Source organism: Plasmodium chabaudi (genome assembly GCF_900002335.3).
Source record: "Plasmodium chabaudi chabaudi strain AS genome assembly, chromosome: 8".
Lineage (NCBI taxonomy): Eukaryota > Apicomplexa > Aconoidasida > Haemosporida > Plasmodiidae > Plasmodium > Plasmodium chabaudi.
Window position 1 is genome coordinate 1 of NC_030108.2, and position 72089 is coordinate 72089.

A 72089-nucleotide genomic window follows, 5' to 3' on the forward strand; every position below is an offset into this window, starting at 1 on the left:
AACCCTAAACCCTAAACCCTAAACCCTAAACCCTAAACCCTGAACCCTAAACCCTAAACCCTGAACCCTGAACCCTAACCCCTAAACCATAACCCCTAAACCATAACCCCTAAACCCTGAACCCCTAAACCATAACCCCTAAACCATAACCCCTAAACCATAACCCCTAAACCATAACCCCTAAACCATAACCCCTAAACCATAACCCCTAAACCATATATAAATCAAATTCACATATCAACATTATCTATAACACAATAAAAATTTATAAAAGCATTTTTCATAATGTCTAAAAAATCATATATTAATGAAAAAATATATTAAAATAAATTATTTCATTTCCATATAAATTTCACATTTTTTTTATTTCATTATTTTATATTGTTAAAATTGTAATTTATATTAATCGAAATTGTCTCGAAAGCTTTTATTTATTTGCCATAAAGATATAATATTAAATTATAATCAATTATAAGATTTATGGTTGATATATATATATTATATTTAAAACGGTTAAAATGAGCATATTATGATATATATATAATTTAATATAACCGTAAGCATTCCATGTAAAAAAAGGCATAAATAGTTTATATAGTTGTACTTTTTCTTAAAATATAATAAAAATGATTTTTTATATTTCCATTTAATTTTTAAGTAATTAAATTAATTTATATAAAGTAATAAAAATATAACATTTTTTTAATTATAAAAAACATTTTATAAAGCTATAATTAATATTTAATAGAATTAATCTTGTTCAAATATTAAAACATAACAATTATATTTGTTTTTTATTTTATTAGTGTTTTATAATATAAATTTTTAAACTTTTACCGTTTTTTAATTCCCTTCAAATATTTGTTTAAATCTATATATGTGTTATATTGAATATTAATGTTAACTTCAAATTAATAAATATATATATTGTTCTTTATTTTCTTATTGGTATGTAAGTTATTGCATTTGAAGTAAATATCTATATAATAGAATCTTACAATCTTATATTTAAGTTATCAATGATACAAAATAATCTTTACCTATATATAATTGCAAATAATCACTACTAAAGATGAAGATAATATCATTAGGCCTAATTTCTTCAATAATATTTAGTATTGTTTTAGCACGAAACAGTTCGAATTCAAAATCCACAACCGGTTGCGTAATATAAGAAAAAACCATAAAAATACATCATATTATATATAAATATGTATATATTAATTGCTTTAATTAGTTTTGTATACAAATATAATAATAAATTAACATAAAAATATCTGATATATTTTTTATTTTGGTATTTTTTTTAGTTTGAATTATTAGGGAAAAAACCAAAGAAAATCCATACGATGATAGCTGAACCAGTTAAAGATAATGTTAAAGGCAAGGAAGTATTTGACCCTAAGCTTCCAAATCTCAAATTTATAGATGAATTCGATCCAATAATGTTAGAAGTTTACAAAGAAAATATGAGTGAATTAGATCAACCCATTATCTCTGAAATCGATGGTACTATTGCTGATAAAGTGACCAGGTTTTTAAGAAGAGAAAACGATTCCAGTTTACCAGGATTGTATATTAGACCATATGAAGAAGATTATGAAGATATGATTAATTATATACCTCTTAGGGATAATTATCAACGCGAGCAAAATAACGCACATAAACAAAGTGGCGCCCCCACTCCTGTATATATGATGCCTGAAAAACAAGAATTAAGTACAATACATGAAAAAGGATCAAATATACTACATGAAGATAAAGAAGAACTAGATAAAGAAAATGAAAATGAAAGTGAAGACGAAGATGAATTTGAAGCAAAATTGATAGCTCTATTATTTCCCAAAGATAGAGAACATGATAAAGAATTTAAAGAGAAAATAAGGAAGTTGTATCGTGCCTGGAAGATGGATAAAGAGGAAATGAAAACGAAACCGAAGAATAAAATAAAATGCTGGAATTAATAAATGATGGATAAAGGAAATATAAAGTGATATAGCCCTAAAAATAATTATTAAAAAATCACAATGAGCAAAAGCGAAGATATTATATATAATATATTTTTTTATAGAATAATAATAATAAGAAGAAATGACTATGTGCTTGCAAATGTTTCAAGCTATATACTTTTTTAATTAATTAAAATTATATATATTTTTTTGCCTTTTTTAACTTTTAAAAGGCATTTTTTTATATTCATGCTAAACATATTCATATAAATTATTTTAGTAAGATTTGTTTTTGTGCATACCATTTTTTTAATATGCTTAAATTTTATCATAATTTTTAATTACATTTGAATGATATAAATATTTAGTGTGATTCTCATGTAAAATATTACATTATATTTATCATGAATTTATAAGTTATTTTTTTAAATTATAAAAAATAAAACATGTAATAGTAGTAATTTAATTTAGTTATTATGTCTTATCACACAATTTTATAGAATTACTATCCCAATTTAGCTATGAAGAATGAAAATATGAATATAGGAATCTATATATGCTAATATTTTGTTCCCAAAATAAAAGGCATTAATTAAATTTATCATTCCGAAAAATCATCTTTTATTTTATAAACAAAAAAAATAAATTAATAAATGTACAGAATCAACCTCCATATCATTTTATGTATATAATAATCCTATTTTCTCCTCAAATCAGCAACTTCTTTCTTATATCCATTACTTTCTTCATTTATCATATGGTTCAGGTGATATTGGGGGAGGAAATCATAATATATTATTTTATTGTAAACTTCCTTCTTTTCACCCATTTTCTCATGATAAATTTTGTAATAATTTAAGTCACGTCTCTTCTATAAGCAAATCGATACTTTGGAATCATCTTTCTATATCGATCCCGGCATTTGATCGATTGCCTCATTAACCATTAACAGCAAATTAACAGTAAATACAAAAAATAAATATTATATTTCAACACATTCCAATTAAGTTATATTAATACGAAACCCAATTATTATAATTTTTCCTATACATATTTAAAACAATTCTTTAAACTAATAAAAGTTACCAAATTATTAAAAAGTATGCAAAATTATATGTAATGTGGTACTTAATCCTAACCCATATGTGTGTTTCACAAACACAACCTTAACCCTAATCCACTACATAAAATCATATAAAAATTATACAAAAAACATGCAAAATTATGCAGGAGTGCAATAATTTAGACATATAGATTTATATTTTATTGATTATATTATTTAAATATTCTTATAGACCCCAAAATTATGACCAAAAATTACTTATTTCCAAATAAACAGCTTCTTAACATATATCATCATTATTGCTGTTCATGGGGTAATCAATACTCTTCGAGTCATATATTAATGATTCATTTTTTTCTTTATTTTTTTATATTTTCTCTTAAATATCGTTTTTGAGAGCGTTTACCAAATCCAAATAATGAATACTAATATAAAAATGATAAATATATTTTATATTTTTTGATAATCACATATAAGGAATCACGAAGATAATTTTAAAATGTTTATATATATATATTCCTTATTATTTACCTTATAAGCAATTCCCAAGAAAACTGGCATTGCAAATACCAATAAGGCTGGAATTAATTTGCTTGCTACCGACGAACCTGATAATATAGCTTCAGAACCTTGTCCAGGACTTTCTCCCTTATCTTGTACACGAATTTGCGCAGAGCATTCTATAGAATTTTGTGGCGTTTTTATATTTGGAAGAGTTGGTATATCCTTACAACCAGTACATTTTTTAGCACAATCATTTTTTAAATTTTTATAATCAGTTGATAAACTATACAATATTTGACTATATGAATTATTTCCAGTAATGTTACAATCGTCATTAAGTTTTTGAAATTCTTTAACAAAAGCATTAGCATCTTGCGAACAATTTGGATAATTTGTTTCTTTTTCATTACATCCAGTATACAATTTACATAAGAATTTTAATGTTTCATAAAATTTAGACATAATTTTAATATCCATATTCACCAAATCGCCTTTTTTATTTATAAGATCCTTATAAATATTATAAGCTTCAACATCAACTATTTTCTGAATATCACTCTCTTTGTCCTTTATATATTTATTATGAAAATCATTTATATTGCTTATTCCTTCATATGACATTAGATTTAGTTTATAACATAACCACAAAATAGCGTATTCAGAAAGTTTATTATCTTCTAAAATATCGTCAACAACCGATTTAAAATATGTAAGCAATTTTATAATAGCAGAGTTAACATTTTGGATGTTACTATCACATTCTCCATTAGTCTTCATCCCCTCGTTAGGGCAATAATCGTTAAATGTCGCATCATTTTTAATTTGTACATTTGTACCATTCATCGTCAATTTAACGCCATGATCGATCACATTAATTAATCCACACTACGAATATATTTTACGAATTAAAGAAAAGAATATGTTGATGTAAATTTTACTAAAATTAAAATTAATATAATTTATAGGCTATTCAATATATGAATTTTATGCGAAGAGCATATTTTGTTTAAAAAAATTATGTACCAATTTCTTAGACATTATAATGAAATTATATTATAATTTGGGAATTATGAAGGATGATAATGTTTATATATATTGCGTAAAATCTATATTGTATTTACTTAAGCTCTTTGCATAGAAATTATCTTTAGTTAAACACAGTGTACTTATTTTATGGAAATTAGCTAAATTATCTTAAATAGATGGTTGCTTAATACACTTTTACCATATCTATATATGATACATTTTATACAAAAAATGCTATTATTACTATAATCATTAAAGGAATATAAATATATATTTAATAAAATAGGTTAAATATTTATATACTTGTTTCTAATATTATATAATATAGTTTTTTCTATAATTATAGCATTAGCAAGTTACATGCTTCATTTTCTATGGAAATTACATAAATTTATATTATTTTTATTTAATATATATAAATTCATAATTCATTTTAATGTGTTCAATAAATTTATATTTATTCCTATGTACATCAATTTAGAAATATGCCTTATTGGGTTATTTTATAATATATTTTGAGCATCTTTTCTACGGCTTAAAAAAACAATTAGCACTCAACCATGAGCAATTTATAAGTTTAAATAAGTCTTCAAATGCATATTATTTTTAAAATAATACATAATAAACATTAATATTTAACACATAAATAACTATTGATGCAAATTTTTAAATATAATAGAAAGCCAAACATAATTAGGTTGTTATATTGCACTTTAAGAGGAAAAGGATATGGTATGTTTTCTCTTTAATACATAAATTTAGATAAATATTAGCTAAAAGTTCTTCATTTTTCATTTTATCTTATATATTATATATTATATTATTATAGTTATCAATGCATATACATTCAAATAATTATTAACAATCCTATATTTTGTTAATTTTATGACAAGGAAATATTGTTTTGGATTAAAAAATTATAATTCATTAAATACTGATAATATAATACATGGTAATATGGAATAATAAAAGACATTTAACATTAATTGAGTCTTTAACCATTTCTTTATCGATTCGATTTTTTATAATATAAAACTTCATATCCTCAACTGTATCTTTAACAAAATATGTAACGTTGATACCTTTATAATGCACTATTGTATATCATTGACTTATTATTCATTCAATAAAACATAATTTTATATATCTCTGTTAGAAAATATCATTATATTTTTATATAATTTTTTACTGAATATGCATAAAAAACTATTCTATATTGAAATGTATGATATAGATTTAGTGGGCAATTGCTAATATTTATAAAAAATTTATTATGAATTTTTTCAATAATAAATTATTTTATAAATAAATATATGTTAATCATTCATTATGTTGTAATGTTTTATTTTTAAAATTATATAAATATATTTAAAATTGAAAACTGAGTCATTCTAACAACATCATATTTATCCAGATCATAATATTATATAATTTCGTATTATAATTATATAAATATGTTTTTTAAATTATACTTATGATTTTAGTTACGCATAATAATAGTAATAAACGAATTTACATATTTATCATTTTAATACTTATATTGAGTTTTAAAATCGTGTTCATAGAATCTGAGCCCCAAATAAAAGTTATTAATAATTTTATCATATAAATAATCGTTTTTTCTTTTATAAAGAAAAAAATCGCCAAAAAATAAAATAATAATTGCCATATAATTTTCTACATGCTTAATAATTACATTTTCCCATAAACTCAACAGCTCCTTTCTTATCTTCATTACTTTCTTCATTTATCATCCGGTTCAGGTGGCAACGAGCAAGGGAATCGTTTTAACTGTCATTTTGGTTTAAATTATAATAAATTATTTTTTTTATTCCCATTTTCTCCCTCAGTTTCTCATGTTAAATATTATAATAATTTAAATCAACGTATCTTCTATAACTATATCGATACTTTGTATTCATCTTTCTATATCGATTCCAATATTTGATCAATTGATCCATAAACAATTAATCACAAATTATAAATAAAATACAAAAGACATAGTTCAACACAATATCATTAAGTTATATAAATAAGAAATGGGAATCATATATTTTGTCAAAATGTATTACTTTATTCGGTCCTTTTCATAGTCATCTTCATCCTCATTTGTTCTCTTACATATTTAGACTTAATATAAATCTTAACAAGTCCAACATATCCTATACATATTTTAATAATTTGTTTCCTATATATATTTAAAACAATTCCTTAAACTAATAAATATTATCAAATTATTAAAAACTATAAAAAAATAAATGCGATATAATATTTAACTCTAACCCACATGCGGGTTCCACAAACATAACCTTAACCATGATTCACAACATAAAAACTATACAAACATACAATAAATATACACATATAATATTATATTTTATTGATTGTATTATTTAAATATTCGTATAAACCCCAAATCATGATCAAAAATTACTTTTTCCAAATAGAAACTTTCTTAACATATATCAATCATTATTACTGTTCCTGGAATAATCACTCTCTTCAAATCATATATAATGATTCATTTTCTTCTTTATTTTTTTGGGTTTTTCTCTTAAATTTTGTCTTTGAACTCGTTTATCAAATCCGAATAATGAATACTAATATAAAAATGGTAAACGTATTTATATTTTTTGATAATCCTATATAATGAATCACGAACATAATTTTAAATTCCTTATTATTTACCTTATAAGCAATTCCCAAGAAAACTGGTATTGCAAATGTCAATAAAACTGGGATTAATGTTTTTGCTATCGATGAACTTGGTGGTGCTTTTACCTCTGAAAGAGTCGGAATATCCTTACAATCAGTACATTTTTCAGCACAATCAGTTTTTAAATGATCATAATCATTAAATAAATTATACAATATTTCTCTATATGAACTATTCCCAGTAATATTAGAATCCTGATTAAGACCTTCAAAATGTTTAGCAAAATCTTGAGCATCTTTCGAACAATTTGTGTAACTTTTTTTTTTTTCATTACATTCAGTATACAATTTACATAATGCTTTTAATGCTTCATAAAGTCTAGACATTTCTTTAATATCAAAAGACATCGAATATATTTTTTTATTTATAATATCTTTACAACTATTATAAGCTTCAGCACCAGATATTTTCTCAATATCCTTCTCATTCTCCTTTATATATGCATCATAAATATATTTTATATTACTGACTTTATTTTGTGAGTTTTTATTTAGTTTATGACATAACCATAAAATAGCGTATTCGGCATTTTTATTATGTTTTAAATCATCAACTTTCATAAAATAATTTAGCAATCCTATAAAATAAGAGGTAACTAATACTTCATAAGAAAAACATTCTTTCTTTCCCCCATCTTCTTCGCCATAACAATACTCGGTGAATATATTATCAAATTTAATCATTGCCTTTGAATTATTCACGGTCACAGTAACGCCATTATCGATTGCACTAAATAATTTACACTACAAATATATTTTAAAAATTAATAAAATATGTATTAATGTAAATGTTACTAAAATGAAAATTCGTATAATATATAGGCAATGCAAAGTCTGGATAATATAAGAAAAATGATATATACCAATTTCTCAGACATTATAGTGAAATTTTGTTATAATTTGTAGATTATCTTGGACAATAATTTTTATATATATTGCATAAAATATTTGTTGTTTTTACTTAAGATCTTTATATAGAAATTATCTTTTGTTAAACATATTTACTTATTTTATGGCAATTAGATAAATTACCTTAAATAAATAGTTGCTTAATACACTTTTGCTATATGTATATATGATTTTTATACAAAAAATGCTATTATTACTATAATCCTTAAAGGCATATAAATAGTTATTTAATAAGATATATTACATTTTTATATGCTTGTTTCTTATAATATATAATGCAGTTTTTTCTAAAATTATAGTATTTTAAAATTAAGTTACATGGTCCATTTTCTATTCAAATTACATAAATTTATATTATTTTTATTTAATATATATAAATTCATAATCCATTTTAATGTGTTCAATAACTTTATTTTTATTCCGATATACTTCAATTTAGAAATATACCTTATTGGGTTATTTTATAATATATTTTGAGCATCTTTTATACGGTTTGAAACAACATTTAGCACTGAGACCATATTTATTGAGTTATTTATAAGCTTAAATAAGTTTTTAAATGAGAATATTTTAAAAATAATACTTAGTAAATATTAAACATATAACATAAATATGTGTTGATGCAAATTTTAAAATATAATAGAAAACTATGTGCAATTAGGTTGTTATATTGCACTTGAAGAGGAAAAATATATGATATATTTTCTCTTTTAATATATAAATATTTGCTAAATGATCTTTATTGCTCATTATATCTCATATATTCTATTGTTATAGTTATCAATGTATATCCATTCAAATAATTTATTAAAATTATATGATAAATAATGCTATTTTAAATTAAAAAAAATGATTATTTACAAACACTGATAATATGGAATAATAAAAAGACATTTAACATTAATTGATAATTTAGCCGTTCTTCATTTATCCAGGTTTTTAGAATATAAAAATACATATCCCCAACTGTATCTTTAACAAAATACGTAACGTTGATACCTTTATAATGCACTATTGTATATCATTGACTTATTATTCATTCAATAAAACATAAATTTATATATTTCTGTTAGAAAATATATTATATTTTTATATAATTTATTACTTAAGATTTATAGAAAACAATTGTATGCAACATATAACAGGGGTTTATAGGGGCATTTTTAAAATTTTTATTATGAATTTTTTCAATAATAAATTATTTTATAAAATATATATTTTTTATTCATTCATTATGTTAATCATTTTTTTATTCTATAATTATATAAATAAATTTATAATTGAAATATAAGTGAGCCATTCCAACAACATCATATTTATGCAGATCATAATAATATAAATATATTTTTTAATTGTACTTTTGAGTTTAGTTACCTATAATAATAAATGAATTTACTTATTTATCATTTTAATACTTATATAGAGTTTTAAAATCAGGTTTATAGAATCTGAACATCCAAATAAAGTTATTAATAAATTTATCATATAAATAATCGTTTTTTCTTTTAAAACAAAAAAAATTAACAAAAAAATAAATTAATAAATGACATATGGTCGACTTACATAAGTTTGTATATATTTAATAATCATATTTTCTCATCAACTCAACAACTTCTTTTTTCATTTATCATACAGTCCATGTGGTACTGAGAGATGATATCATAATAAATATGTTCACCCATATTCCCATATTAAACGTTGCAATTATTCAAATCGATGTTGTCTTATAGAACCAAATCGGCACTTTGGATTCATCTTTCGATGTCAATTCCAATATTTGATCGATTGTCCCATAAGCCATTATCATTAAGTTATATTAACACAAAATGCAATTATTATAATTTGTCCTATACATATTTTTATAACTTATTTCCTATATATATTTTTAAAAAATCGTTAAACTAATAATAAACACTTAGCCATAACCCATATGAGGGTTCCACAAACATATCAACTCTGATTCACAACATAAAAACATACAAAAAATATATAATAAATATACATATATAACTTTATGTTTTATTGATTGCATTATTTAAATATTCTTATAAATACCAAGATTATGTTCCAAATTATGGTCAAAAATTGATTATTTCCAAATAGTCAGCCTTAACATATATCAATAATTATTACTATTCCTGGAATAATCCCTCTCTTCGAGTAATAAATAATTATACACTTTCCTCTTTGCTTTTTTTCGTTTTTCTCTTAAATATTGTTTTTGAGATCGTTTACCAAATCCAAATAATGAATACTAATATAAAAATTGTAATCGTATATACATTTTTTGATAATCCCATATAAAGAATTACAAAAATAAATTTTAAAGATTATATTTTTAAATTCCTTTTTATTTACCTTATAAGCAAATTCCAAGAAAATAGGTATTGCAACAAATATAAATGTAATTGGAATTAACGTAACTTTTATTGAAAAATTTCGTGGATAAACTGGGAGGGATGGAAAATTGGTACATTTTTTTTGTAAATTGTTATAATCAGTTGATAATATAGATAATATTTGACTATATAGACTGTCATCAATACCAGTATCATTATTATTAAGAAGTATTTCATATTTTTCAGCAAAATTTTTGGCATAATCCAAATTTTTTTCGCAATCCGGATGTTCATCATGAATTACATTATACAAATAATATAATATATTAAATGGGGCTTCAAGTTTAAATATATCATTAATATTCATATCCATCAAATCTTTTTTTTTATCTATAATTGCCTTATAAGTCAGACCATCACCACCATTTATATTCTCATTATAATAATTATTTGTATCTATATAACTTTTATAAAAATCACTTAATTTTTTGATTATAGGATTATCCTTTATTTTTAGTTTATAACTTAACCATAAAATAGCGTATTCGGCAAGTTTATCATCGTCTAAATTACACTTCTTCTTTAAATTTTCTAGCAAATAAATAACACCAGAACTAGTCATTTCATAATAACCACAACATTTACAATTTCTTGATCTATCCCTGTAATCACAATAATTGTGGATTGCTTTATTAGTTACATGAGTTATTGATCCATCATCTTGATCCACATAAAAATAGCCATCGATCGTAGCAAATTCTTTATACTACAAATATATTTTATGAATTAAACAAAAAAACGTATTAATATAAATATTAATCAAATGAAAATCAATATAATTTATGGACGATACAACATATAAAACACATGCGAAGATAATATTTTATTTAAAAATTGTATACCACATCTTCAATATTATAACTTGGGTTTGGCATAATTTGGAGATTATGAGGGATAATAATATTTATATATATTACGTAAATATTTATTGTATCTATTTAAGCTCTTTACATAGTAATTATATTTCGTTAAACATGTTATACTTATTTATGGCAATTATCTAAATAACCTTAAATGGATAGTTGCTTAATATACTTTTACCATATGTATATATGATACATTTATACAAAAAATGCTATTATTACTATAATCCTTAAAAATACATAAATAGTTATTTAATAAGATATATTACATTTTTATATACTTGTTTCTTATATATAGTATAGATTTTTCTAAGATTATAGTATTTTTAAATTAAGTTACATACTCAATTTTCTATTCAAATTAGATAAATTTATATTATTTGTTTAATATAGATAAATTCATAACCAATATTAATATATCCAATAACTTTATTTTTATTCCTATATACTCAATTTAAAAATATATCTTATTTGGTAATTTTATAATATATTTTACGCACCTTTTATACTATTTAAAACGAAAATTAGCACTAAACCCGTATTTGTTGAGCTATTTATAATCTTAAATAATTCTTTGAATGCATATTGTTTTTAAAATAATACTTAGCAAATATTAGTTTATAACACATAAATAACTATTGATGCAAGTTTAAAGTATAATTGAAAACTAAGTGTAATTAGGCTGTTATATTACCCTTTTTTAGGGGAGAGATAAAAGATATATTTGCTCTTTTAATATATAAATATTAGCTAAATGCTTTGAATTTTCATTTTTATCTTATGTATTCTAATTTTCTAATTGTCAATGTATATACATTCAGATAATTTATTAAAAAGTTTATATTTTATTAATTATATGATAAAATATTGCTATTTTAGATTAAAAAATGATGAATTACAAACAATAATAATAAAATGCACTCTAATGTGTAATAATAAAAATGAATTGATAAAATTGAATCTTTAACTGTTTCCCATCAATCAAGTTTTTTAGAATATAAAACCACATATCCCAATTGGTATCTTTAATAAAATATATAACATTGATGCCTTTATAACGCACTGTTATACCCATTGATTTATCATTCATTCAATAAAAAATATATTTATATATCTCTGTTAAAAAATACATTATATTTTTATATAATTTTTTACTGAATATGCATAAAAAAACATTCTATATCGAAATGCATGAAGAGATATAAAGGGACACTTTTTATATTTTTTTAAAAACTTTATTATGAAATATTTCAATATTATTGATAGAATATATTACTAGCTTATATGTATAAACATGTAATAATAATGCTATTCTATCTATAATACTATTTGTCATTATTAAAGAAAAATATGATATAAAATTTTATTAATATACTTATATTTTATTTTTTAACTATTTTAAAATATAATTTATTTATACCTCAAAATTATAAACTTAAAATATTGTATATATAGTTCAATTTTTATTGTGTTATTAAAAATGTTAGATGCATAATATGCCTTTTATAGATAACGCGGTATTGTCGAACCCCGATCGATTGTTTATGAATCTATATTTTATTATTATATATTAGTAGATTGTTTAATTAATGTTACAAATATATATATTAATCTGAATATATATTGTAATATAGAGTAATATTCAAAATGTTTTTTATTATAATTTATAGATGCCTGTTCAGTTTTGTTGTTACAGTTTTGCTTGGGAACTTTATAATTGAAATTAAAATAAATATGATACAAATAATAAATTTTGCTAATATGTTTCATCAAATAAAGAAACATAATGTGCTATTCATGATTCAATATCGCCCCTGATTAACAAGACTTATATAATAAATAATAAGGATTCTTATATATCGTTATCCAAAAATTACCAATAAAATGTAACATGTGAAGTTATAGTATTGCCAAATTTAATATATACGAACGAATTAGATATAGTATTATGGCTTATGAAAATATGTTCAGTACACCCTTTCATATTAATGGCCATCCCCCTTTGGGGGGTGCATATTTAGGAATAATCTCAAGATTAAACATACGAGATGGAGCATATATTTAATCACCATTTATAGAACAACAATGTTATAAATTACAAATATATTATTTCGTAATAACAATATATTTAAATTCCAAAATTGAGAATTTGCATATGTAATATCCTAATATATATTATTAGTTAAAAAAATTTTATTATTACGTGATTTTTCGATAAAATTAATATTAGTATTTAATTATATGAAATTTTTACAATAAAAAATATTTTAATATTAGTTATAATTATTAGAACATAATATGACATTAAATTTTATTAACATACTTATATTTTATTTTCAACTATTTTAAAATATAATTTATTTATACCTCAGAATTGTAAAACTTAAAATATTGTATATATAGTTCAATTTTTATCGTGTTATTAAAAATGTTAGATGCATAAAACATCATTTATAGATAACGTTGTATTGTCGATTATCGATCAGCATTCCATGCATCTATTATATATTGGTAATATATTTATCTGAACATATATTGTAATGTAGAGGAATATTCGAAATAATTTTATTATAGTTTATACCTACATATATAATATTATCATACTGTTCCGTTGGTATAATACAATTTAAATTAAAATAATTGTAACCCAAATCAAAAGTTTTGCTAAATAAAATGTTTCATCAAATAAAGAAAAATATAGTGTTATTCATGATTCAATATAGCAATTTGCTGGCAAGTTATATATATTTTTTAACCATATTATACAAACCCTTTCATATTAATGATTGTGTCCTTTTTTAGCTACATATTCAGCCGCCATTTCGTGATTAAGCATCCGGAAATGGTAAATATATCTGATATAAATTTACAGACCAATATATTGCCAAATTATAAATAAAATAATCAAATTGCAGACCAAACACAAAACATCAACTTCATAGAACAAAACTATAACTCATGGTACATAACTTTGACCCCCTTTTTCTGTTGATGAATATGAAAAATTTAAAAAGGATATGTAACTTATTAATTTGTTTAGATTCTTAACATTATTCGGGTTAAAACCTTTTTAACAAGTAAAATATGTTTAAATAATGGGGAATATGATGCGCATATTTTCATATAAAATGTTGCATCAATTGCAAATTTTTATTTCTCTAGGGAGTTAAAAAAATATAAATCAAAATTCGACAAATCGATGTTATTTATAACAAAATACAGATTTGTGAAAGAATTTTTTATAATGTCTAAAAAAACATATATTAATAAAAAATTATACTATAAAAAATTATTTCTTTTCCAAAAAAAATCCACTTTTATTTTTATTTCATTATTTTATGCTGTTGTTAAAATTTTAATTTGTATTAATAGAAATTTATTTGTATACTTTTACTTATTTGCCATCAATATATACGATTTATTGTTGACAATGTTATATGATACTATTTATTGCTTCTCATGTCCTCCAATTCATAATATATTATTTTACATAATGCAAAATTATTTTTTTTTTTGAACAGTTGTCCATGCCTACAACCCAAATTTATTAACCATATGCCAACTTTGCGAAAAAAAATCGTGGCGATCCTTGGAAATATTTTTATGCTTTAGTCAAAAAAGCTCAAGTATGGAAACCTTTTCTTTTCTGTTTCGTTGTAAATCGTATTTCTCATATTATTCACAATAATTATGCATTGTATTTTCATTAATTTTGCAGATATCAAAAGACAAAACTATAATTGCCATGACTTCAGTAGATGTAGATGATCAAAACCCTTCCAGGAAAGAACACAAAAACCCAATATTAAAAAAAACAGATTCATTACGTGCTTCCATAGAATATAAAGATTGTATTATGAATAAAAAATTTGAAAGAATATATGTGAACTTAGCTGGATACCTCATTGAAAAAAAAGGCGATGATCTTGAAATCACCTATATCGAATCTGTAAGCGATATACACATTTTAATAATATAATAATTTATTTCACAATAGTTAAAAAAAATACAGTTTTAAATAAATGTACATATTTATAATATATGCTATATTTTGAAAAATTTTAACGTTTTACATATTCATCCATTTATGTTTTTTTTCTTAGATTAATGGATATTCTACCATTTAACAAAAATGTATATAATTAAAGAATGCTAAATAGTAATTTTGTCCATTTATAAAAATTAAATATATTAATGGACAAATTTATTATTTAGTATTCTTTAAATTTATGCATTTTTTTAATTCAACTTAAAATCTAAGTTAATTAAATATATCCTTCCAAAGAATTGTCTTTTCTTTTATAAACAAAAAACTCAACAAAAAAAATAAATTAATAAATGGTACAGGATCAGCCTGCATAAGTTTGTATATATTTATTGATGGAGATTTTTCCCCATAAACAGGATTTATAGATTTTTTAGTTTGTTTTTTTTGACTAGATGATTTTATAATTATTTGCATCTGTCTTTTCCCTTCCATTAAATTTATAACCTTTTTCATGTTTTTTTTTCTCTTCAATTCATTTCTTCGTCCAAATGATAAATACTAACATAAAATTATGAAAAATATATGTGTTTTATCAGGAAATATTTTAAAAATAGTACACATCATAATTTTCTTTTATTTACCTTGTACATAATAGCTAAAGTAATGGGTATTAAAATAACTATAATTAATATTCTAGTTTGCTTGTATTCTTTGGGTACATATATATCACATATTCCTGTTGTTTCACTCCCTTTACTGTTTTCTTTGCTTTGAGTATCGCCTACTACTTTATCTTTACTTTCTAATGTATCAGCTCCATTATCAGGTATGCTTTGTGCACCTCCTGCTCCCGCCGGGTGACTTGGTGTTTGGGCCACTGAACTTTCTGGTTGACTGCTTTGTTTAATATTATCCTCATTGGCTCCATTATCTTTTTGCTTCGTTCGAGCTTGGTCTTTCCTCCATTTTTCGAGTATGTCATCATCATATTCTGATTGGCACTTTGAATTACTGAAATCAAATGTGCTAAAACTTGTCGAAAAATACGAATCTTTTCCATCTATCGTTGTAAGTGTTTGAAGAGAACTTGCTAATTTTGAATCACCATTCTTAGTAGTAGTTCTAAAATCCTCATATGTTTTTTTTAAATTATCCAATAAATGAAGATATGAATCACATTCAGAAACATTTTGATAAAGGAGCATATATTGATTAGAACTATTGGTAGAATTCTGAAGAATATTCTCAGATTCGGTAGGTTTATTTTTATGATGCATAATTGTTTTACATATATGCTTAAGTAACTTATAAAATTCGTTCATGTGTCTAAGATTAGCATTTTTCAAACCACTTGCTTTACCTAAAAGATTCCAATATTTATAATCTCCTATATCTTCGTCTAAATAGTTTTTATAAGCCTCATCTAAAGTAGTTATATTGCTTTGGCTTTTTTTTTTGCCTTCTTTGTGCATCTTAAATAATTTATCACTTAGCCACATCAAAAAATATTCACCATGTTCGTTATTTTTATCTGCTTTTACTTTCAAAGATACATACGTGGTCATAGCACCAATACATTGCTCATCTGTTACACATTTATTATTAGGACAAAGTCCATTGAATGATGAGTTTTTTCTAATATCATCCATCGTCATGCTGGCACCATTTTCACGATTAATAATCTTATCAGCTTCAAGAAATGTCTCACACTAAGAAAATATTTATAAAAATTAATAAAAATATGTATTAATGAAAAGTTTATTGAAATAAAATTTAATATGATTTGTAGGCAAATCAAAAACAATAAAATAAGGGTAGACATGTTTTATTTTAAAATGAAGTTATTTACCATTCCATTGGGGTCCATTGTAATGAGATTTTGTTTTTAATCTGTAGATGGACATAATATCATTTTTATATAAAAATTATATACAATACCAAAATAATTTGTGCAATTACGTAGTCTTTCTATATGAAATTGTCATTAATTAAACGAAATATTAATATTATTCTCAATAATAATAATTTTAAAACAATATACAATAATATAATAAATAAAACATATATTCGATTTTATTGCAATTTAGATAAATATCCTTATTTTGTGGTTTATTTGAAGCATTTTTATCATATGCGAAATATCTTTATTCTTAATAATATTCGGACCATCTTCCTTGTATAATTTTGTTTAACCTTTCAATGAGTTTAAATAAAACATATCCCCTAGTTATTATAAGCTTGTACGTAGAGAACTATGCATTATCTAGACTTATAGTAAAAATATCACCAATTTTATGTTATTATAAATATATAAAGAATTATAAATGTGTTATTACTATAATTGTTAAAAATGTATTTGTATCTCATTATTTGAATGTCATGTATTGATATATGTTATTGTTCACCGTGAAATATTACACCTTTTTTATTATTTCTAATAAATAAGTATTTATGTTTAAATTTAATATTTTTCTTTTTCTAAATAAATGGCATATAACATGTTTATTTATTTAATAATATGTTAATCTAATATTATTATTGTTGTTACTAATGGTGTATCATTGCATACTGGAATGAGATAATTAATGCACTCACGAAGAATATTTTAAACCAATAGTAATTTCCTTTGCTTCATTGTTTTAAAGTATGACATTTTAGAATATATATTATTTCATAATAGAACTATATTTAAAATATAAATATATAAGTTTGTATATATAATAACCTAATATAAATATTATTGGTTCAAACAAAATTTATTATTATTTGCTTTCTCAACAAAATTAATATTAATTTTAATTATATGAAGTTTTCACAATAAAAAAGCATTTATATATTTGTTATTGGTAAAATATTTTACTAGTTTATATGTATAGGCGTATAATAATGATCTTTTACCTCAAAACTATAAAATTCAAAAATTAATAGTGATTAATCTAATATTATACCTTTATAGTAAATAAATTAAAGTATATATAATTATTTATATCAATATAAATTATAACTTTTGCATAAAATTATATTATATATAATCGAAAATTAAAAGGATAGTATACATATATAATGTAATTTTTTATTAATATGCATATTTTTATTGTATTATCAAAAATGGTAGATGCATAAAAAGACTTTATAAATGATGCTGTATTATCGAATCTCGATCGATATTTTATTAACCTATATTTTATTATTATCTATAATGAATTTATAATGTGTTTAATTGACATTAAAAATGTAATCATTAACCTGAAGGTATACTATAATGTAGATAGATGTTCCAAATGAATCGAATTGTATATTATAGCTTCATATATATAATTATTATTATAGCTCGGTTAAAGAATGTTATTATTTAAATAAAAATAATTGTAACACAAAATAATAGTGTCGAAAATAAAATGTTTCATCGAATAAAGAAAGATATTTCGTCATGCATAATCCAATATAACCACAGATTAATATGTTTTATATAATAAATAATAAGGGTTCTTATATATTGTTAACCAAAAATTAGCAATAAAATACAAATATGAAGTTATAATATTCCCACATTTAATATATATGATCGAATTATATAGAAGTATCATAACTATGGAAAATATCTTATCCGACCCTTTTATAATAATGAATATGCCCCTTTGGAGGGTGCATATTTAGACACCATCTAGAGATTAAACATACGGAGATGGTATACATATTTAATTAGTATTCAAAGACAAATAAATATTATAAAATTATGAATAAATTAGTAAAAATATAGCCCTAACACAAAACATAGATTCATAAAACAAAACAATAACCCATAGTACAGAACCTTGACCCAAAATATGGGTTCCCCAAAATACAACTCTATACCTGAACATAAACCCTCAATATAGCTTATAAATTTATTAATTAATGTGTTTAAATCAGGTTTGTTTAAAATAATTATAAGTATTAACTCAAAATTTGTAAATTCAAAATCCATTAATATGTAATATATATGCATGGAAATAAGGGCAAATGGGTTTTGACAAACGCTAAACAAAGACAAATTAATTATATAATGTGATTATATGTTAAATTAAAGAATATATAATAATAAAGCAAACAAATAAAATTTCATTATTCTATAGAGCATAAAAAGTGTGATTTCATGCCATAAAATATATCATTTTTAATCATTTAAATAAGTATAATAAAACATAATAATAAAGAGTGGTTATTTTGATATTTTTTATAATTTAGAGCGATATTTATTGATTTTCCGCCAATTACAAAATATGAATGGCACACAAGGTACAATTAGTACTAGAAAATCCAACGCTCCTGATGCTATTACCCCCAAAAAATATATAATCATCAGCATAATCTTTATAATTAGTCTTTTTTTTGATTTTTTTAACTTTCGATTAATTACGTATTTTTCATAACTTTTACTTGATATAACTTCATTATAATCAGCTTCAAAATAATCATCTTCAAAATCATCGTCTTCAAAATCATCGTCTTCAAAATCATCGTCTTCAAAATCATCGTCTTCAAAATCATCATCTTCAAAATCATCATCTTCAGTCTCCAAGAAATTTCCTTCATTTTCCAATTGTTTTAAGTTTTCGCGTTTTGATACAGAAATGCTTTTATATTTTTTTATTATTTTTTTATCATGTATCAGTTGTATTGCTAATTCATCATTTCTTATATTATCAAGCTCCTTTTTTGTTTCTTCTAATTCTTTTTGAAGTTCATATATTAACTTTTTCGTTTTCTTATCTACATTATTTAAATTGGGTAATGTATTATTTTCTTTATGTTTCCTTATATGTGAATTTATAATGTTTCGAAGATTTGTTATTTTATCGTCATCATCATTGTAGTCATTAAATTGATTTGCAAGACTCGAAGTTGATTGATAAAAATTATTTAAATCAAATTGTTTGTCTGCATCTGTTAATATCCTATTATTTCTAAAATATATTATATTCCTTTCAAGGTATATGTTTCTCTCGTTTATAAAATATAATTCCTGAAAATAAATGAAATATTTATTAATATATATATATATAATTTTGATTGTTTCTTTAACATATATGCCTTACAAATACACGAAACTATAATATAAAATTAATGTAAAACGAAATTTATACGAAAACTATAATGGAATATTATTAATAATAAAAGAAAATCATGTGTAACTTACATTTTTTCCATATCCAAAAAAACAAATAATTGAAAAAAAAACGAAATTTAAAATATTGACTCCCATTTTTAACTTTACTCATTAAATAAATAAAATAATGATGATAACTTCATATTTATTAATTTTTTGCTCTAAAATATGTGAATAAATGAATATATTCATAAAAAATTGTGACATTTATTACATTTATTAATTTTTTGTATTTTCTATAGAATTAATTAATGTAACTGTTGTAGTAAATTTCGTTATGTTCATTAAAAGTATTTATAGATATAAATATTATTTTTTTCAAATAAATATTCTTCTCTAAAGAATCAACAATTTTTAATATTTTAATTATAAAAAATATATTTATATAATAATTTTGCCATAAAAATATTTTTTGCAAATTTGTTATACAAATAGTCTTTTAATATAATTTATAATATATTGGTATATTTAATGATACAGTTCTAATATTTTATAAACTTATATTTTCTATTATTGTTTACATACGAAAAAATTAATAAATATTAGATACATATATTTTTTATATGAATTAATACAAACATATAATGAAAGCATTAAAGGGAATCGTTGTTATTTACATTTAAATTGTTTCTTATTTGTTGTATTTCTCCAATTTTAAATATGACTTAATAATATTCTATATTTTATTTACCACGTCTTTGTAAATTTTTTTTTCATAGATTGGTATGTAATAATTTTATTTATAAATATATCTCAAAATATGCAAATCAAATATATTATTTCTATCAAAATAGTATAAAATATTCATTTTGACTAATACAACCCAAACGAATAATCAAATTACATGTAAAACCAATATATTTAAAGGGACACAAATTCATTTTTATCTCAAATCGAAAATTGAAATGTACTTAATGATATTATTTTTTATTTTCATCATATTAATTTAACAGATGTTAAGACACCTTTTGAATTTAAACAATACAATATTTTATCTTTATAAATAATAATTAAAGACGAATAAATATTATAATTCAGTTATAGTAGATAATTTCATCATATAGAAAATTTATTTTATGTTTTATTGTAAAATATGAATAGAGCCTTAACTTGGTTCCCACTCACAAAAATTAATTATATTAATAGACAAATTGACTATTTAATATTCTTTAAATGCATACATATTTAAAATCGACTCCAAAAATAAGCTAATTAAATTTATCATTCTATTGTGTCTCGTTTTCTTTTATAAATAAAAAAAATCCACAACAAAAATAAATTAATAAATGGCATAGGGTCGGCCTGCATAAGTTTGTATATATTTAATGATGGCATTTTTTCATTAACTGAATTTACAATTATTTTTGTCTTTTTTCCATCGCCTAAATTTATAATCATTTTTGTATTTTTTTTTTTATGTTTTGAATTTATAATTATATGTGTTTTCTGTTTTCCATCACGTGAGTTGATCCCCTTTTCTATTGATTTTTTCTTATCAACCAAATTTATAACTCTTTTCATGTTTTTTTCTTTCTTCGAATTTTTTGCCGATCCAAATGATAAATACTAAAATAAAAACGGTAAAAAATATAACATATTTTTTATATTTGTAATTATTAAGTGACAAAAATTTAAAAAATGATATATTTAATAGTTGCACATTATTTACCTTATACATAATTGCTAAAACAATGGATGTTGAAATAAGTATAATACCAATACCTAGTATGTCACATTTTTTATTTTGTGCTATGCACCATATTGATGGTTTTTCATTCATTTTAATGTCAATTCCCGGTGTTTTATTTCCATTTCCTGTGCTTGGTGGGTCTGTACTAGAATTTGTTGGCGTTTGGGATATTCCTGCTCCAGTGTTTGGATCAGGTTGCTGCATTGTGCTAGGTCCGTCATTTTGAGTTGTGATTTGTGATGAATCTTGCGTTTGGCTAGGCTGTGATTGCGACGGTAATGGAGTTTGTAGTGAATCTTGTCCTTGGTTAGACTGGAGTTGTGATGATTGTGGAGTTTGTGATGGTGGTGAAGATTGATGTGTCGGTATAGATGGTGGTAGTGGTGGTGGATTTACTGGTGGCGGTACTGGTTGTTGCGGATTTTGTTGTGAGTTATTAGATGTATCTGTCCCACCCCCTGAACTATTGGATCCAGATTGTTTATTGCCTAATTGAGAAGTACCGAATGAATTCAATTGGTTAGTTACACTATTAACAGCATTGCTAATATAACTAGTAGCGCTATTATAAGTATTTGTTATACTGGTCACGGTGTTATTATAAGTATCTTTTACAGCGTTCACAGTGTTGTCATAAACATTTTTTACATTGTCCACAGTTCTATCATAAGCATCTTTCGCAACGCTCTTAGTTTTGTTATATACACTGCTGACTTGATTAGTGGCACTTAGTAAAATGTCCTTTTGAGCTTGATATATACTGGAAGGGCTAGGAATATATTTCATGGGATTTAAACTAGTTCCCCAAAGGTTTGACCAATATCCACTGGTTGTTCCTGATGATTGTGTTGCAGCCTGATCCCCTGGTGCCTTTGGCCTATCACTTGATCCACCATTTGCCCCACTACCTGGAGTTCCTCCCCCACTACCCTTTCCGTCGCCTGTTCCACTACCTGGAGCCCCTGCTCCACCCCTTGCTCCACTGCCTTTTACACCTCCTAAACTTCTAGGCCCGGCACCTGCTCCACTACCTGATCCACCACTTCCACCACCACTTGATCCACCTCCTGCTCCACCTCCTGGAGTTCCAGAATTACCACTTCCACCCCCACGTGATCCACCTCCTGGAGTTCCAGACTTACCAGTTGCACCACTGCCTGATCCTCCTCCTAAACTTCCAGGCCCACCACCTGGTCCACTACCTGATCCACCACCACCAGAGCCTCCTTGGCTAGTACCTGGATTTTGAGGGTGATTTATTGCATTGCTTGCTGGATCTCCTTTACTTCCAGTGTCTCCTGATTTACTAATTGGATTTTTTTGTGTATCCGTTCCATCAGGTGATGTGCCTGATTTAGTCCCTTGATTTCCCGGCCCTGTTGGTTGGGAAGTCGGTGATGAGTCACTCACTTGGCTTGTTTTCGTTTGTGCATTATCTTTTGAACCTTTTAGATTATCTGGTCCAGTTTTCGTATTATCTTGAGTATTTATTGCTCCACTTTGTGTACCTGGTGATGGTGTTATGCTTGTTCCAGATATTGTAGTCATTGGTGTTGTTATAGTGTTTGGATTTGCCGTGTTCGCTGATGTTGATACGCTCGTCGACGATGTTGTATCTGTTGATGATGATGCACCGGATGGTGATGCTGTAAGTATTGGAGATGCTAGTTGTCCAGATGTTGGCTGTGCAAGTGGCTGTTGTGGTGGTGGTGCTACTGGTATTTGTGTTTGATGTCCTTGTTGTATTTGTTGTGGTTGTGCAGGTTGTTGTTGTGGTCCTGGTGGTGGTGTTGGTGATGTTCCTTGTTGGGCATTTTGTATTTGATCCAATGAATTTCCTGTGGTATCATCATTATTTCCCAAGCTATCATCATCGTCGTCATCGTCATCATCGCCATCATCGCCATCATCGCCATCATCGTCATCATCACCGTCGCTATCATCTTCTGTATCTTGAGGTTCTCCTGAACTAGGTGTGTTGTGGGTTTTTCTTTTTGCATCATCTTTTAACATTTTAAGTCCCATTTTTATAATTTTGGGAATTTTTTTTTCTAACCTTTTATGCACTTTTTTGCATCCTGCACTTTCGAAGCTAGATTCAAACTTTGTTTTACCTATCGATGGAAGTTCTATAAGCTGACTAAGTATATCATCTTCGTGGGCATGCTTACTTTTTGCACTATTTATAAAGTTGTTATATGGTGTTTTTAAATGATCCAATAATTCAAGATACGGATCACACTTTTTAATAAAATTATAAAGTTGAGTGTATATAATATAACATTGAGCGACCTTGTTTACGTATTCATGTGCGTGTGCGTCTTTTGCTTGATATTTCTTAATTGTTTCACAAATTTGCTGAAATAAAAGATAAAATATATTCATAATCGCAATGTTGCCATCCTTCAGGTGCAATTTATTACCTAAGAGGTTCCAATAGCTATAATTTCCAAAATTATCCTTTAAATGATTATCATAAACAGAAATTAAAGTAATGTTATTATTTTCTAATTTCTTATATAATATATGACTTAACCACATAATTAAATATTCAATAAATCTTTTATCACTCCCCTGTCCACTTATACGGTCATGTTTACCATCTAATTCCATATGTAAATGTGAGCCAATAGCGTTGATCCTTTGATAATCATTATTACAACTTCTATGTCCCTTTTTTTCAGGGCAATAAGCGGGTACTTGATGGTTAGCGTTAAATTGGCCCACGTCAACAGATTTACCATCAAAAAGTTCATCAACTTCAAGAAATAGGTTAGACTAAGAAAACATTTTTAGAAAATTAATAAAATATCTATTACTAAAAAATCTATTAAAATGAAGCTAATGATAATTAATAACTCATGTAAAACCTGAAATACAATAAATTATTTTTATTTAAAAAAGTGTATTTACCGATTCTATCTCCATTATAATGGGGTTGGGTTTTAGTTTGTAGATTAATTAGCGTCATATTATATTTTATGTAAACCATATATAGTGTCAAATAAGTTATACAATTACTTAATTTATATGCATAATTAATATCGTAAATTAACCATATTCTTATTGTTTTTGTTATTTAAATAAATATAGAATAATAATTCAATATTATTACTAAAGATATATTACATTTTATTTTGTCATAATTATCTTTAATTTTGAATTGTTTAAAACATTTTTTGTCTTAGATGCAAAATACAATTTCCACACAAAATCGCTATTTTTAATAGTAGCAGGCATAAAACAATTATATAATTTGACAGCCTTGTAATAATTTAAATCAAGTATATCTCCTTATAATTATAGCTCTATATATTCCTTTAATAAAGCGATATCGGAGAATATATTACTATAAATATATAAAGAATTAGAAATATATTATCACTATAATTGTTAAAAATATATTTGTATCTCATTATTGATGCCATATGTTGATATAAGTTATTGTTCCATACAAGTATTCCATTTTTTAGCGTTAATTCTAATAAATATAAATCAAATTATTTATTTAAATTATGATATACAAAAAATAACTTATTAATTTTCCTAAATATATGATATTTAGTTTGTATTTATATTTTAATTAATAGCATAAATGAGTATTCCATTTAGAATGTGCAATAAATTTGTTTATATGCAAATATTCCTAATACACAAATATATTTTAATAAATAATATTATAATTCATATTTGTGTATATTACTAAAATTAAAATTCAAAATGTGCAATTAAAATTAACATAATAATTACAAATTAAAATAACATGGCACCTAAACTGGCTTTAAAATTAGTATATGTAAATATATATTATCATTCTTATTAACTATTTGGTATATAAATAAATACAAACTACAATTTTAATCTATAAAATTTAATTCAATAAATTACTCTCATTTAACTTTCTTTAAATTTTTTGCTTTTATTATTTTAACAATTACTCTTGATTAGATGTAATAATGAACTTTTAGAAACAATATATGCTGGTTTACCATTCTAGTGCATATTGCTACTTATAACCTAAGCATATTATATACTACATATTTTATAATAAAAAATTTAGCTCAATATAGAAAGCTATATTTTTATTCAAATTATAAATTTATTAAGAGAGTTAATAATATATGGCTTTGCGGTGTTAATATTATACTTAAGTATAAATTATAATAATTATTTTTTATCTTCTGTATCTTTTCATTTTTATCACAGTTTTAATAATATATATAATTAATATATATCAACGTATTCGAATTAAGTGAGTTTAATGATTTTTTCATATTTAATGCTTTATTGTTATCATTGTTACTTCCTGTTATATCGCTGTATAATACAACGGAGTATTTAATGTGCTTAATAAAAATACTTTAAATCAATGGATAATATTTCCGTGTTTCATATTTTTTAAATCAAATATTTATAATATATGTATTATTTCATAATGGCAATATATTTAAATTATTTTAAAGTTTGTATATATAAATGAGCTAATAAAAATATTATTCGTTCCAAGTGAATTAATTATTATTTGCCTTTTCGATAAAATTAATATTAATATTTAATTATATAAAGTTTTCACAATACAACAATTTTAAATATTAGTTATTGATAATGTATTTTATTATATTATATGTATAGGCATGTAATAATGATTATAGTTCTATTTATCATATTATTTATAATTATTAGAGCATAATATGATATGAAATTTTATTAATACTTTATTTTTTAACTATTTTAAAATATATTTTATTTATGCCTCAAAATTATAAAATTTTAAATATTGTATATTTAGTTCAATTTTTATTGTGTTATTAAAATGTTAGATGCATAAAACATCTTTTATGGATAATGTTGTATTGTCGATTCTCGATCGATATTTATGATTACCTATTATATATTGTAAATGCTTAATTAATGTTTAAAACACATATGTAATCTGAATATATATTGTAATGTAGAGGAATATTCAAAATGAATTTTATTATAATCAAAGCTATATATATTATACTTTATGGAAATATATGCTATGTGGGCCCTTTCATATTAATGGATACGGTCATTTGGGGCTGCATATTTGGATTTCATTTCGGGATTAAACATACAGAGATGGTACATATATTTAATCAACATTTATAGACAAATAAATATGATCAAATTATAAACAATTTAATAAAAATATAATAACCCAAAACATAGTTCCATAGAGCAAAACAATACCCCATAGTACAGAACTCTGACCCAAAATACGAGTTTCCCAAAATACATCTTTAAACCTGAACCCTTACTTTATAATAATGATAATATATTTTTTTGCATCCTCAAAGTATTAAAAAGTTAATATAATAAAAAAATTATATAAATATATACGCAATTACATTTACATAAAATGTGGAAGAAAAAATACATACTGTAATTATTACTATTATGACATAATAAATAGATTAAGAGTCTTTCTTCTACAAGCATACAGTCCTATTTTCCTAAATTGTTTCCTATTATATTTTGTAACAAGTCTAACCGAATAATGAAAAACCACAACCCTAACCAAATAAATTTAACATAATATTTCTCATTTCTTAAAATTTACATTTATATATAAATTTAGAGTCATGTTTAATATATATAGTAGAAAATTGCATCTCTACAATAAGGGTTACTAAAAAATACAAAAAAATAATAAATAAGAAATAAAATGTGAAAACACAACATAAACATATATTATTGCATAGAGATGTAGAAGGAGAACAAAATTAATATTTAATTAAAAAATTTAATAACGGTATTGATAGTAATATATACTATAATAATGGAGAGGATAATGGAAATAATATGAATCACCAATCCATTTAATAACTATTATTTTAATTTCATAGCATTTTATATGTATTCTTATCTCTTTCAGTTTTTATTTTAAATGTCACAAAATGTTCGTAGTATATGATGTACCGCATCATCATTGTTTGATGGACCTATATATTTTGCGCATTCCTTTATTTTACTAGGAGCATTCTGTACTGCTATTGAAGTTCCTACGCCTTGTAACATCTCTATATCGTTGATAGCATCTCCAATAGCTAATGCATCATTCAAACTTATATCGAAATGGTTGCATAATGCTTTTACACCTTCAAATTTATTTGCATTATGATGAAGCAATTCTACATATATTTGAAATTTTTTAGCTACAGAAATTCGACCCGAAAATTTGTCTTGATACATTTTTATTACATTTGATACGTTTTTTTTATCTGATCTAATCAAAATTTGGTATATTTTTGTACTTTTTAATGTTTCTTCATCAATAGCATCAGGCATTATAGGTAAAAGATTCAAATTTTCATCAGTATATTCATTCATTTCATACGTATCTCTTTTTTCTAACCCATACCAATGCATACAACTAAGTAAATTGTTTTCCTTTGAAAAATTAAATATATCCATTAATAATTTTTCATCAATATAATTATCAATTATTCTTTCACCATTAGGCCCATAAGCGATACAGCCGTTTATATATATTCCGGGAATTAAACTTAAATTATTTTGTTTAGCGTCTTTTCCTATTATAGAATTAGTTAAAAACATTGAACGACCAGTAGCAAAAACTATTTTTATTCCTTTATTTTGTGCCTTTACTAAACTTTCAATATTTAATTTGGAGGCTTTATAACGATCATTTAATAATGTTCCATCTAAATCGATAAAAACAATTTTTATATCATTTTTTAAATCATTTTTATCGACGGGATTCCCATTTTTATCTTTTACGAGCACTTTATAATTTGATTGCCCCTCATAAACTGGTTGCTCTTTATAAATTGGTTGGTCTTCATGTACTTCTGCTCTTGCTTCATCGTTTTCGAGTTCAGATAAAAATCGATTCGATTTTGTAATAATAAACCCATTATTATTTTTTTTCTAAAAATACACAAATTTTGAATATATTTAAAATTAAATTTTATTTTGTAATGTAAAAAATCACCATATTATAAATTTAATATACGATATTTTACCTCGTTACTGTATGATCCGCATAAGCACATTAAAAGAAGAGATAAACTTATTTGTATTGATTTGGGATTCATCTTTCCAGTATATATTTATTTTTTTTAATCCCATAAAAAAATTTTTAAATAAATAAAATTGTCTTTTTATATATAAAATATCATACTAGTTTTTTTTAATTATATTTGTACCTATGATATTTGATATTAATTATGTCGATTTATTATATTATATGGCATCGTTTATTTATATTAATGTGTAATAAAGCTTATAAATATATGAAATTTTCATAAAAAGTGTCGCTAAATATTTAATAATGCAATTAATTATTATTTTTTTAATTATAATTTTTTTAATTAATATTTTAAAAAAAATATATATTATATATTCAAAAAAAAAAATTATTTTCCCAAAAAATTTATGTTGTCGATCCAACAATATATATTTATTTTTAATTGTAATATATAATAAATTAACGGCATACATGCATAATAATAAACATGTAGATGCCTAATTATTTTGGTAACTTGAATTATTTCCTTTTTCCTAATTGAATTTTACCAGATTTTTTTATATAATTAGACTTTCCATTATTTATAAGTATTTTAACAACACTTTTCAAAATATCATTTTTTATTTTATAGTATAATTCTATATATCATATTTTCGATATATTGATAAGAAACTAATTAACTTGCAGAAGCACACCACCTATATTTTTTAATTAATGTTGTATAGTTATCATTTAGAACAAATGAATACATTATATATTTATATAACTAAATATCATTTGATCTTAATGGAAAAAACTATAAATTAAGATAAAATTTACAACCATTAATATAATCCTTATTTTCCTGTTATATATAATATATGCCTTTTCATTATTAAATAAAGCATTATACTAAGTTTATATAATATTATTTAAAAATATATAATCCAACAAATGCTATCAAATATGAGCAAATTAATTCAAATAAAACCCATAAAACAGTATCCAATAATTCCGAGGTCATAAAATATTAATATATTTATTTTTATAATTATTGACAAAATGTAATATTTAATGATTAAAAAATAATAATAATGAACTTATGTTAATTCATTTTTCATTTTGTGTCTATTTCATAAGTTGTAAACTAAAACCAATTTCAGTTAAAATCACAAATGGTGTTCCAATATCACATATACAACCACCTCCAAAATAAATGCTATGTTAAATATTTCCCATTTAAATATGATATTTAGTGCCTTTTTAATCAATTTATCGTATTTTAATTCCTTATAATTATCTCTTCAAAGAATTCATTATATTCGTTTTCAAAATGGTCATAATCAATATTTAAAGTACCCGTGTCACTTTCAATTGTTTAAATTGCCTATATTTTCATACCGAAAAAGGTATATACTTTTTTATTGTCTTATATTGGGTTTGTTCCACTGGTAGCCCATCATTAACTTATTTTTTTTTTTCGGAATTTTTGATGATTTCATCACAACCTTATGAATTAATATTTTCATTCCCATATTTATGTCTTTTAATTTGAATAACATGTTGCTGACCTTACACTCCTTTACATGCTTATCTATAAAATTTTAAATACATTTTATTCATCGTCATTGCAAGCATTTACACGATTCAAATTTGATTCATAAAAATTATTTAAATAAAATTGATTGTCTGCATCTGCTAATGTCCTATTATTTATTAATTTTTTGCCCTTTCTATAGAATTTATTTATCTTCCGTTGTAATAAATTTTATTCTATTCATTAAAAGCATTTATGGGTGCAAATATTATATTATTTATTTTTTAAAATAGATATTAATTCTTCTATAAAGGATACACAATTTTTATATTTTACATAATGAGTTCTTAAATGTTTGCAAACTGATACTTATAAAGTTAATTATTACTATGTAGTATTACGAAAAAGAGAAAAAATACTAGGTTGATGCTTACAAAATAATACAAAAAATATATTAATAAATAAATACACTGTGTCATATCCAAGATTTGTGTGTTTAAAGCTATATTTTATATAAAATAATAAAACGGATATAAAAATAAGTTATAAGACAGAATATACATTAAAAATGCATATAAAATATAAACATGCGTATATAATATAAAACAATACGCATAAAAATAACAAATACTGTGATTATAGCAAATGAATCAATCGTATTTCAATTATTAATTATTTTTAGGAATATTTTCAAAATTATATACAATAATGTAAATAAGCCAAAATATTTTCCATGTATGCAAATATATGAGTCTTCTATAACAATTTATAATAAACAATTTGTACTTATTTTAACATTTATATAATAAGCAATAAACTTAAAATATTAACACATAAATATAGAAATAGGAAGCCTATCATATTCCTAATCATTAACACATACAGCCAAAACAATCACAATTACCGAATGGTGCTTCATCTTCATAGATGCCACGATGCCTTTCACAATCGTAATTATTGTTATTATTTGATTGGATTTCATGTTTAGATTCTATATCATTTTTTTTGTTACTTCTCTTTATTTGTTTGATAGCGCGAATAATTCTACTTCTTAAGCCAGATTCCTTAGATCGATCACGCTATAAATAAATATAATAATATATATGCGTCACAGCATGTAAATACACAATATTATATAATTTTCTATATATTTGTTTATATTTTGTTTTGGGAACTTACTTTCTGCTCCGAGCAATCTATTATTGCAGCCAAAAGGAAATACAAGACGATGCAAACTAAACTAAATATTCTTTTATTCATTTTTTTATTAATAAAAATTGTTTTTCGAAGCAGATGCTTTAAATAATGTATAGGTTATATTCCTTTTCAGTTTTTTTATTTATTATTTTTGTAAAACAACAATGCTACTATTTAATATTACAAATTGTTTAATTTTAATTTATATAAACAAGTTATATGATATCTATGGAAATATATTATAATAAAATTATATTTTCTTCTATTTTAAATCATCCACAAATTTATGATCCTGCTATTGCAAGTTAACAAAATTTAATATCTTATTTTTATTTTAATATAAATAATAACAAATAAATAAATAATATATTTTATTTTAAATGCATAAAATGTATATATTTTTTCTGAATATTTTTTGCTTATTTGAACCATTATATTTAATATATCCAAATCATTTTTAATATTTAAAATATAAATAAAATAATGCACTAATTTACATGCATATATCATCATATAAATATATAATAACATCTACTATCAGAGATATAAGCATACAATTACAAAATTTTTTTTATTTATGTTTGTTTTTTCAAATAACAGGCAATTTTCGTGCAAAATGTATTATTTTAATTATAAACAAATAAGTTTATGCATCAGATTTAACCCCAAATAATTTTTTTGCATATTTTTATAAAATATGTCTTTAGTATAATTTAAAGGTTCATTTAATAACCTGTTTGGTACTTTATAAGCACATATTTTTTATTTTGTATGTCTACATGCAAATTAATATATATTAATTATTGTAATGAAATATTAGATGCAAACATATGAAAAACAATTATTAAAAATTATTATTTACATTTAAATGCGTTCCTATTTGTTATACTTCTCAAATGTTTAATATCATTTAATAATATTTTATATTTTTTTTATAAAAATATGTGGATTGGTCTTAACATGGCTCCCTTTTATTAAAACCCAAATTATTTATACTAATAAATGCAATATGGTTTATTTATTATTGTTTGAACTTTATATTGTCGTTTAAATGCGAAGCTACATATTTTTAACACGGAAACAAAACTTGTTAAACTTATCATATAAATAATGTCTTTTCTTTTATAAAAAAAAATAAACAAAAAAAATAAATTAATAAATGAACGAGATCGACCTGCATAACATTCCATATATTAATTAATTCCATTTTCTTACCAACTCAATTTACAAACTTTTTCATATTTTTTCTTTCCATTTTTCCTCTAGTTTTTCATAATAAATATTAAATTATTTAAATCAACGTTATCTTATTGAATCAAATCAATACTTTGGGTTCATCTTTCTATATCGATTCCAATATTTGATCGATTGTCCCAATACCCCCACCCCAAATTTACAATAAATACATAGTTCAACACATTTACCATTAAGTTATATTAATACGAAATGCAATTATTATAATTTTTCCTATTCATATTTAAATCAATTATTTAAACTAATAAATGTTATCAAATTATTAAAAATTATACTCCATTAAATACAATATACCACTTAACCTCGACCCACATGTGGGTTCCACAAACACAACATCAACCCTGATTCACAACATAAAAACATACAAAAAATATATATTAAATATGCATATATAACTTTATATTTTATTGATTATACTATTTAAATATTCTTATAGGCCCCATAACTATGGTCAAAAATGTCTTATTTCCAAATAGACACTTTTTTAACACACCAATCATTATTAGTACCCATGTAATAATCACTACTTTTCGAATTACATACTAAGATTCATTTTCTTCTTTATTTTTTTTATTTTTTCTCTTAAATATTGTTTATGACGTCGTTTATCAAATCCAAATAACGAATACTAATATAAAATGTTAAGAAGCATATGCTGTTTGTTAAAGTTTGCATATATTTAATGAAAATAATTTTTTATATTATATTTATAAATTCCTTATTATTTACCTTATAAGCAACTCCCAAGAAAATTGGTATTGCACCAAATATCAATAAAACTGGAATTAATTTGGTTGCTATCGACGAACTTGATGATGCAACATCATAACTTAGTGCAGAACTTTGTGCTTTTTTTATCGGCGAAAGGATTGGAAATTTGATAGATTGATCATTGTCACATTTCTTTTTAAAATTACCATAATCATTTGATAATTCAGACAATATTTGATAATAGAAACCATCTTCAGTAATATCAGAAACGCTATTAAGTTCATTATATGCTTTAACAAATTCATTAGCTTTCACTAAACATGTCGCGCAATTTGGATTATCATTATTAAATTCATTATACATGTTACATAATGATTTAAATGCACAATAAAATTTAGATATATCTTTAATGCCCGTACTCATCAAATATAGTTTATTATTTATAAAATCCTTATATATATTATAAGTTTCAGCATCAGCTATAGACCTTATATACTCATCACCAACATTTATGCATTTATTATAAAAATTCATTATATTTTCGACTTTGGTATCATTCTTTAGTTTTAACATATAAATTAACCATATCATAATGTAATGGACAATATTGATATTACTATTTGCTTTTTTCGTAAGCGAAGAATGATCCCCAAAATTTTTATTAAACAACCAAAAAGATACAGCATTAATTTTATTGAGATCAGTATCACATTTTTTGTTAGTGAACAATGCTTCACAATATCCATCATCATTAAATTTATAGTCTCCTTTATCCAATTGATCGGGAAAATCCGTCCATACACTGATGAAATTTCTACACTAAAAAAACATTTAAAAACATTAATAAATATGCATATTATTGAAAATTTTATTAAAATAAAGTTTAAAGGTATTTATATACAATACCAAAAAATGTAGAAGGAATTATTTTTGTTAAAAAGCGTATATACCATATTTTCAGCCATTATAGTAAAATTTTATTCTTGATTTGTAAAATGAGTATAATCGTTCTGTTTTTATATGCACTGCATATAATATGCAAGACAATTACTTTAACCCTATATATAGCAACTATCTGTAGTTAAATATGTTATAAGGTGTTCAATAGTTAAGTTAATATAGAATAACAAAATAATATTATTACTAAATAAACGGTATATTCTTGTTTATGATAAATAACTAAATTACCTTAAATAGAGGGTTGCTTATACATTTTTCCATACTTATATGATGCATTTTATACAAGAATGTTATTCTTACTAACACATTGTATAACTTTATTATAAAAATGAATATACATTTATAATGAATTTAAAGCACATTTTCTTTTATTGACGTTTGAACATAAAAAAACAATAGCACCTCCCTTTTCAGTAAAACCTTTTCTAAAACTTAAATACCGTATAAATCTAAAAAATTAAGAATTCGGCTATTACTATAATCCTTAAAAGTATATAAATATCCATTTTTTTAAATATGTTAAATATTTATAACTTATTTCTTATAATATATAATATAGTTCTTTTCTAAAATTATATCATTTACAAAATAAGTTGAACTGCTCCCTTTTTAATTGCATATCATAATTTCAATATTGTTTTTAATGAACGTAGATGAATTTATAACCCATTTTATTAAATACAATAACCTTATTTTTATTCTTATGCATATCAATTTAGAAATATACCTTATTGGGTTATTTTGTAATATGTTTTGAGCATCTTTTCTACGGTTTAAAACGACAATTAGCACTGAACCCGTATTTATTATGCCTTTCTCTTAGTATTAAATGTATAACACATAAATAAGTATTGATGCAATTTTTAATGTATAATATAAAATTATGAGCAATTAAGTTGTTATATTGCACTTTAAGAGGAAAAATAAATGATATATTTGCTCTCTTAATATATAAATATTCGCTAAATGTTATGCATTTCCCATTTTATCTCATATACTCTATTGTTATAGTTATCAATGTGCATGCATTCAAATAATTTATTAAAAATTTTATATTTATTAATTCTATGATAAAACAATACTATTTTAGATAAAAAGATGATGATTTACAAACATTAATAATATAATACATACTAATGTGGAATAAAAAAAGACATTTAACATTAATTTGGTCTTTAAATTTTTTTTAATTTATTCAGTTTATTATAACATAAAACCGTATATCCTAAATTGTATCTTTAACAAAATATATACCATTGGTACACTTACAATGCACTGTTATATGCCATTGATTTTTTGTTAATTCAATAAAACATATATTTATATATCCCTGTTGTAAAAATACCATTATATTTTTATATAATTTATTACTTAAGATTTATAGAGAACAATTGTATGTAGCATATAGCAAAGATTTAGGGGGTCACTGTTTCTATTTTTTTAATTTTCATTATTAATCTTTTAAATAATAAATAATTTTATAAAATACATATTTTTTAGAAATTCATTATGTTAGTAATGCTTTTATTCTTAAAAGTATATAATAAAATCATAATTGAAAAATGAATGAACCATTCCAACAACATCATATTTATACCGATTATAATATATAATTTCGTATTATAATTATATAAATATATTTTTTAATTATACTTATGAGTTTATTTATCTATAATAATAAATAAATTTACTTATTTATCATTTTTAATACTTTATTGAGTTTTAAAATAAGGTTCATAAAATATTAACTCCAAAATAAAAGTTACTAATTAAATTTATAATTCCAAAAAATCGTATTTTCTTTTATAGACAAAAAAATTAGCAAAAAAAATAAATTAATAAATGGTATAGAATTGGCTTGCATAAGTTTGTGTATATTTAATAATGAATCTTTTTTTCTGTCAACTGAATTTATAACCGGTTTTAGATCTTTGGTCCTATCACATGATTTTATAATTATTTGTGTCTTTCTTTTTCCATAAGCTAAATTTATAACTTTTTTCATGTTTTTTTTTTCCGATTTTTTTGTCCGTTCACGAGACAAATACTAACATAAAAATGTGGAGAAATATATAATATTTTATAGTGGGAAAATATTTTTAAAATTGTATACTTCATAATTTTCTTTTTATTTACCTTATAAATAATTAACGAAATAATAGGTATTAAAATAACTGCAATTGCAGTTTCGGGCCGGTTATATCCTTTGAATATGTCTTTTATTTTTAATAATTGTGGTACCTTTTTTTCGATACTGATTCCAGGGCTTTTTGATATAATTCCTAGATTAGGCGTTTTACTGCTCGAATCGACTGATGTTTGAGATTGCTTCTTAGGGGATGGATCAGAAGGATTCATTTGATTACTATCTGGTGAGCCATTATCTTGTGTAGGGGGTGGTGCCTGTGGTTTATCACTACTTTGACCACCTGGTGTTGGCATTTGAGTATTTTCTGGCTCTTTTTTTTCGCCTCCTGGCAAAGAAGGGGAAGGTTCTGGTATATTTTCATTACTTGGTGGGTCTTTTGATGATTTATCTGAACCTTCTTGGTTAGTTTCTAACGTTGGTTCTTGTGATTGGGAGGATTTTGGTAATTGAGGTTGAGATGATTCTTTTTCAGGTACTGATGGTGTTTTATCTTTATTATCTTCTGGTTTTTCTGGAGGTTGTGGTGGAGATGGTGAATCTTGTTTTTGTGGTTCTGGTGGTGGTGGTAGTGCTACTGGTGCTTCTGCTTGTTGTTGTGTTTCTAATTTATTACTTCCTGATTGGGATTGTTCTGTCGGTTCGTTTTTTGGTGTATCTTTTTTCAGCTTTTTCTCAAGTTCAGAATATAATTCAACACAATTTTGAGTATGAAAATCAACTATTTTATCAGAATCATCCGAAAACCTTTGATTCCAATCTGTTGTAGTTAGATCTTTAAGAGAAATAGTTAAATCCTTTAATACACGTTCTAATATTTGCTTTGAATCATTTTTTTGGGAGCCCATGGCTTTGCTAACAGCTTTTTTAATATCATTATTTCTAATTAAGTTTTTTGTAATAGCGTCTTTTTTACTATCGGCATCTTTAATAGCATCATTTCTAATACCATCATATATACTTTTTAAGTATTTTAATAAATGAAAATATGAATAACAATCTTTAATATCTTTATTAATATTCATAAATTTCTGGTAACATTCGGAGGAAATTTGTTCGATTTTCTTCTTGCTCTTGTTTTTGTTATATTCAATAACTATACTGCATATGGATTTAAGTAAGCTATACAATTCACTCATATACCAAACATTAGCTCTCTTATAAACCCTTTTACTATCTATAACATTCCAATATTTAAAATTCCCTGTATAATCCTTCAAAATTTTTTCATAAGATTCTTCCAATATTTTGGTTTTGTTTTTTTCTAACTTATATAATTTATCGCTTAGCCACATCATGAAAATTTCAATATGCCGGTTAGCATTATTTCCTTCTCCGTTTAACTTATTAGCAATGACAGCCAATTTTTGGTATAAATATACTCCCAAAGCGTTAATTCTTTCATAATTGTTTTCACAAGGGCGAAGTTTTCTATCTTCATAAGGGCATCTATATCCCAATGAATCGTTTTTTTTAAATTCTTCCTCATCGACATTTTCATTTTTAAAATATCCATCAATCTCGAGAAGTAATTTACACTAAGAAAATATTTTTAAAAATTTACATAAAAATAAATACTAATAAACATGTTATTGAAATATAATTTAATAGTAATTTGTAAATAGTGCAACATTCAAACAATATAAAGACAGGAGTTTTATTTAAAATATATATACTTACTGCTTCATTAGCCATTGTAATGATATTCTATCTTTAATCTGTTGATATTTACATCATATTATTTTTATTTAAAATATATATACTGAACCAAACAAATGATATAGTTAGCACATTCTGATTATTTTGAATATTTAAATTAATATGTAATAATAATATCATTACTAAAGGAGCATTACGTTACTTTTTATGACAATTTATCTAAACCACATTATGTTTTAATTTATTTAAACGCATTTTATCTTATATATAAATTAAATATATATATTTAAGGCCATTATTTTTAATAGAGTTTGAAATTATCCCATTAAATAGTTATCCGTAGCCTTGTAATGGCCTTAAGTAAACATATATAAAAATGATATGTTTTCTTTTTTTTTAATAAAGCGATTTTAGATAATATATTACTATAAATATATAAAGGATTAGAAATATATTATCAGCATAATTGCTAAAAATATATTCGTATCTCATTGTTGATATCATATATTGATATAAGTTATTATTCCGTATGAATATTACATTTTTTAGTATTCATTCTAATAAATGTAAATCAAATTGCTTATTTAAATTATAATGTGCAAAAAATAACTTATTATTATTAATTTTCCTAAATACATGATATTTTGTTTGTATTTATATTTTAATTAATAGTATAAATGAATACCCCATTTAGAATGTGCAATAACTTTGTATTCAAATATTCCTAATATATAATTTCTAATAAATAATATTACACTTCATATGCGCATCTTTCTAAAACAAAACACAAATGTGCAATTAAAGTTAATATAACTAATTACAAATTGAAATAATATGGCACCGAATTGTGTTTTAAAATTAGTATATATAAATAAATACATATTCCAACCTTAAGCTATAAAAATTAATTCAATAAAATCATTTCCATCTGATTTACTTAAATTTTACATGCTTATAACTTAAAATTTTCTCTTTATTTATTGGTAATAATAAACTTTTATAAAAAATATAAGTGGATATACCATTCTAGTGCATATTCCTACTTAGAACCTAAATATATTATATACTACATATTTTATAATAAAATATTTAGCTCAATATAGAAAGCTATATTTTATTCAAATTATAAATTTATTAATAGAGTTAATAATATATGGCTTTGCGGTGTTAATATTATACTTAAGTATAAATTATAATAATTATTTTATATATTCTGCATCTTTTCAGTTTTATCACAGTTTTAATAATATATATAATTAATATATGTCAACGTATTCGAATCAAATGAGTTTAATGATTTTTTCATATTTAATACTTTACTGTTATCATTGTTGCTTCCTGTTATATCGCTGTATAGTACAACGGAGTATTTAATGCGCTTAATAAAAATACTTTAAACGAGTTAATAATTTTCCTTGTTTCATTGTTTTAAAGTATAACATTTTAGAACATATATATTATTTCGTAATAAAAATATAATTAAATTATGGATTTATATTTTGTATATATAAATGACCTAATAAAAATATTATTCGTTCCAAGTGAATTAATTATTATTTGCCTTTTCGATAAAATTAATATTAATATTTAATTATATAAAGTTTTCACAATACACCAATTTTAAATATTAGCTATTGATAATGTATTTTATTATATTATATGTACAGGTATGTAATAATGATTATAGTTCTATTATCATATTATTTATAATTATTAGAGCATAATATGATATGAAAATTTATTAATATACTTATATTTATCTTTTAACTATTTTAAAATATAATTTATTTATACATCAAAATTATAAAACTTAAAATATTGTATATATAGTTCAATTTTTATTGTGTTATTAAAAATGTTAGATGTATAAAATGCCTTTTATAGATAACGTTGTATTGTCGATTCTCGATCGGCATTTTATGAACCTATATTTATGATTACCTATTATATATTGGTAATATGTTAATCTGAATTTATATTATAATGTAGATAAATGCTGCAAATGAACTTGATAATATATTATAGCTTCATACATAAGATTATTATACCGTTCGGTTATCAAAATACAATTTAAATTAAAATAATTATGACACAAATAATAAATTTTACTATATAAGTATCTCACCAAATAAAGAAGCATATTGTGCTATTCATGATTCAATATAACCCCAGATTAACCAGTCTTATATAATAGACAATTGTAATGTATCATAATACGGCTTCATATATAGCCATTATCTATACTAATATATGCAATATAGACGTCTTATTTTAATCATATTAAAGCGATACTAGTAATCGATTGTATATGTTTTACTTTATGGAAATATATGCTACATACCCCTTTCATATTAGTGGCTATGCACCTTTTTTGGTTGCACATTTGGACTTCATTACAATATTAAACAAACGGAGATAGTACATATATTTAATCGGAATTTACAAACAAAAATATTATCAAATTATAAAACATCAAATTACTGTATGCCTTGAACCCGAACTCAAAACGAAGAATCTAGTGAACGAAACAATAACCCGCAGAACATAACACTGACCCATAAATTCTTAAACATCTCGATATCGATAAAATTATAATTAAAAAAAAAAAAAAAAAAATTGTATAGAAATTCCATGATTTATTTTACAAGCTTTATGCTTCATTATTTTTTTGCATATATTTTTTTTATTTTATATTATATATATTATTTATTTTTCTACATACATATGTAATCTTATAATTCCAATTAATTTGCAAAAAATATATATCAATATTACTAGCATATCAATTTTTATCGCCTTAGGAATTATGTTAAAAAATATAATATACCAAAATTGTGATTATAGCGATAAAAAAATAATACAAAACGTGAGTTACCATAATGCAAATTTTATTACATTATGTTATCACGAATTTACAAATATTATTATTATGCCATTGCATTATAAATAACACGGATGCACAACATGTTGTAATTTTAGGATTAAATCAAATTGTTTGATATTTAAAAATATAAATACCGTATATTAAATTCAAAATAAGCAACATATTTATTTTTTAATATAATTTATTAATATAATATCTTTCCTACCATAATCGTTCATTCATTAACGCATGCATCAATAATGATATTCAAATAATATTTATCAAGTGTTGCATTCAAATTTATATTTTAATTTATTAATTTGTTATTAGGTAAAAACAATATAGGAAGTACTAATCTATAATTATCGACATATGCGCAAATATAGGCTCCAAATATAATAGCCCCACGCATAACCACATATACAACATATATTTCATTCTGAATTTAACCAACTATAAAATAAAAAAAGAGTATATTATAATTTAATTAAAATTAACTATTTCTAGATATTTAGGATATTAGTAGATTAAAAATCATAATATTTATAAAATTATATATATTGGCATTGTTTTGGAATAAGATTATTTAAATAAAAAATATTCATGCATTTATAAACCGTACAAATTAAATAATTATACAACTTATTTTTGAATAATAATTTGTTTAAAATAAATATGAATTTTTATAATTTTCTCGAAAATATCTTTCTTCGATTTTAATTACATTTATATAATTTTAAAAAAATAATAATATATTTTTTACTTTTTATTTATCAAATTCAAAAATTAATAAAATGTACATGAAAACAGTTTTTTCTATTTTGGCCTTATTCACATATGGGAGCACCAAGGCTCTTGGAAGCGAGTCTATTCCAAATGAATTTATTTTAACTAATGATATGTAAGAAAATAAACAATATGCATAATATATTTATATACTACATGTGTCATTATGATAATTTTATTATGCATACTTGTGCAAATATATAATGCATGACGCTTGAGAAGTCAAAAAAACATCTTATAAATGCATTTATTATTTTTTTTACAATTTTAAAATAGCACTCATCCTGTTGTTGATGATCCGAATGAAATATATGAACAAAATAAGCATCTTTTATGTACAAATACTGAAGAAATTTATCACGCGTCAGAAGTTATGGATGACGCTCTAGAAAAATTATATTATTATGCTGAAAATGAATACGTTTACAATTTATATAAAGAATACAATAGAGATACACGTTTACATTTTAACAATAATATAGCTAATGAAGGCATTGGAAAATTTGATATTAAAATCAGATATCCTGATGCGGTATGAATTAACGAAAATCATTTTTTAAGTTATAAAATTAAGTTAAAATAAGTATATATATACCTTTTTTTTTTCTTGTCTTTAGTATGATGAGATAGTAAATATTTTGTGGGACCCCAATGGTGCAACAAAATACAATCCTGACTTTGTTAGCGGTATATAAAAAATAATTAATTAATCAATTGAATATGAGTTTATCATTATGTGTATTCCTTGTTTTATTATAAATGCTCTATATTATTTTTATTTGCCATTTTGTTAATTTTCATAATATTTTAATTTGCATGGTGCAAAATTATAATTTTTTTTAGGAAAAGTTATCCATGTATACAATCCAAATTTATTAATGATACAACAACGTTACAAAAACGGTTTCACGGATACTCATAAATATTTTTATGCTTTAACCGCAAAATATAAAGTAAGGACATTTTCATTTTCTTCTATCCATCTATAAATCATATTTTTCATATTATTGAACTACAATTCATAAAATATAATTTTGCCCATTTTGTAGATATCCGAAACTAGAACTATAATTACCATGTCTACAGTAAATGTAAATGATCGCAATAGAAAAGATGGAAACGAATATGTAAACACTATCGTAAAAAGTGCGGATTTATTTAAAGCTAACGTTGATTCTGAAGAGGATATTAGAAATGGAGAATTAAAAAAAATGTTTGTTCAATTATCCGGATATCTCATTACAAAAAAAAAAGACTACGTTGAAATTATTAATATCGACTCTGTAAGAAATATAAAAATATACAATATTTCTATAAATGCACACATTTATAGTATATGCTACTCATTCCCAATAAATTGGAATAATTTATTTTATATATTTATCCATTTTTTCATTTTTTTCATAGATTAATGATAATGATTCCGATAGCACCCCCGAATCACACAAATTATCAAATAAATTTAAGAGAATGGAAAGACTTATGGAATTAAATGATTACATTAGTAATAAATATATATAGTTTCCCAAAATAAGTTTTATTGGCTATATCCTTTAATGAATATATTAATATAACAAATTTGCTTTCATGGATTATTTCTATTTTAAATTACACCATAAAACATATTTTTTCATTTTGAACAATGTTCTTTTTATATATAAATTGTTTATTCATTTTAATATAAGATACATATATATGTATATAATTTCATGAACAAATCAAATATGAGTGATAATTCATCAATATTTTCCTGTATGATCGTCCTCTATGTTAATGTTTGTCGCAAAAATGTAATAAACATCTGCATTTTGCACTAATTTTATTTTCTTTATTTTAATTATTCCCATATACCCTATATTTATGTTTCAAATTTGTTGTTTTCAAACATATAAATATCATAAGTATATCAATCATCAGCCTTAAATTAATATATTAATGCCCTATTTCCTCTTTAATACTTTTATTTGTGTTCTTAAATGGTGTCTTTGAAAACTATTACAGAATCCAAATAATAAATGCTAATATGAAAATGTTAAAAATATATTTTATAATTTCCTTATTATTTACCTTATATGCAATTCCTAAACGAATTTGTATTACAATAAATGAAATTTAAATTAGTATATTCTTTATCAATGAGCTTGATAATAGTGATCCCAATCACGGTGAAAAAAATTGTGTGTTTTTTCCAGTAAAAATTCTGGAATATTTTGCATTCATCATTATTGTTAAAATAATTCGTTTTTAAATTATTATAATGACTTGATATAATAATTAGCACTGAACTATATGGATTTATTTCAGTATTATTATATTTGTCTATAAAATTATTGCATGCTCACAGTTTTTCTTGGTGTCTGAAATTTCTTTCGTAACCATTAGTATACATATTATATTATAATATAGACAAATATTTCAAATGAATTTTATTATAATTTATACCCTGATATATAAAATTATTATACTGTTTGGCTATCAAAATATGATTTAAATTAAAATAAATATGATACAAATAATAATTTTTACTAAATAAAACGTTTCATCAAATAAAGAAACATATGTGTTATTCATGATTCAATATATCTATGGGTTAATAAGTCTTATATATAGGTAACCAATGATTAGCAATGTAATATAAAATGTAAGGTTATAATATTGCCACATTTAATATATATGAACGAATTATGTTGCAGTATTATAACTTATGGAAAATATCTTATGTGGTCCCTTTCATATTAATGACTATGCTCCCTTTTTGTGGTTGCATATTTAGGCATCATATCGAGATTAAACATGCGAGATGGTACATATATTTAATCACCATGTATAGACCAATAAATATTATCAAATTATAAAAAATTACATTACAATATACCCTGAACCCAAAACATAGGTTCCATATAACAAAACAATAACCCATAATAGACAACCTGTCTCATAAAGTATGTATTTCTCGTCTCAAGAATATTATAATTAAAAATTAAACTAATTTTATATATGCATATATATTTCTTTATTTTGCATCTTTAAGTTTTATTATTTTATTTATTTATTTATTTATATTTTTTTAATTTTATATATTATAATATTTAAGATATATAAAGCCATAATAATTTTGAATGTTATTATTTATGAATGTTTTTTTTATTATTTTGTTTTATAATTAGATCAATTAAATGAAAAATCGATATATTTTATAAATACGATAAAACCATATGCATTTATAATTTTTTGTTTAAATACTTGCCTTAATGTGTTTTAAATAAATATTTGTTTTTTATAATTTGCTTGGATAATATTTTATTTCAATTTTAATTATACTTTCGCAACACCTCGAGTTTTTAACTTTTTAAAAATCCAATATATTTGTAATATTTGATTTATCAAAAATGAATAAAGGATACATTAAAACTGTTTTGGTTTTTTTAAGTTTGCTTGTATATGTGAGCAATAGAGCCCTTGCAAGTGAGTCTGTTCTAGATGTGAATAATTCAAATAGTGTTTATACAAGACATATTGCGTAAGAAAATAGACAAATAGACAAAATAGACAAAATAGACAAAATATATAAAATAAATATATATTACATGCGTCATTATGAAAATATTATATGCATATTATACAAGCATACCATCTTATAAATATATTTATGTTTTTTTTTACAAATTAAAAATGATTTCACTTTGATCAATAGTAGTTCGAATGAAAATCATGAAAAAGAAGACTTAATAGCGAAACCGGATTCTGAAGAAACTAAAAAATCAAATGAACTTATGGACGAAACTGAAAAAGCAACAGAAATCATGGACGAAGTTATATATCGCTTAAAAGGCAATGCTGATTTTAATAATGGCTACAATGATTATTATTTAAACGACAAAAGAGGGTGTATAGCCTTTACGAAATATATAGATAAAGATGTTGGAAAATTTCATCTTATAATCCCCGATTCAAATAAGGTATAAATAACAAACATATTTTTTTATGTTGCAAAATTAAGCTTGAATAAAAAAATATAATTATTATATTCATCATATATATATTTTTTGTTATCATTAGTATAATGACATAATAAACATGTTATATGAAGCCAAAGATTTATATAGTTTCTGTTCCATTGATAGTCAAGGTATATAAAAAATAGTTAATTAAACAATTTAATATATGGTTATCACTTTTTTTGTTATATTTATTGTGTGGTTTTTCAATGCATTATGCTAACATTTTTCTGTTTTGTTAAACTCCATAATATTTTAATTTGCATTTATATAAAATTGTATTTTTATTTTTAGAAAATGTTGTCCATGAATATTACCCAAATTTGATAATGCTACAAAGATCTTACAAAAACCTCCACACATCATCCAATATATATAATTTTACCTTATCTGCAACAGTTAAAGTAAGGAGACTGTTTTTCCTTCGTCTCGATATATATCGTATTTTTCACATGATTATATACAATTTATTAAAATATATATTTATTCATTTTGTAGGAATCAGAAGATATAACAATAATTGCCAAGACGTCGATAGATATATATGACGACGTCAATTTCGATAAAAAAAAAGACACAAAAAACCGAAAAAAAAATACTGTAAAAAGTGAACTATTTTTCAATGATCATATTGATTTTGGCAATATTGCTAGAAAGATAGTACTAAACAAAAAGTTTATTAATGAGTTCGGATTTGTTATTAAAAGAGAAAGCGATCACGTTGGTATTACCTATGTCGAATATGTAAGCAATATAAAAATTTTAATAATATAATAATTATATTTCATCATTCATAAAAAAAATATAATTCCTGTATAAATGTACATATGCATAATATATTATATTGTCTTCGCCAAATTGAAGTATTTCTTCTATGTATTTATCCATTTTTTGTATTTTTCATAGAAATATAATCATCATAATCGTCATAAATTCTGCTCAAATATTTTGGATGGAAAACAATGTAAAAAATGTAGAGCAAACTGTATGATAGATGCAATGAACAATATAATAGAAATCTATAATTACTAAAAATATAACCAAAATAATAGCTTTTAACAGTCTAATATTGGAATATTTATATTAATAAAATATATTTAAATGTGTGGATAATGTATAGTTAAATTATCATAGTGAAGTACCATTTTTTCATCATAAGAAAGTTTATTTTGCATATAATTTGTTCACATCATTTAATATAAGAATACATTTATGAACAATACAAACGTAAATATTATATTTTATGAAAATTATTTTATTATGGTTATTCTTTCATAATGGCATTTATAGTTTTTTAGTCTATAAATCGATAATTTTATGGTTTATTTTTAAATTTTAATTTATATATATATCAAAACCCATTTTATAGTGTGCAACACCTTTTGAATGTCTTGATATAATATATATACAAATGCATTTTAATGAGTAGCATTATATTGCATATTTTATGATAAATTGTGTTTGATTCTATAATGAAAACTATATTTTTAACGAACATTATTGAATTATTATTATTATTATTTTGTTTGTAGTGTTAATTCTAATATTAGCACATTCAAAAAATACAAAATCAAAATTGTAATATTTCATTTTATTTTTTGTGCATACATTTTTAGTCTTATTACAAGTTTAATAATATATATAACTATTGTATATCCATGTATTCTAGTCGAATAAAACAATAGATCTGTTCCTGTTTAATGCTTGATCTATTGTTATTGCAATTGTTATGTTGCTACTATATCACTGTATAGCACAACGGAATAATTAATGCGCTTAATAAAAATATGTTAAACCAATTACTAGTTTTCCTTGTTTCATTGTTTTAAAGTATATCATGTTAGAGCACATATATTATTTCGTTATAACATCACATTTAAATTATATATTTGTGAATTTCTATATATATAATAACATAATATAAATATTATTAGTTTAAAGAAAATTTATTATTACCTACCTTTTCGATAAAATTAATATTTAATTATATGAAATTTTCACAATAAAACCACATTTCAATATTAGTTATTAGTAATCTATTTTATTAGATTGTATATATAGGCATATAATAATAACGCTACCATATTATCATATTATTTATAATTATTGAACAAAACACGACATTAAATTTTATTAACATTCATATATCCAATTATATTAACTAATTTAAATATAATTTATTTCCAATTTATATATACTTCAAAACTATAAAATTTAAAAATTAATAGTGATTGATCTAATGTTATACCTTTATGATAAATAAATTAAAGCATATAAAGCAGATTCTATTAATACTAATTAATTTTAATAAAAATATATGGGAATACAAAAGAGAATAATAACTACGATTAAAACTTATAAAATATTGTATATATAGTTAAATTTTTTATTTATTACTAAAAATGTTAGAAGAATAAAACATATTTTATAGATATCGTTATATTGTCGAATCTCGATTAATATTTTATGATTATCTATTATATATTGGTAATGTGTTTAATTAACATTAAAAATATACCCATTAACATGAAGGCATGTTATAACGTGGGCAATTGCTCCAAATGAATCACCTTATATTTCATGCCCATCCTTGTATATAATGCTATTATTACAGTTCAATTGACGTAATATAATTTAAATTAAAATAATTGGGACACAAATTATAAGTTTTACTAAATAAAATTTTCATCAAATAAAGAAACATATTGCGTTGTTCATCATTCAATATAACCACAGATTAACAAATTTTATATAATAGACAATTATGATATATCATAATACGACTTCATATATACCCAATATCTATAGTAATATATGGAATATAGGCATCTTATTTTAATCATATTAAACCGATACTATCAATTGATTGTATATATTTTACTTTATGGAAAATGTATTATATAATCCCTTTCATAATAATGGCTATGGTCCTTTTTTGGTTGCATATTTGGACTTTTGAACTTCATCTCGTGATTAAACATATGTGATTGTACATATATTTAATCACCATTTACAGATCAGTAAATGTTGTCATATTATAAACAAATTGATAAAAATATAGTCCTAACTCAAAACATATATTCCATAGAACAAAAATATAACCCATAGCACAGAATCCTGGCACAAAATACGAGTTTCCCAAGATGCAACTCTAAACTCGAATCCGGATTTTTAGGGATTATAATATATAGACAAATGGTAAATAATAAAGTGTATTCAACGCATTCGTTTTTTCACGTCTTGAAAATTTTAAATATTAAGAAAGGTAACCCTTAAGCACGCCATCTTATATATATTTTAGGAATATTTAAAAATCGAGATTCAAATTTTTTTTCTTCTATTTTGAATCGTTTTTATTTTGTTAACGTATGCTAAATATAGTAGCACATATATTCACTCAATTGTGGTAATAATATAAATTATAAACATATAAAATGAAAAAATTAAATTTTTAGATATGCTTGTAAAGTTTGCGATTAAAATAATATCATAACTTTTACTAATATTTTATTAATTGTAGACAATAATTTTAAGGTAAATAAAATGTTTATCACTTTAAATAAAAAAAAATGTAAATATTTTTATAGATTTTCATATAATGCATAATTAATGCCATAAATAATTAACAGTTATGAAATATTATATTTATTAGTAACATTTTTTTCTAGGAAATTATTTTACTTATTATAATTAAAAAATTATATTAAAAATAATATATATATTTTTTTTACGCCAACTTAAATATAATTGTTATTGTGTCGAAGTAAAAATAAAAAAAAATTTGGGGTTGTTGTTTTTTTTTCATTACTTTGTAAATAAGTATGCTATGTACATTTTATTTTCTCATTATTATTTTCTAAGTAATAGCATTATGTAAATCATTATTTATTAATAAAAAGTAATATATAGCAATTATATATTTTAAATATACATTTTTTCTTATACCATATTTTAATTAACGAAATTAAGAAAATTAAATAAAACCAAAAATATATTACCAGAAAACAAACAATATATAATAAATTGTATTAATTTTATTTATCAACCGCAATTTCATCTGATTGCATGAAATACTCGAAAAATGCTCGAAAATAAGATAAAGAACTATAATTGTACATTTATTCCGTTTCTTATAATTTGCTATGTTATTATAATATACATACAATGCTATTAATATTATTTGATACTAATGTAATATGCATGTAGAGTTTGCAAATATAAATTCGTACAAACCCATAATGCAATTTAGTATGATATATTTGTTTGTGCTAATAATCTACATACATATATTTGAAAAGTAAAATTTTAATTATATATATATGCATATATGCACATTTATGAAGAAAACGATGGCATTTACTATCTAAAATACCTTATTAAAAGGGAAAGTAGTATATGCATATATTTTGGCCATAAAAAATATATATATTTTAGTTGTAATATGGATCGTTATATTCCATAATATTGGTGATGGAAGAAATTGAATTGAACAATGGTGAATTAAGAAGTACTACACTAAGTAAATTAGATGGCGATCCTAAGACAGGTTGGTTATGTAATAAAAATGGTTTACTTTTAAAAACATATAGATGGCTAGCTGACAATGCTGTAGGAATTATATTGTTAATACATGGATTTAGAACTCATACACGATTAGCTTTTATGAGAATAAATTTACGAATGCCAAATAACAATGAAGGCTTAATAGTAGACACTAATAATTACTATATTTACAAAGATAGTTGGATTGAAAAATTTAATCAAAATGGTTATTCAGTATATGCACTCGATTTACAAGGACATGGTGAATCACAATCACAGAAAAATGTAAAAGGCGATTTTAGTTCTTATGATGATCTAGTTGATGATGTATTACAATATATGAATCAAATTCAAGATGAAATCTCAAATGATAATCAAATGAATGATGAATCTTATGATATACTGACAACTAAAAAAAAAAACCTTCCTATGTATGTTATTGGGTATTCGATTGGAGGGAATATTGCTTTAAGAATATTACAATTATTAAATAAAGAAAAAGGAAATAACATTAATGTTGGAGAATCAGATAACAATAAAAAATGTAACATCATGTTAGACAATTCTACTAATACTAATAAAATTGGCAAGGATATGAATAATTCTAATGATTATGGTTCCGATAATTCCTGCGATAGTACCTCTGCTACTACAAATGCTATTGTTAACGCCAGTGATAAACATGAAGGATGCAATAATTGTTTAGATAAATTCAATATTAAAGGATGCATAACTATATCTGGTATGATAAGAATAAAATCAAGATTGGATCCTGGAAACAAATCACTTAAGTATTTTTATTTACCTCTAGCAAACTTCCTGTCTTTTGTCTTACCTCATGTACGAATTTTTTCAAAATCATATAAAAAGTCCGATTATGCTGCTAATGTAAGTAAATATGATAAATTTAGAAATCATAGTGGAATAAAATTTAAATACATAGCTGAAATTATAAAAGCGACAACTGCATTGGATTATAATATTAATTATATGCCAAAAGATATTCCTTTATTATTTGTGCATTCAAAAGATGATAGAGTTTGTTCTTATGAATGGACCGCTTTGTTTCATAATAAAGTGAAAGTTGATAAAAAAGATTTACATCCTGTTGATGGTATGGGCCATGCTACAACGATAGAGCCAGGAAATGAAGACATTTTAAAAAAAATTATTGATTGGATTTATGATTTAAGAAGGAATGACGAAGACGAAATAGAAGATGGATAAAAAAATTAAATATAAATATGCGTTAATATTGTTTACATTAATTATTATTTTGTATTTTTATAAACATAAATGTAACTTGTTCAATAATTTTTTTAAGTCAAACAAGAAAAGATAATAATAAATATATTATATCTTTTTACATTATATATACGTTGTTTATATTTCAAATATTTTTTTTAATTAAATTTGTATATAATTATTTTAGTTGCAACTTGAAGGTATATATATAATGTTAATTTGTGAATTAATACGAATTAAAATTAATTATGTAATAACTTCACTTTTAATTAGCTTTTATGTTCTTATAATTAATAAAGATTAATTAAAATAGTAATAATTTACATTTATTATTTGCTGGACAATTTAAGGACAAAAAAGCGAAGAATCAAATTTAGTATTATAATACCATTTTAAAAATAAAATGTTGTTGGAGCAATTTAAATCGGGTAACTATTGTTACGTAAATTTGTGTAAAAACATTATTTAGATGTATATATATTTTTTTTATGTAATAGCATTGCTTAGTGAATATATGTATTTCACATGGAAAATAGACAACCGATTTCGTAAATTGATAAGATTGCTACTTTGTATATGTAATATAGGTTCATCTATAATGCATTTAGATGAATTTCGTCGTGTCGAAGTTATTCCATTTCTGTGTTTAATACAAATATATTTTATAAACTTGTCAATAATAGAACAAACAAAAAAATATGTTATAAGACATAATATACATTAAAATATACAATTATGTATTTTATAAATATGTATATAAACAATCAGCACTATTTATAATAAACCAATTCATGATATTATATATTAATGTTCTCAGAGTCCAATGGATCAGGGTTCAGGGTTATATTAAATTATATATATCATAATATGTTCATTTTGTGAATATTTTTATTTAGAAAAACCTCCCATTTGTATGTTCCATTTTTTAATTTAAATTATGTTTTCTCCGATAAAACAGTAATAAGTATTTTATATGTGAAGTTATAATCAGATTCATTTTGAGGAATTTGTATACTCTATAATATGGGCGAATTAATATGCATATTTTATAATATTATGAAATAAATTATATATATTTTAATATACAATTATAAAATGCATATACCCAAATATAAATCAAGATTCGACAAATCGACGCTATTTATAACGCAATAAAGATTTATGAAAACATTTTTTTATAATGTCTAAAAAAACGTATATTAGTAAAAAATTATGTTATACGAAATTATTTCATTTCCATAAAAAATTCCTTTTTTTGTTTCATTATGTTATATTGCTTCTAAAATTTTAATTTGCATTAATAAAAATATTTTGCATTTTATTTATCTGCCATAAAGATATAATATTAAATTACCATCCATCAATTAATAAGATATGGTTGGTACATATTATATTTAAAATAGTTAAAATTAGCATGTTCTGGTATATGTAATTCAACATAACCCTAAGCCCTCCGTGTAAAAAAAGGCATAAAAATTTTATATAGCTGCATTTTTTTCTTAAAATATAATAAAAATTGTTTTTTATATTTTCATTTAAAATTTAAGTAATTAAATTAATTTATATAAAGTAATAAAAATATAATATTTTTTTAATTATAAAAAACATTTTATAAAACCATAATTAAGGCTTAATAGAATTAATCGTGCCCAAATATTAAAACATAACAATTAAATAATATTTTTATGTAATAATTATATTGTTTTATTTTTTTTTGTGTTTTATAATATAAATTTTTAAACTTTATCATTTTTTAATTCCTCAAAATGTTTCTTTAAATCTCTCTATATATGTTATATTGTAATATAATGTTTACTTCAAGTTACTAAAATATATATATTGTTTTTTGTTTTCTTACTAGCATATATATATGTCATTGCGTTTGAAGTGAATATCTATCTAATAAAATTTTGTAATCTTATATTTAAGTTGGTAATAATGCTAATAACCACTACTGAAGGTGAAGGCAATATCATTAGGCCTCGTTTCCTCAATAATATTTAGTATAGTTTTAGCAAGAAAAGAAACCGTTCGTGTTCAGGGTTCACCACGAGGCGCGTAATATAAGAAAACATACAAAAATACATTATATTATATTATATATACACATATTAATTGATTTAATTAATTTTGTATAAAAATATAATAACAAATTAACATAACAATATATTATATACTTTTAATATGGTTATTTTTTTAGTTTCCATTCTGTATAAAAAAAATAAGGAAAAGCCATAATATAGATGATGAACCACTTGAAAATATGAGTTATAACCTTGATCTTCCAAATCTCAAATTTATAGATGAATTTAGTCCAATAATAGTAGAAATTCCCAAAGCTCGTCAAATTAAATTAACTGAACCCTTTATCTCAGAAACCGATGGCACTATCATTGATAAAGTTACCGGATTTTTAAGAAGAGAAAATGAGTCCATGGGGAAAGGATTCTATATTAGGCCATATAAAGAAGCGTATGAGCATATGATTAATTTTATTTTTACACCTTTTAATAAAAATGATCAATCTTTTAAATCCAACCAGACGAACGCCCATAAACAAGGTGATACACTCCCTGGAGTATCTAAGACGCCTGAAAATCATAAATTGCCAGAAAAACAAAAATTAAGTACACTAAATGAATTAGATAAATGTAATGAAAATAAAGACAAAGGCGAAGAGATAGATGAAGACAAAGATGAAGAATTAGATGATGCATATTTGAGACCTATGTCCTTTCTCAACGGTAAAAAAAATGGTAATGGCAATTTTAAAGATAAAATAGCGAAGATATATCGTTCCTTGAAGGGGGGGATTAGAAGAAAAAAAAGAAGAAATAAAGGAAACGGAAACGAAAGAAAAGGAAATGAAGAGCTAGAAGGAGAATATGTGAAAGCTGCATCACTTCTAGATGAAGAAAATGAAAATAAAGACGAAGAGATAGATAATGAAAATGAAAATAAAGATGAAGAATTAGGTGAAGATAATGAAAATAAAGACAAAGGCGAGGAGATAGATGACGAGATAGATGAAGAATTAGACGCAGCATATTTGAGAGCACTGTCCTTTCTCACCGGTGACGAAGATGATAATAGAAGTTTTAAAGAGGGTCTAGAGAAAATGTATCGTTCCCTGAAGGTGATTAGAAGAAATCGAAGAAGAAATCAAAGAAGAAATGGAGGAAACAGAAATGAAAAGTTAGATGGAAAAGATGTGAAAGCTGCACCACTTCTAGGAGATGAAGAAAATGAAAATAAAGATGAAGAATTAGGTGAAGATAATGAAAATGAAAATAAAGATGAAGAATTAGGTGAAGATAATGAAAATGAAAATAAAGATGAAGAATTAGGTGAAGATAATGAAAATGAAAATAAAGATGAAGAATTAGGTGAAGATAATGAAAATGAAAATAAAGATGAAGAATTAGGTGAAGATAATGAAAATGAAAATAAAGATGAAGAATTAGGTGAAGATAATGAAAATGAAAATAAAGATGAAGAATTAGGTGAAGATAATGAAAATGAAAATAAAGATGAAGAATTAGGTGAAGATAATAAAAATAAAGACAAAGGCGAAGAGATAGATGACGAAATAGATGAAGAATTAGATGCAGCATATTTGAGAGCACTGTCCTTTCTCACCGGTGACGAAGATGATAATAGAAGTTTTATAGAGGGTCTAGAGAAGATATATCGTGCCCTGAAGGTGATTAGAAGAAATCGAAGAAGAAATCAAAGAAGAAATGGAGGAAACAGAAATGAAAGAAAAGGAAATGAAGAGTTAGATGGAGAAGATGTGAAAGCTGCATCACTTCTAGGAGATGAAGATAATGAAAATGAAGAATAAAATAAAACGATAGAATAAGTAAATAATGAATAAAGGAAATATGAAGTAATATATCCCTAAAAATAATTATTGAAAACCCAAAATGAGCAAAAAGCGAAGCTATTATATAATATATTTTTGTCGAATAATAATAGTAATAAGAAAACGATTATCTGTTTGCAAATGTTTCAAGGTACATACTTTTTAAATTCATTAAAATTATATATATTTTTTTGTCTTTTTTAATTTTTAAAAGTGCGTTTTTTTATATTCATGCTAAACATATCCATATATATTTGTTTAGTATATGTTTTGTCATGGCATTTTTTAAATATGTTTAGACTTTGTCACCATTTTTAATTGCATTTTAATGCTGTAAATATTTTTTAATTCTAATGTAAAATATTACAATTAAATATATTACTAGTTTAAAAATTATTTTTTTTAATTAGAAACAATAAAACATATAATAGTAGCAATTTAATTTAGTGATTATGTCTGATCACACAATTTGATAGAATTACTATTCCAATTTAACTATGAGGAATGCAATTATGAATATAGAAATGCTATATATATTAATATTTTGTTCTAACGTTACGAAAAAAATATTATTTAAATTATGCATATAACAGACAGTTGTGAAAGAAAAGTATGAATAAAAATACATATGTAATGCCGCCATATGTCCTTTAATATACATATATATTACCATAATACTGTTGACTCAATTAAACAAATGAAATGCATCTATGGAATTGTCTATAGTATTATTCTATTAATAAACTTCAAAAGATTAAAATTTGTCTAATTTTACTTCCATTATGCAAATTGTAAACACTTATATGTATTATAAAATTATATGCATCCAAATAATAAATACTAATATAAAATATCAAGAAATGCATGATTTTTTCGTTACTCAATAATTTTATAAGCTAATATACTTTTAGATTTATAGAAAAGGAAATTATAATTCGAAATCAAATGAATCGATTATACAACAATGTTTTATATGGATTATTAAAATACATATATTTATATTATAATATTACACAAAAATATGTTTTTAATTGTCTATATAAACCAAATTACTTATATTAACACGAAATTATGTATATTGTGGCTTACGAAAAAATGTTGTGCAACCCTTTTCATAATAATGACTATGTCCCTTTTTTAAATGCATATTTAGGCACCATTTCTAGATAAAGCATACGGGGATAGTACATATACTTAGCAAATTTACAGACAAATAAATATGATCAAATTATATACAAATTAATAAAAATATAACCCTAACCCAAAATATGGGTTCCCCCAACACAACCCAGAACCCTGTATATTTCATTATTTTTTCGTTCCCCAACAATCAACATTACAGTTTTTTGCAAACCAAATAATGTGGCTGCAAAAACAATATATCGTTAAAAATATTTTTGTTGTCTAATAAATTGCAAAAAATTTTCGCTATTTTAAAATATTCATTATTTAATGTGAAAATTTATATAATATCATATTTATAAAAATAAAAAAATTGATGGGGGCGTGGTGAAAATAGTAATTATATTTACCAGCGGGATTTTATATTTTTGGTGTAAGTGATAAATATTTATTGATGTTAAATGAATTTGTAAAAAAAATAAATCTTTATAATTATTTTAATACAATTCATAAGAACCAAACACGACCATTATTTTATTATATATGCATATAATAATATTGCATTACAAACAATATTATTAAATAACAAAAAATTCGTCAAAACAAAATCAGGGTACATACTCGAACAAAAAACCCTGAATCACAAATCTGAAATTACAAATTGCGCGTAGCTTATAATGCATCAATATTTATTTAATTTAGTAAGGACGGCAATTTGATAAAAATGTTGTATTTATTTATATATTAACTGTGTATATATTTACTTATTTGTTCGTTTACTAGTATTTTTTCTTTATATTATTTACGTAGGATTAACGTATTTTTCCATATTATTATAAAATATTCCACCATATTAATCTTATAAAACTGTTAAACATACCATAATATTATGTGTATATATAAACGGCAATAATAATTAGCATTATTTAAAAAGGAGAGCAATAAACTTTTAACTATTATAATAATCATTTATTATTATATAAATTCCATGAGAGATACTTATGAATTAAATGCTTTCAAAACAAATGATAATAAATTGAATATTTCCAAAAAATTTAATATTATGTATATTATATATACATTTATATATAATATTAGTTACTAGTTATAGATTAATTTTTCAATAACAAGTGCAAATTTAGTTATTTAAAAAAATACTGTATTCAATTTATACTTTTTTTATTTATTCAAGAAAAAGTTTAATAGCAAAATTTTATATAGAATACTTAATTGCTGCTACTATTATATATGTTAATAAATATATATTTGCCATGCACTTTTTTAAATACAGTGTTGTTTTTCTTAATTATTTCTACTATCTTTAAAATTTTATAATGCTATCAAAAAAATACCCAATATTCACTAACTATTATAATTTTAATATTTATTACTTTAAAATAATATAAAATCGTCCCGAAAAAAATTATTATAAAAAGACTACAAAATTTAGAAATTAATAATGCACTTTAATGATATCTTTAGCATGCATCCAAAGAATACGTAAGAAATATTATAATTAATATACAATTAAATTCTCAACATAATAAAATATAAAGCAATTAAGGACACAAATACCCCAAAAAACTAATAAAATTAACAAATTCTATATTATAGATATATTTCAACACCACGGTTTCACTAAAAAAATATATTAAATTTGTATTTAATATAATTAAAAAAATATATTGTTGTAAATACCATAATATTTTTTTATCTTTAAAAAATATTTTTTAATTACTAAAAATATTAAATATTGTATTTTATTTTGAATTATATTGTTATAATAAATTCTTATAATTGCGTTAATTTCTCTTTATAAATTTATTATTATTAATATTATTAATTTAATTTTTTAACTTAATTTTACGAAAATGAAATTAACAAAAGCATTATATTTTATTGCCTTTTTATTGGCCATAAACGTATTAGTCCCAGGATCGAATAATTATGTTGAAGCTAAACCAGCAAATGGAAATTCTCTTGCTAACAAAATTAAAAATAACAAAGCTGCATTTATAGCTACATTAATTACAACATTAGCATTAGCAGCAGCTGGTACCACTTTTGGTGTAATGCATTTAAAAAAGAAGAAAGGAGACTCTAAAAAAAAACCAGTATTATCAGAAATGAACACAACACCCTTAATTATTCCAGAAAAAAAACCAGTCCCAGCATCAAATAATAAAAGTAAGCCATCAACATCATTACCTAATTCAAGGGCATCATCACCATTAGGACACTAATTGTAGTTTCTGATTGATATTATCTATTTTCATATCATATTATGAGAATAGATCAAAAATTCAAGTATATGCCATACACTGTGAAAATTGATTGATAAAATTAATATAATTAAACAAATCAATAAGATGGTAATAATTCTAGGCATTTACATATATCTTTGTGTTATCAATCTGCCTTTTTAGAACGTTTTATTTTAATTTTTATATGGCATATGCATGAAATAATATATTGGGTTTGTTAAAAAGTGCCAGTATTTGATATTTCAATTTTATAATATATGTATTTGCATTTCCACAATAAAATTATTAACACCAAAGTTGCATTGAAAAACCATTTTGTTTTCCCGTTTTTTATTTTTATTAGAACATTTTTCTTTATTTTAAGGAAAACAACGTATTATTAATATTAAAAAATATACTGTGCATATAATGCATATATGATGCTACTCACGCCATTTATAGTAAAAATAATTCGTGATTTATTGTTTATTGCAAATAGACCGTGATATATATTTTTATATGTAAGTGATATTTGATCTTAACGCCATATATAGTAATAAAATTCATGAGATGATTAGAATGCTTCAATAGAAATGCTACATTATATGTAATATTTTTTTATATTGTTATTTAAAGCATATAATACCAATATATTTTATGTACATATATATGCAACATTATAATAAACTATATAAAACTGCAACAAATTAAAAAAAATTCATATACATTAATAGAAAAAATCAAATAAAATATAACATAAATATAAACAATATAAGATAACAGTTTATTTATTTCATTTTGCTGCCATTGCAAAATGTGCCATTAAATTAAGCATATATGTAGAATAAAAATAATAGGTTCCGTTAAATAATAATATTCATAAAATAAAGTAAAGCTATTGTGTATTTTGATATATTTAATTCAATGCTATCCTAAATCATGATTAACGCATCTTATATAATAGGTATTTGTATTGTAAAATCTTAACTATTGTTATATATTGATAAGGCAATATATCATGTTAAAATATAAAATAATCATATTTTATTTTAAACATATTTGATATTTAAGTTATATAAGACATTAGACAGAAAAATTATAAGTTATGAATGATGTGTTTATCATAAGATTCTGCTCATATCAATGTTTATTTCCCATTTGGGGTTAGATATTTAGACTTAATTTATAGGTTAAAAATTAGGGGCTATGATCAAATTATTTTTTCTTTTAAAAAGTTACACGCATATATATATATTAAATAAACATCTACAAACCAATAAATATGGCCAATTTATTAAAAATTAAATAAAAATATAACCCATAATCTTCAACATCAATACAGAGTTATACCCCATAACACGAAACCGTGGCCGTTGAATATTCCTTCCATCAGCGCCTTGATGTCGAAAACATTATAACTAAAAAAAATTTCCTATATAGATTCTTCTTGATTTATTTACAACTTTATTTTTTCTATATAGTTATACATTTTTTATTTTAATTTGTAACATATACAATTGTTTGCAGCATAAAAAATATTTTTATAATTCACAATAATTTACAAAAAGACATGTGTATCAATACTTTTAGCAATACATTGTTTTATCACCTCAAAAATTATATTCGAAAGTTTTTATTTAGTAAAATTGAGATAAAAACTAATAAAAAGAATAAAACAAAACATGATATGCCATAATAAAAATTTACCATTTTATATAAATTTTATCATGTTATTGTTGTAATAAATCATAAAATATTGTTATTTCAACAGTAGTAATAACAACAAGCATTTATAAAAATAACATAATTCTATATTTAAATCAAATTATTATAATGTTTAAAAACATATAAGACACATTTTATAATAAAAATGAAGAATTATTTAAAAAACATAAAAATAAAATAGAACGAGATAGCAAAACCGCCACTTTTATATAATTCTATTAAATCATATATGTCAAGTATTGCACTAATACTAATATTATATATTTTTATAGTATTTTATTAGATTTATATATTAATTACCAAACATCTATTAGCCAAAAATATATATACCATACATGAAATGTTTTATAAATTTAGTCATTGCTTAATAATGATAAATATAAAAGGATTGTATATCCATAGTGTAATATATTAAAAAATATAATAATATAATTAAAATTATTTATTTTTCTATGTTATAATATTAGAGAAGTTAAGAATCATAATATTTTTAGATGCTCATTATTTATGAGAACTACAATTATTGCCGTTGTCTTGTAAAAAAGTGATTGAATTTGTATATCTATTCGAAACATACAACTATTTAATTAGCTAATTAACTAATAATTTGTTTTTTTTAATAAATGCTAATTCTGAATTTCTATGAAAATCGTTGGTTTCCATTCCAATTATACAATTTACTTCGTTTTTAAAAAATCCAATATATTTTTTAGTATAGTATTTATAAAACCCGAGAATTAATAAAGGACACATTAAAATCGTTTTTTTGTTTTAAGTTTGTTCGTATATATAATAAATAAAACCCATACAACTGAGCTCACTTCAAGAAAAGAAATACCCAAAATTACACCACCCAAAAGTTCTACAAGCAAAGTTAATTCAGACATTATTATTCTAAAAAATTATAAGAAAAAAATATATATATATTATTCTGTTATTAGTATAATGAAATAATAAATACGCTATGGGATTTAATGGTGCCAAACTTTTCGATAAAGAATTTATTGAGGATATATAAACAAGCAACTGTTTAATCAATATAATATATGATTATTATTCTTTATTCAATGCTTATTGATTTATTATTAATGTTATATGCTCCTATTTGTTATATTTCATTTTGTTAATTTTCATAATATTTTAATTTACATGTACGTAAAATTATAGTTTTTTTAGGAAAAGTTATGTCAAAGAAATAGATATATATACCTATAATAGTCCTTAACACTTTAATATATACATATGTTAATAAAATTAATTTATTTTCATAGCGTCTATTTTAATTAACATCATATAGAGTATTTTTTTCCTTTTAAAATTGTTTGTTTCATATGCAGTGTGTTTTTTCTCTTTAATATAAAGATGCATTTCCAAGTATTTTATTTTATCAGACTAAAAATATAAGTACTACTATTTATGAAATATCTTTTATTTATTCGAAAAGTTTTTAAGTTTATTCTTTTCTTTTTTTATTTCTATTATTTGAATTATCATTACAAAACTCAAAATTATGGTTAAAATTTCGTTATTTCCAAAGTCTAGTGTCTTAAAGGATATCAATTGCTATTTTCATAATCATCTATTAATATTTGATTTCCTATATATGATTTGTGTTTTTTTCTTAACTTTGTCTTTGAAATAGTTTGCAGAATTTAAATAATAAGGCTAACATAAAATATTTAAACCACAAAACTTTATTTCGTTATAGACATCGTTGTTTTGCCGAGCGTGCCATATATTTTATTCAACTATATTTTATGATTATATGCTGCAATATATATATTTATTTAACTAATTTTAAAAATACCCCCACTAACACATATATACTATATGTTAGACAATTATTCAATTTTAATATTATTATAATTTTATAATTTCATATGCAATACTATCATTATATCTTGAGTTTTAAGATTATAAATAATTGTAACATATAAATAATATGCTTTATTAAATAAAAATATTTGTCAAGCAAAGTAAGCATATTGTAATGCGAATAATAATATAATCACTTCTTATATAATAGGCAATTATGATTTTGTATAGCAATAGTGCTTATATGTGGGCAACTACACTGTTTAGGGTTATATTGAATCATATATATCATAATATGTTCATTTTATGAATATTTTTATATAAAAAAACCTCTTATTTGTACGTCGCACCTTTTGAATTTAAATTGTCGTTTCCCCGATAAAACATTAATAAGCATTTTATTTACGAAGTTATAATCGGGTTCATTTCGAATAATTTGCATAATCTATAACATGGACGGATTATTACGCATATTTTATAATATTAATGAAATAAATCTGTATATATTTTAATATACAATTATAAAATGCATTACCCAAATATAAATCAAGATTTGACAAATTGGCATTATTTACAACGCAATAAAGATTTATGAAAACATTTTTTATAATGTCTAAAAAAACGTATATTAGTAAAAAATTATGTTATACGAAATTATTTCATTTCCATAAAAAATTCCTTTTTTTGGTTTCATTATTTAAATTGTTGTTAAAATTTTAATTTATATTGATAGAAATAATTTTGTATGCTTTTATTTATTTGCCATGAAGATATAATATTAAATTATCATCCATCAATTTATAAGATATATGGTTGATATATATCTTATGCTTTAAAACAGTTAAAACGAACATATACAAGTATATTCAATAGTATTTCAAATATATTTTTTTCTTAATAAATTTTTTATTAATTAAAAAAATAGACATTTAAATTATCATAATTTTATACTATTAGTGCATATAAATTTAAAGGCTATTTTATCACGGACTAAAAAATAAATATTGGATGATATGAATAATAACATCATATAATATATATGGATGCTAATTTTGTAAAAACCACATATATGCAATAACAAAATGTATATAGTTCAAACAAGTTAATTAATATGTTGTCATAAATCATATACTAATTTTTTTTTAATATAAATTAGATTAAAACTATACTTGTATCGAATTTGTAAAAAATCCTTTTTATCCAAAATTATTAAACATATATATTTTTATAGTTAAATATTGCAAATATTACATATTTTTTCAAAATACTATTTTTAATTTTATTTATTTATTAGATATATAATATATATCTATATATCATATTTCTTTCTGAATTTTTATTCTTATTTATAATATATGCATAATATTTGTATGATACATGCATACATTATTAATTGCGAACCGTTGTTTTTTATAGTGATACAACAAAACATTTTCTTGCAGCATATAATTTTTTATATGAAAATAAATACCATATAGAAAAAAATAATATATTTATTATTTTTTAATTTATTATTAGAACGATTAATATATATTTTTTATTTCTTGTATTTATTTTATTAATATAATTATAAATTTAATTATTATACAAATCTGCGTATCATTATTCTATAATATATTTTTTTGCTGTTAATATAGTATAATGAAAGAACTACTAATATATAATAATTAAAAAAACAATAACTCATTCATTAGTTTATTAATGTTTAATTGATTGAATAATATCATTTTTATATTATAAAAATATATAAAGTGGTATAACTTTTTGTGGCCGCGCTTCTGCTATTTTTAAAATTATATTTATAAATTTGTTAATATTTAATTGATCTAATAATATCATTTTTATATTATAAAAAAATATATAATGGTATAGCTTTTTATGCCTTGTGCTTCTGCTTTTATTTAAAATTTTGTTAATATTTATGCATTTTTTATATCCTTAATAAAGGATATTATTTTTATGTTTTTGTTTATATTTGATATAAAAATTAAAACCCCGGTGTACTCAAGGTTATATACATATACATATTCCAAATAATAACCCATTTAATACCATTATTTAGTTATGGCGGCATCAAAAATAGTAAAACCATTTCATGATTTTATTGCTGAGGTGGAAAAATCGCCTGCATTTACTAATAGCCATCATAATTGCGAATTAATATTAGATGATAATGATGGAGCTTTAGGTTTACATAAAATTTTAGAAATTAAGATAAAAGACTATGATAAAGAAAATATTACAGTTGGAGTGAATGAAGAAGATAATCAAAGTGAGGCAAACCTAGCCGACGCCGAAAGTCTTTCAGACGGCATTTCTAATGAAAATATCAATCAAGAAATAATAAATTATGTTTATGATAATTTGATAGCAAAAGAAGTAAACAATGAGAGTTCATCGAATAATTTAGACCCAAATGACAAAGTTGTAAAAAATTTAAGGGCAACTTCAAAAAACGAACAATTAGATGATAATGATAAAAATAAGTCTTCATCTAGCACAACAGTGGAAGAAACTCATGAAGAAAACCCCACTATAATAAAAAAAAATGAAGACAAACTTTCATTACAATCCCCCGTTTTCGTTGAAGGGAAATGCTTCATATCAGATAATAGCATTTATTTTGTTTCAGCATTTAATCAAATACTAAACAATTCATCAATTGTGAGAGTAACATATGAATCACTCCTATCAATTAAAAAGGCACAAGAAATGGATATAATTCCTGAATGGTTTAAAATAAAACCAGATGAAAACCAATCATTTGCATTTACAGCATTATTAGATAAAGACGATACACATGATTCGATATCAAACATGATAGAATATGCAATGGATTCAAAACAAAAACTGGAAACAAACACTGCAGCACACGATCAAACAGAAACAACAAACCAAAAGACCAATTTAGATTCAAATGACATAGAATCCTCTCATGATCTGTCGGAAAACGTTTTAATTACAAAGGATGCTGATGAAATGATATCTATGAGTTTATATCCCGAAGAAATTGCATTATTAGAAGAAAATGAATTTTTTAGTGATTTACATCATGCAATTAGTTTATATGTAAATAAAGATTTTAAAGAAGTTTATAAAAGCATATTTTCGAAAATTCATCCAAGAAATCCATTTTATGATTTTTATCAACGAGCAGGTCAACGAGGTGCTGACTATAGCAAATTTGATGTAATACCTGATGATATACAAGTTCCATCTGCATATTCAGTTAATTTAAAATATAATATCGGATTGGAAAAAGCTAAAAAAAGAATATATGGATCTTTTGCATTACCTTCAAGAGCAGATATTAATGAAAATGTTAAATTATTTTTTTTCAATAGTTGTATAGTTTTACAAACACAAATTAACTTTGAAAGCAGTTATTCATTTCTTAACTCATTTCGCGCCGTCATAACCGCTGTTATACACGATGTCCCTAGTGAAGACGGTAGCGGAAAAAATACTACACAGATAGACATGTTGTATGGCGCATATTTTTTGGATTCTTCATTCTTCAAAAAATTAGCAAAGAAAGCTGTTTTACCAATATTAAAAATTATTTGTACAAAGTTTAAGACATGCATGAGTGAATGTTTAAGGGACGTGTATAAGGAAAAGTCCTTTCGTGAAAGAGGAATCGAAGTTAAAGATATAAACGCTATTTTTAGAAAGTACCCTAATAATAACGGCCCCCGTAGTAATGCCCCCCGTAGTAGCAATCTCCATAGTAGAAGTTCCAGTGTTAGCAGTATCAATAGTATCGGTAGTATCAGTAGTATCAGTAGTATCGGTAGCGATAATGGCGATACCCGTAATCGTCTTATTAATGAAATATCCAGAGAGCCTGATGCTGAAAATAAAACACTAACTGGATTCAAAAATCAGATAACAAATCCAAAAAATAATAAAATGCTCATAAAAATTAAAAACATTGAAAATATCATAACCAAATACTTAAGCGAAGCGATGCATATGAATCACAAGGTGACGCCTTCCGACAAAAGTAAGTTAAATATTCCCTTTATTAATATAGTGTATCGAACTACATCATATTTTCCCACTTATATAAACACTCTTTGCTTATTTCTCCCCTTTATAGCCCCCATCTTTTCCGCCAAGTCCATAGCAATATTGATGTACATTTATATGAACTTTATCCAAGGTATGTCAAATTCATCATAAACAACGAAGAGGATGTATTGAAATTTCCAACATTTATTCATTTGTTCGATTATTTGATGATAGTATAGCATTTTTACTTTCCTATTTCATTTTAATAATCGTAATTTTTTGTTTTTTTACTTTCCCAAAATTAATTAATATGGTTACTCAAATAAGATAGTACTATATTGGGAAAAATATATTTGAATTTCAATATGTTTCATGGCTTAAAGTTCATTATTTTGTTTCAATTTGATTTTAATTTATGTGATTTATAATGCTTATTAATCTATATATATTTATTGAACATTATCATAATAAAAATAAAACTTCAATAAGCATTACATATATTTTTATAATGTATTATACACATTTGTCATCATTTTAAATAAAAAATGGAAAAAATATATATGTACAAAATGTTAAAAATTAATTTTCATAGCAAATACAAAATAAAAGGCATTGCATTATATATTTTGAATCTAATATTGCAGTCGCTTTAACAATTATGTAATTATAATAATAATTCAATTTATTCATGTTTTATAATTATTTTATGCTATTTAAATATTATTTAACAAAACCTTATAGTTTCTATTTTTTGTCAACTTGGATATATTCTCAGAGGCTGATATGTAATAGTTTTATTTATAATATTTATTTATCCCATACAATATGAAATATATTATTCTGTTAAGATCAAATAAAATATTCATATTGATAATCATGCCTCCAGTAAACACGTTGTATAAAAACATTATATTTCACGAAAATATCGATTTATCATCATGGCCAAATCTTAAATCGCAATTTAATTAGTCTATTAACTTTTTATTTTTGTCATATTCACTAAACATATATTATGACACCTTTAGTATTAAAAACTATATTACATGTATTTTGGCATATGTCAATCAAAGAGACAAAAATATAGCAAATAATTTAAATATAAAATGCTATAATATAGGAAATATATTTGATTAATTCCATCGTTTTGGATACAAATATAGAGAAAATTGAGTTATAATTTTGTTTATAGATATTACAACACTAAATATTTATAATAATGAACGAAAAATAATTTGACTTATTATTATTTAAAATTTATATAGTCTTTTAAATTCAGAGTCATAAACTCTGATTCCTAAAATTCAATCAAATCATAATCCAGAACCGAAATTCATGATAATTTCAAAGATGATATATTCTTTTAATAATAAATCTTATAAGTTTCATAAAATAATATCTTACACAATTGTATCAAACTATAAAGTTTTATCTTAAAGTAAATAAGCATGTATCACTTCATAGTATTGCACACAACATTTATATTTTATAATTCAAAATAGTAAATCAACTTATAAAAGTATATATGTAGTATAAAATTGGACATATATTTACGAAATATAACACATGGATTCTATACAACATAATTTTTTTTACATTATTATCATCTATTATAATCAACTATGATGCATAAAACAGTAATGCTAATTTAATCACTGCATACTGGCATATTACACCATAAAAATATTTCATAATACTTATATGCTATTTTATGTTAAGCTCATTTATTATAAATTTATTAAATGCCTAATTGGGAATAATATTGCTTTCCTTTATTCATCATCATGATGATGATTTCTTTGCTAAAAAATAAAAATAAAGATTAGTCCATAAGTAATAAAAGCAGCCATTAAACATAGTTATGCATAAATTGTAGGACACAAAATGTTTATTAAAAAAATTATATACATAATTTTTTAAATGCTATAATTTTTATAATATTACCTGGTGGAGTCTTTTACGGGAATTATAATACATAATAAAATAAAATAATAAAATGCCTAACAAAACACCTTGTAAGAATCTAGGCTCAAACACTATTGAAAATAAGCCACTGTTAGATAACATATGTGGTTTAGAATCGTCGCCAAGAGCAACGACACCATATGGAACAACTGGTGTAAATTCTGCCATTATAGCATTTTTTTAAATTACAATAATATTTTATATTAATCACTTTCCAATATAACAAAATAAGCCCTATATTTGAAAAAAATAATAATCAATGAATTTAACAATATATAATGAATATAGTAATAATATGTATAATACAATAGACGTTTATATTTATCATGTTTATTTTTTGTTTTAACTGAAGTATTGCTAATATTATAAATGCATATATTGTCAAATAAATACTAAAATTAGAACAAATATATAATATAATATGCTTAATTATGGGTTTGGTATTTAGTAATGTTTATGTTTTTTTACTTTTATCGTTAAACTTAACACATAAGCATTGCAATACAAAATGCATTTACACTATAACACATTTTTATTACGTAAGAAAATTAAGAAATAATATTTTTTTACTAAATATTTAATACTATATTAGCTAATTAATTAATATATAATTACTGTTGATATAATTTATAATTATATGTAATATACACACGTTATTAATATTATATTTATTGGTATTACTATTTATTATAGATGTGGGGGCAAATTTATGTCTTCCGTTTTCCTTCGCTAAAAATGTATTTTTTTAATATCAAGGTGAATATCAATGAAGAAAATAAGCAAAATGTTAATGAAAATATTTATGTGATAAAATTACTGTATATTAACGATTCGTTCTATTTTAAAAATTGTTCTGTTACTATATATTATTACACATTTCATATAAACACAAGTTTTCATATAATTGTATCATATAAAATATATATTTTTTTAACCCTTAATATAACAAATACTTACCTTTTGATTTTTGAAAATATATTAAAATAATTGAATCTGCTAACTTTTATAAACAATTTGATTTTTTAAGTTATTTTTAATATAAATCATGTTTTACAAATCATTAATATATTTTTTTAACATTATTTTATAATAATAAATATATTAAAAATATAAGATAAAAAATACACTTTAGTATTCATGTAATCTTTTCACTCATTTAAAATAAAAACAAAAATAAGTAGGTAAAACTTAATTTTTTTCTGAATTAAAAATATTTTCAAATATCAATAACTAGACTTTTTATGATAATAAATGCACATATATAATTTAGATCATCTAACTTATTAAAATTATTTATTATATTTTTTTACATCGGGTTCTATTGATCGGTGTATAATTAATCATGTGTGTGTAATTCAGATGCATACTTTATTGTATTGCAAATATTATATAATTTTATATGAAACTATATATATAATATATATTTATATATGTGCTTTCATAATAAATGATATTTAAAGCACGCTTTTCATAAAATATAATTATTTTTTGTTTTAGTTTTAATAATAATAAAAATATAATATACTTATTATGGTAACATTAAAAACAATGTTACCAAGCTAAAACATGAAATACTGATCCAATTTTTTTCTATTTAGAACATTAAAATACCCCTAATTGAAAGAATATATGTATATACTATGCACAATTATAATGAATAAAAATAAATAATTATTTCTCTATGTTCAATTTCCTTTTAAATCCTTCCCATATGATTAAATGTTTTTAATAAAAAATGCATACACGCCAAAACAACCATACCACTGTCAGCATTACACTTAATTTCTATTATGTTTTTATCTTTTAAAACTTTCAGTTTTTTTTATAAAAATTGTATATTGTGTTACATATATTATCGTATTCTATAAAAATCCTATAACAAAATTTTTTAATTTTTACAATTAAATTAAAACCCCATAAGCAAATATTAAATATATATATATTACTAGGAATAATAAAGAAAGCATCTATATATGGTCAAATACTACTAATAATTAATATCGCCAATTGTAAATGCTATAAATTATAATTAAAATTTTTATATGCAATATACATAGTTATATATGTTGTAAAATTTTAATAGTTCATACAATTCACCAGTAAATATATGCACATATATTATATGAAAAGTAATTCATTACATATGAGATACTTTAATATCTTTTAATGAATTTTATGATATACACACAAAAAATATATATAAAAACGTAAAAATGTCAAAGGTAAATATTCGATATTTTACAAAGTTTCACACTATTTCCAAATAATTACTATGAAAAAATATCACCTACAATATAAAGACAAAGAAAACCTATATAAAATAATGCATGAAAAATGAATTCGTTAAAAACCAAATGAAAAATATGTGTTAATATGCATTTAAAATTATCCTTAAGGTGAGGATATTTTAATATATTTATTTGGGATTTTTTTTTGGGATGCCGAAAAACTAGCCAAATAAAATGCTTTTAAAGTTACTTATGAAAATATTATAATTATATTAAAATAGGTTATCTATATCTTTTAGCTAAGCATTAAAATATATTAGACACAAACAAAATGGTGATAATGGATTGTTCTAATAAAACATAAATTTATATGAAATAAGCTTTATAATATTTTAAAATTTCTTATATAAAATACATATAAATAGGGGAATACTGGTGTTTTTATATACCATAGGTATTGTTTTTTTTTTGTAGCTATTTTTTTTATGGATGTATATATTTTTTTGAATAGCTACCTTATTTTCCTTTGGAACTTTTTTTTTGTATTTTAGCTATTTATGATTTGCAAATAAATATATTTTTTTTTTTTTTTCTTTTTTCTTATATCTATTTTAATATTATCAAAACATATTATATATATCTTTTTAAATAGCCTTTTTTTATATCACCATTTTTTGGTTGTAAAGCTATTTTTTTTTTTTGTTGTTGTTAATCGGCTGGGTAACTTTTTGCCAATTTTTTTCAATTATTTTATAATTTATAAATTTAAATTAAATTTAATTTAATTTTAATTGATTTTATATTTATTTTTAAATATTTAATTATATTTTATTTTATATTTATATATACATTTTTTGTGTCTTTTAAAATTTTTTTTACATTTTTATTTTCCATTTTAATTTTTTTGTGAGACTTTATAACATTATTTTATTTATATTTTTTCCGTCTATACAATAATACAATTAACT

The 72089-nt window shown here is 22.6% G+C and overlaps 19 protein-coding genes across 19 annotated transcripts; 8 read left to right on the top strand and 11 right to left on the bottom strand.

Annotated features, from left to right (window-relative positions):
* Window positions 1-1072: 1072 nt before the first annotated feature.
* PCHAS_0800001 (erythrocyte membrane antigen 1) lies at window positions 1073-1964 on the top strand (the record flags this gene model as incomplete). Its single annotated transcript, XM_016797707.1, has 2 exons — window positions 1073-1165; window positions 1311-1964. 2 exons carry the CDS (start codon window positions 1073-1075, stop codon window positions 1962-1964), a joined length of 747 nt encoding a protein of 248 aa, XP_016652870.1.
* A 1407-nt stretch (window positions 1965-3371) lies between these two features.
* PCHAS_0800005 (CIR protein) lies at window positions 3372-4554 on the bottom strand (the record flags this gene model as incomplete). Its single annotated transcript, XM_016797647.1, has 3 exons — window positions 3372-3437; window positions 3544-4401; window positions 4540-4554. The coding sequence occupies 3 exons, from the start codon at window positions 4552-4554 to the stop codon at window positions 3372-3374; spliced, it is 939 nt and encodes a 312-aa protein (XP_016652869.1).
* A 2495-nt stretch (window positions 4555-7049) lies between these two features.
* PCHAS_0800011 (CIR protein) lies at window positions 7050-8135 on the bottom strand (the record flags this gene model as incomplete). The annotated part of the gene is made up of 3 exons (XM_016797571.1): window positions 7050-7142; window positions 7231-8001; window positions 8121-8135. 3 exons carry the CDS (start codon window positions 8133-8135, stop codon window positions 7050-7052), a joined length of 879 nt encoding a protein of 292 aa, XP_016652868.1.
* Window positions 8136-10285: 2150 nt separating this feature from the next.
* PCHAS_0800015 (CIR protein) lies at window positions 10286-11440 on the bottom strand (the record flags this gene model as incomplete). Its single annotated transcript, XM_016797502.1, has 3 exons — window positions 10286-10420; window positions 10525-11271; window positions 11408-11440. The coding sequence occupies 3 exons, from the start codon at window positions 11438-11440 to the stop codon at window positions 10286-10288; spliced, it is 915 nt and encodes a 304-aa protein (XP_016652867.1).
* A 3545-nt stretch (window positions 11441-14985) lies between these two features.
* PCHAS_0800021 lies at window positions 14986-15555 on the top strand (the record flags this gene model as incomplete). The annotated part of the gene is made up of 3 exons (XM_051320980.1): window positions 14986-15054; window positions 15147-15377; window positions 15532-15555. Coding segments are annotated over 3 exons (324 nt in total), but the record flags the coding sequence as incomplete, so codon positions are not given.
* Window positions 15556-15689: 134 nt separating this feature from the next.
* On the bottom strand, window positions 15690-17283 carry PCHAS_0800025 (CIR protein; the record flags this gene model as incomplete). Its single annotated transcript, XM_016798077.2, has 3 exons — window positions 15690-15974; window positions 16058-17125; window positions 17266-17283. The coding sequence occupies 3 exons, from the start codon at window positions 17281-17283 to the stop codon at window positions 15690-15692; spliced, it is 1371 nt and encodes a 456-aa protein (XP_016652876.2).
* Window positions 17284-19632: 2349 nt separating this feature from the next.
* On the bottom strand, window positions 19633-20661 carry PCHAS_0800031 (Plasmodium exported protein, unknown function; the record flags this gene model as incomplete). Its single annotated transcript, XM_051320981.1, has 2 exons — window positions 19633-20421; window positions 20596-20661. The coding sequence occupies 2 exons, from the start codon at window positions 20659-20661 to the stop codon at window positions 19633-19635; spliced, it is 855 nt and encodes a 284-aa protein (XP_051176941.1).
* Window positions 20662-21786: 1125 nt separating this feature from the next.
* Window positions 21787-25183, bottom strand: PCHAS_0800035 (CIR protein; the record flags this gene model as incomplete). Its single annotated transcript, XM_051320982.1, has 3 exons — window positions 21787-22131; window positions 22235-25033; window positions 25169-25183. 3 exons carry the CDS (start codon window positions 25181-25183, stop codon window positions 21787-21789), a joined length of 3159 nt encoding a protein of 1052 aa, XP_051176942.1.
* Window positions 25184-28162: 2979 nt separating this feature from the next.
* Window positions 28163-29337, bottom strand: PCHAS_0800041 (haloacid dehalogenase-like hydrolase, putative; the record flags this gene model as incomplete). The annotated part of the gene is made up of 2 exons (XM_016797568.2): window positions 28163-29170; window positions 29266-29337. The coding sequence occupies 2 exons, from the start codon at window positions 29335-29337 to the stop codon at window positions 28163-28165; spliced, it is 1080 nt and encodes a 359-aa protein (XP_016653507.2).
* Window positions 29338-31658: 2321 nt separating this feature from the next.
* PCHAS_0800045 (fam-c protein) lies at window positions 31659-32046 on the bottom strand (the record flags this gene model as incomplete). The annotated part of the gene is made up of 2 exons (XM_051320983.1): window positions 31659-31865; window positions 31966-32046. The coding sequence occupies 2 exons, from the start codon at window positions 32044-32046 to the stop codon at window positions 31659-31661; spliced, it is 288 nt and encodes a 95-aa protein (XP_051176943.1).
* Window positions 32047-33772: 1726 nt separating this feature from the next.
* On the bottom strand, window positions 33773-34901 carry PCHAS_0800051 (CIR protein; the record flags this gene model as incomplete). The annotated part of the gene is made up of 3 exons (XM_051320984.1): window positions 33773-33865; window positions 33967-34767; window positions 34899-34901. 3 exons carry the CDS (start codon window positions 34899-34901, stop codon window positions 33773-33775), a joined length of 897 nt encoding a protein of 298 aa, XP_051176944.1.
* Window positions 34902-36673: 1772 nt separating this feature from the next.
* On the bottom strand, window positions 36674-38749 carry PCHAS_0800055 (CIR protein; the record flags this gene model as incomplete). Its single annotated transcript, XM_051320985.1, has 3 exons — window positions 36674-36955; window positions 37045-38592; window positions 38735-38749. 3 exons carry the CDS (start codon window positions 38747-38749, stop codon window positions 36674-36676), a joined length of 1845 nt encoding a protein of 614 aa, XP_051176945.1.
* A 3621-nt stretch (window positions 38750-42370) lies between these two features.
* Window positions 42371-43883, top strand: PCHAS_0800100 (fam-a protein; the record flags this gene model as incomplete). Its single annotated transcript, XM_016797776.1, has 6 exons — window positions 42371-42477; window positions 42639-42894; window positions 42980-43049; window positions 43206-43315; window positions 43412-43645; window positions 43770-43883. 6 exons carry the CDS (start codon window positions 42371-42373, stop codon window positions 43881-43883), a joined length of 891 nt encoding a protein of 296 aa, XP_016653699.1.
* A 1868-nt stretch (window positions 43884-45751) lies between these two features.
* Window positions 45752-47392, top strand: PCHAS_0800200 (fam-a protein; the record flags this gene model as incomplete). The annotated part of the gene is made up of 6 exons (XM_016797777.1): window positions 45752-45882; window positions 46057-46321; window positions 46422-46491; window positions 46655-46764; window positions 46859-47104; window positions 47267-47392. The coding sequence occupies 6 exons, from the start codon at window positions 45752-45754 to the stop codon at window positions 47390-47392; spliced, it is 948 nt and encodes a 315-aa protein (XP_016653700.1).
* Window positions 47393-50830: 3438 nt separating this feature from the next.
* Window positions 50831-52129, top strand: PCHAS_0800300 (lysophospholipase, putative; the record flags this gene model as incomplete). The annotated part of the gene is made up of 1 exon (XM_736715.2): window positions 50831-52129. One exon carries the CDS (start codon window positions 50831-50833, stop codon window positions 52127-52129), a length of 1299 nt encoding a protein of 432 aa, XP_741808.2.
* A 2281-nt stretch (window positions 52130-54410) lies between these two features.
* On the top strand, window positions 54411-55991 carry PCHAS_0800400 (erythrocyte membrane antigen 1; the record flags this gene model as incomplete). Its single annotated transcript, XM_740128.1, has 1 exon — window positions 54411-55991. The coding sequence occupies one exon, from the start codon at window positions 54411-54413 to the stop codon at window positions 55989-55991; it is 1581 nt and encodes a 526-aa protein (XP_745221.1).
* Window positions 55992-59005: 3014 nt separating this feature from the next.
* Window positions 59006-59377, top strand: PCHAS_0800500 (early transcribed membrane protein; the record flags this gene model as incomplete). The annotated part of the gene is made up of 1 exon (XM_016797778.1): window positions 59006-59377. The coding sequence occupies one exon, from the start codon at window positions 59006-59008 to the stop codon at window positions 59375-59377; it is 372 nt and encodes a 123-aa protein (XP_016653701.1).
* A 5604-nt stretch (window positions 59378-64981) lies between these two features.
* On the top strand, window positions 64982-67102 carry PCHAS_0800600 (conserved Plasmodium protein, unknown function; the record flags this gene model as incomplete). Its single annotated transcript, XM_016797779.1, has 1 exon — window positions 64982-67102. The coding sequence occupies one exon, from the start codon at window positions 64982-64984 to the stop codon at window positions 67100-67102; it is 2121 nt and encodes a 706-aa protein (XP_016653702.1).
* Window positions 67103-68700: 1598 nt separating this feature from the next.
* Window positions 68701-69061, bottom strand: PCHAS_0800700 (conserved Plasmodium protein, unknown function; the record flags this gene model as incomplete). The annotated part of the gene is made up of 2 exons (XM_016797780.1): window positions 68701-68730; window positions 68873-69061. The coding sequence occupies 2 exons, from the start codon at window positions 69059-69061 to the stop codon at window positions 68701-68703; spliced, it is 219 nt and encodes a 72-aa protein (XP_016653703.1).
* Between the last annotated feature and the right edge of the window lie 3028 nt (window positions 69062-72089).